We start from the raw sequence: 72089 nt of genomic DNA on the forward strand, positions 1-72089 counted from the left end.
ACATGAGCATGCAAGACATGCAATTGGCTCGGTGGTGGGCAAGAGGGTGATCCGGCTGGGCAGCAGACTGTGCACAGTGGGAGGGAAAGTTGGGAAAACTGTCAGCTCCCTGTCCATCAGCTTCTCAGCTGCTGCCAAGTGAATGGGATAGTGGAAAATGGCGGCTAGAGCAGCCATGGGTTCTCTTGTCACCGAACTCATGCTCAGAAATGGGGAAACCATGCAAAAACACTGTAACTGTATTCACACATCATGACAAGCAATGCTGAAATGTGGAAATCCTAGAGCAGATGGTTGTTTTTCTGTGGGAATTCAGGGTAACTAAACATGCCATGTTTCACCATGCTTCTGGTATTCACACATCACAACAAGCCATTCCTTTCATGGCTCATTGTGATGTGTGAATTCAGACAGTGTAAGTACCGGGTGAACCTGTATGGGGAGGTGCCATAATGTGCGTGCCTTAGTTGAGAAGACCCTCTCATAGCCATGGACGAAGCTTCTTTTGGTAGAGACACCAGTGGAGAGCCCAGTGGAAGGCACCCAGAGTCTGAGAAGGTGCATGACTGGAGTACAGCCTTCTTGCTCTTACCTCAGTTGGCCAAAGGGTGTGTGTGCATGCACCTTCTCATTCTACAATTCTCACTCTGGAGTGTAGCCCATGGCAACATGTCATGAAGCATCTCTTCCCATGGGGCTTGTTGAGCTCAGAAGACATTGGCAACCTGGGACGCTGCAGAATGATGGGGAGATATATAACAGAAACAGGGGAACTTACATTTAAATATATTAATTTTATGTCACATTTTAGAATGTTTTGTTGTTTTAATTGTTGTGAGCCTCACAGAGAGTCCAGATATGGACTATTGTAGAGGCATACAGGTTGAAATAAATAATAAACAAACTTTCTACACAAAACACCCTCAACAATCTTTAATCAAGACATTACTCTCAAAAACATCATCAGTAGAAATCTGAAGGAATTTCTAAGTTGCCTTGAAAATAAGGCAGAAAATAGGAAGATTCTTGAGAAGAAAGAGAAAAGGGTCTTGGAACTAGAGGGCAGGTTTTGCTGCCATAATAGGTTGCTTTGCTGCTGCTGTTGTTTTTAATAGACTCTCTTGCAGGCTTTTAAAAAACTCTTTATCCTATGACATTATTATTGTTTGTTTTTTTAAACATTGGTAATAGCAATCACCTTAACCATTTTAATGGATATTTGGGTATATATCTTTGAAATAAATGAACAAAAGCTTGGATGCAGTGTGTCCATCAGCCGAAATTTGTTTGTGGGATGCTGTGGCAGGTGGAAGGCAATTCTTGCCAGTTTCCCCTCCCCCCTGCAGTCCTCTGTGCCCTGGAAAATCTGTTCCAGAAGATTGATGAAGTCTGTGGGACAGCAGGAGAGGCAATGCAGGGAAAGAAGAAATCGCACCAACAGGAGCCTCCCTGGACTGGAATCCCTCCTGTGATTGGAAGGAGAGTGAATTCGGAGCTGCCCTTCCACAAACAGGCAAACAAAAATTAAATAACCATTTCATTTTGTGTGTGTGCGTTAAAATGTATAACTATGAAGAAACTTTCAAAAACTTTCAGTGAATTGGACTCAGTCATATTTATTATCTGGGGAGGCACTTGTAGTCAGGAATAGGTGCGATGGGGTAGAAATTGGAGATATGCTAGCAAAGCTCTGTGTAGGTTAGCAATATTTTAACAAAGCCATCCCACAAAGGCAAAAATAGGGATATTATAGAAAGATGCAGAAAACAGGAGGAACGGGCAGATCCAGTTTCCACATCCTGCACTGGAATCTCTAGATATAGGTTAACGAGCGCGTGTGCACGCACACACACGCGCGCGGTTGGGCAGGGTGGAGAGAGAATGAGGGAGAGAGACAGAGAGAGAGGCCATCACATTAGGACACTTAAGCACTGCGGAGCCATTAATTTTCCACTATCAATCAGGAGCAGAGGGTTCCATAGGACACAGCATAGACAGTTATATTACCCAATGGCTCAGAGCTGCCTCCTCTTTGCTCAGAAATAAGAACCGTTCTCCCTGTAGTGTTCATTAGTTGCTTGTACCTGGCAGGTTCTGCTCTTCTGATGTTTGTTTTCCAGAGTAACAACAATATTACTGCTGAATAGCTGCACAAGCTGTCTTCAGAATTTCCCTCCACATGTTCAGGAGCTCACCCAGCAGTGAGGAGCAATGCTGTGCATGCTGACCTCACCTCCAATATCATCTAAGATCTCACTGGTGCTGCCTTCCCAGCCTCGTTGCATTAAGTGGGAAGTCTGAGACGGAACCTGTGGATGCACTTCTGAAGGCAGCTTTAACTTTTCTGTTCTTTTTAGAGGGATTGTTTCCTTTTACTTTCCCCCTTTTCATTTCTAAGATACTTAAATAGTGCTATTTCTTAATTTAAGAATGAAAAGACAAAACCAGTAATTAAATCACCCCCTCCTCCAGTGGGAATAAGGATTAGGTAATTAAGGTGCAAATAAGAGGCTGTTGCAGAGAAGGGGGAACAATAAAATGTTCGTGAGCTGTGGAGCAGTTACCAGTGAAGGGCATGGGAGCATCACATAGGCTCATTCACACTTTATTATTATTATTATTATTATTATTATTATTATTATTATTATTATTATAACATTTCTATGCCGCCCCTTGCCGAAACCTTGGGGCGGCTTACAACACGATAAAATACATTGAAATACAATGGCACATAATAAATTACCATTAAATACAAAAATACAAAAAATACATTTATCAGTCTTCATTGCTCAACTGTAATTCTATTTCATAGTTTAAGAATTGCAACAAACCAGATCTGAAAAAAAGATGGGAGACAATATAGGAAACTGCAGTGCAACAGGCTGCTAAGACTGTCTGTAAAAAGCAGGTAAACAGGAATGACCAATCTCAGGCTGAACAGGTACTGTGACAGCAACCCTTGGCTTAATTGTTCAGGAATCGTTATGTGGGCCCTGAATGAAAGGAAAGGAGCAGAACCGTGCAGACAACATCCCTCATTGCCTGTGCAGTACTGATGACCTCCTTCATCATATACATTATGATGAAGGGTCTGCATATCTCAGTGTAACGCAAGGGACATGAGCCTCAAGGAGGTTGCTGCAATGGGTTTTAACGAGCAACAGGGTATTATACTGTGAAAAGGCAATGCAGCGGAAGAGGCTTGCTGTCGTTGTTCTGTCCTCCCCAGTCCCTTTTGGAGATGCAAGGGAAGCAGCAAAATAGATGACATAAATCTCCAGTGAGCAGTAGCTTTGCTTAATGGAGTGGACAGTATGATAACAGGATTTGCATACTCGGTTGCCTTTTTCTCTCTACTTTGGGGAACGGCTTTTCTATGGTTACGATATTCCAAGCCAGTGGACCTGAGCAGGCCATGAGAAATAGATTGCAGCAAATGTAAGTAGATCGTCTTTCTAGTGATCAGAAGCCACCAGTTTGTATAAGGATTCCTCTCACGTCTCTGAAAACATATTCTGAAGAAGATGATTGGTCCAGAAGCTTGGGGTCCACCTTGAAAAATGTAGCCTTAACTACCTGAATGATTTCACCATAAGAATAATTCATGCTTGAAAAGTTGTATGGCAATAGAAAGAGGCAGCTCTACTCATTATCAGTAAGAAGAGGTTGAAGAAAGGCAGGATTTTAGACACCATCCACAGTGATATTGCAAATCATATTTCTAAATAATTTATTTATTTCTAGAGCACCATTCTACCTCTTGCAAGTATCCCAGAATGGTTTACATGGTATTCCTTGTCTCCATTTTCTCCTCACAACAACCCTGTGAGGTAGATTAAACTGCACCAGTGAAATTCATGGCTAAGTGGAGCCTAGAACCCGGATCTCCTGAGTTCCACTCCAGCACTTTAACCATTATGCCATAACAGTTCTCCTGTTTATTTTATAGATTTATATACAGCTTACCATATTTTAGCATTATCTATGAGAGGTTCACAAAGAAAGATTAATTATATTACAATGTATTTATTTTTTAAGATAATTAAAGCTATGGTATTCATGACACCATAATGAATAAACTGCTGCACAGTGCAATCTGGGAAGGCACAGGCAAAGAGACAGGGTGACTGGTACTAAATGGATGCCCCAGTTTTAGATCCTGGATCGTCAGGAATAAATGAGTGAGCAAAGGTGAAATAAAGGAAAAGCTACAATCTGATGGTTCAAAAATCTATCAAGACGACACTAAATTCTGGAAAGGAATAGGATTTTTTCCTTTTACGGAGGAAGAAAATAACTGAAATAGGGATTCTGAACAAGAAATCACCCCTTATTTTGTTAGTGTATTTTAGTGTATTTTCACCCCTCTCAGTTTTACTATTTCTTGACATTTGCCTTGATTAAAATAAATAATGGGTGTCCTTGCCTTAATACTAAATAAAGTGAGAATTTTTGATCTATCAGTGCTAAATGATACAACATGCTGCATTAATGCCAGGAAATATTCTGGAGCAAAATACAAAGCCCTAATTAAGCAAGACAGGCTGTCATGTCAGTTATCATGTGGTTCCAGATGTTGCATTAGTGAGGCTGATCTGCATCAAAGCCTTATGGGAAAGTCCAACATGACATGCCCTCTCCTATTGCTGTTGTGACTGGAATACAGCACTAAATCACCTCCATTTCTGCAACTGTGGGATAATCTTAGAAGCAACCCAGCTGTATTTGGCTTGAAATCTTTCCTTGTTCTTATCTTTGGCTTAGTCAGAGAGTTGTGAAATTGTGTATAAACTGATTTTGAACCGCTTCTCTGCCAAGGCATGATGGCTCTTCTGCTTTAGTGACTACAGTGCATTGTTGTGCAGTCGTACATGTGCAGGAAATGTTCCACTAGCAAAATGTACAGCCCAGTGGCATCTGCCTCCTTGGGAACTTATATGCAGGCTGGCAAGGACTCTGGTCCACAGCTTGGAACTGTGCAAGAAATTACTGGGCTGGAAGAGGAGAATGCTGTGTTTGCACCACATACTTCTAGAGAAAATTGAGCAATACAAACACTCCTCCCATGATTAGTCGCAGATCCCAATATACACATAACTCACATGATTCATATCATATCACATTTTCTAGAGCACGTGATATCTCTAAGAATGTAAGAGGAACTTTGCTGGATCAGAAGTCTGACTTTGTCTTAGGAAGCCCAGATGTGGCCCCAGGCCTGACCTTTACCATCTGCTCTGTAAGAAGTACTCTCAGATGCAGGGCTCTTAGTGCTACTAATGAGAAAGAAACACTTCTACAGGCACTCCATCTTTTTACTTACTGGATGTTTTGCAGTGGAAAACCTTGGGAAGTGGAAGTTGTTGTGATCTGTGCACCCGCAGTAAAACTTCGTAAATGGAGCAAGACAAAGGCAGTTTAAAAGCCTCATCTGAAAGCACCCCAGAGATGGATCTAAACAGATGGTCCTGGGGAGTGCACAAGTAGAATGCAAAGACAGGATTCTTCTGGTTCCCTCCAGCAGTTTATATTGGAGCCAAGATTCCTTTAAACAATTTACAATCATAATTCATAGTTAATAGCCATTGATAGACGTGAACTTGATGAATTTGTCTCATCCCCTTTTAAAGCCATCATCCACCCATGGGACTTGAGGCAACAATGCTCTCTTCTTCTCTCTCCCTCAGCATTTTTCTCATGCTAGTTCTTTAAAAATGTTGTCATGTGACTCCTGCAGAATTGAGAAACACCTGTGATGCCTAAATGCCTAGGATCTAAAATGTTACTTCCTGAGTTTCTATTCATTCTTTTCCCTGGAACCTTGTTTTACCTCTTCAGTGCAGTAACTAAGGTTTAGGGACAGCCTTTCCCTTGCATTCTAGGGATGCCTTACTCCTAGAGTACTAGCTTTGCATTGATGTTTATCAGCACCCTTGTTAATAGGGTTGCCCAGAGCAATTGCTGGCATCCCAATCATGTAAACAGAATTGCCTTGGAATGAAGCATGGAAAGTTGCAGAGAGCAGCAGGGAACTCTCTGGCAAGAGTTAAACTCTGATGAAGGCTGACTTCTTTATATGCTAGAGAGCATGAAAAGCAGATTAATGGAATTGCTCAGTCTGGTGTAGCACATGAGCCCCTTCTCTGCTAATGCACAAAGTAAAAATAAAAAGTAGAGCATAGTACATGCTATGCCAGAGGGGATGGGCTGTGCTTTACTGATCTTAAAAGGGCATGCGAGAACTCATGAGCATGAGTCTTTCAGATCAGGAACGTAACAAAACCTTTTAGTGTCTCTGTGTCTTTAGGGATGCTGCTCAAGATAATGGAACAAATGCAGCCCAGAAAAGTAAAAGAAAATCCTCAGAAGCACACACATTTCTATTTTGCAAATCACTGACTTCTTCAAGTGACTGTCATGTTTTGTATGGGACAGGCAAAGCTAGATTTTTACCCAAGGGCAGGAGGGTGGAAGTAGCACAGCTTCAGCATTTCAGGATCCCATTCTGGGCTGTCTGTACACTTCTAGGACACAGGAGATTGGTGTGCAGAATCCACTGTCTGCTATGGCCAACCATGGGATTTCTCCTTTTGTTTTCACCCAAAGAACAATCTGATGGATAATTTTGATGGTAGGATATTCTACAATATTGTAGGGGTAGCCACAACTTTTGGGGCCATGAGCACATTTGGCAATTTGGGAAAATGTCCTGGATACCAGCACAAAATGGTTGTCATGGAAGGCATGGCAAAGCACAAGTCAGCTAACTAAAAGACAGAATGCAAGGCAGAAATGAGTCTGAGCCCGACACAGCAAACAACTTCTTTGAACCCGCAGCTTTCAGCAACATATTTCTCAGCAGGGCCACCTACCAATAAGAAAACACGATGTTCTTGCCGAGTACCAAGAAAGATGCCCAGAGGCATATTGACTTCCCTGGATTAGATAATTCACTGGATGCATTCCAGATATAATAGTATGATGCCCTCAAAGGGGGTTGTGCACGTCTGCTTCCATTTCCGAAGGTTCTGGTTTGAGTCTCTTGTAGTCTCATAAAAGCTGCCTATCCCCACCCAATGTAACCTGAGCAAGTGTTTGGGTGCTGAAAAGCACAGTCTTTCCTCAAAAAGAGCAGATCTCCCCACAAATAATTGTGCCTGTGTGCGTCCAAAACAACCTTTGGCTTATGACAAGAAGCTTTTCTGAATTTAAACCCTGATGATTCACTCATGAAGTTTTTTGTCCTATTCAGTTGTATTTCCACATGCTACAAATATTTACACAACAACTGGGGTGATGTAGAAAGATTAAGGAGTCTGACTTTTCATACAAAAGAAAAAGACTTAACATTTTGTTAATTTCTTCCTCATTTTTCGGGCGTGTACCACTCATAAACGCCAGTCATTTCATTGGGTCCTGGTATTTTATTATTTGTTGCTTTAAGCTGTTTAAAATTGCTTTAAATTAAGATTTTATATTATGTTTTTATCACGTCATAGTTTAGGTTTGGTGAACTACGCAGGCAGAACCCAAGAAGAGCCCTGCTAGATTAGACCAAGAGGCCATCTAGTCCAGCATTCTGTTCACACAGTGGCCAGTCAGGCGCACACAGGAAACCTGCAATCAGGACCTGAGACCAACAGTGCCCCCCTCCCTCCCTCCCACCCAAGTTCCCCAGTACCTGGTGCACGCAGGCAAGCTGCCTCTGATCCTGCATATAGGTAGTATCAAGACCAGTAGCAGGTGACAGTCTTCTTCTCCATGAATTTTCGACGTTGAATATTGCATGCTGCAGAATGAATGAATGCAATTTATTGTCACTGTCTAAAGAAGAGCACAAGCTCTTCAATTTCTTTACAGAAAAGAAATTTGACCATTAAACCCCTAGCTACAGTTTCCAGGTGCATATTGGACTGGGTGCATTCCCTTATTGTTTTGTTGGGCAGCTGATGATCAACGCTGCCATTAAATTGCCCCAGTGCCAGAATATAGTTCCTTCCAGTCAGAAGCATGAGGAAATGCCCCAGGAGTAAATGAGAAGGTGTCAAAGTTAATAAGGAAAAAATGGAAATCAGAACAGATTTTCTAGCCTTTGACTCAAGGGAAAATCCCTCAGAGGGCACCCTTATCTGATAAGATCTCTTAGTTGGCTTAAGTGCATCTGACTACCCATTAAAGCAAATGAAGCATTGCCTCAAAGCAAAGTGCTGGCCTTGGGTGACCTGAGAAAGGCGAGCTGCTGTTATCCTGGAAAGTGGTGCTGGGTCAGTAGCAAGTATGCTTTTTATTGATTTTAATGATAAAAAGGTCTGATGAAATGATGCCTCCTTAGATCCGTGGCATATCTTGTTTTATGTCACCCATGAAAATTGAACACAGAAGGAGAGCAAACATAATTTAACCTTTCCTTCAGCCAAAGGTTGCTTGAGAAATTCTATCACACAGCAAAAGGGAAAAAGAATACCATGCAGATGATACTGATGATGATTAATGTTATAGTGCCAAGTCTTCTGAAGACCATTGGTCTTAACTTAAGGCTGCAATAGCAGTCTCTGAGTACATAGACAAGGCATGGAAAAGAAAGGAAGTTCTTGGCAAAATAGTTAATCCAGTATGCATTATAAGGGGCACATTGTAAGATTTGAGGAGTGGGTGGAAGGCAGCTAAGGTTAGAATACTGGGACTAGGGCACGGGTGCAAGGTGGGGCCCTGTCACAGGTTTAGAGGTCCAGAAGCTGGGTCAGAGCCAGGGAGATGATGGATCTAAGCAAACACAGTCTGAGATATTTTGATCCAAAGGCACAGTCCAAGAACACAGTCCAGAGTTCCAGTTTCAGAAAGACAGTCACATTTGAGAGCAGGTGGGGTCTGGAGGATGGGGGTAGGTCCCTGGGAATCAGAGTCAGTCTAGAAACAAGGATGAAAGCAGCTACAGGCAGGAACAGACCAGGGCAAGGAGAGGCAGAAAGCCAGAGCATGCAGCCGTCACCAGCACAGTTTCCACTGCTGTGGCAGGGAGCACATCATGCGGCTCTCCAGGGCCTCCAGCTACACTGCATTATTGCTCTTCAGCTGTTTCCTGCAAGCTCCTGCCAAGGTGTTCTTGGTTCTGCAGGCCCTGATCCTGACCCACATTGACTGGAAATTACAGGTCAGTTAAATATCTATTCCTGAAAAATTAGGTGAAAACTTTAGTGGTTATATAGAACTAGTATCACCACAGGACAAACCCCACTGAGAAAGTATCGACATGGCTTCTACAAATGTAAGCCCTGCCTTGCTAACCTTTAAAGTTGCTTGATAGTGTGGGTAAACATGAATGATCTGGCAGATATTGTTTACTTGGACTTCAGAAAAGGTTTTGACAGAGTCCTTCAGACAAAGGCACCTGAGCAAATTTGGAAGTCATGGAATAAGAGGAAAGGTTCTCTTATAGATAAATGCCTGGTTAATGAACAGGAAGCACAGGAATATAGATTAAATTCTCCCTATGTAAAGAGCTGAGCAGGAGGGTCCTACAGGGAACTGCATTAGTACTAACGCCTTTCAACTGTGTTAGCACTAATGCCATAAATGCTCTGGAATTATGAATGAGCATGAACTGACCATGTTTGCTGATGACACCTAATTATTTAGTGTAGTTTGGAAAAAGCTTGATAAATGAGCATCAAAATAGCAAATACCCTTCAGTGCAAGCAAGTATAATGTTATCTGCATTGGAGCAAAAATTTTAAAAATCTCAACCTAATATAGAAGCTGATGGGATCTGAGTTAGCAGCAACTGACCAAGAAATTGATCTTGGGATTGTGGTAGATAGCTCAATAAAAATGTCAGCCCTGTGAGCATTGAGGCTGTGAAAAAGACAAATATTACATTAAGCATAATTAGGATAGGAACTGAAAATAAAACTGCCAATATCATACTCCATAAAATATATTAGTGAGTGCCTTACTCCATATGGTCCTGCCCATCATTTAAGGTCCTCAAAGGAGACCCTCCTATAGGTTCCTCCCCCTAAGGAGGTTAAGGGCTAGGGTTGCAAGGAGGAGGGCTTCTCTATTGTGGCACTCCAAGTATGGAAGGCATTACCATTTGAGATACAGCAGGTATCTGCTCTGCTGAGTTTTTGGTGCTTGACAAAAACTTTCCTTTTTTGGTGCACTTATGGCACCACTTACATTATTTTTACATCAATCACACCAGTTTTAATTTACTAACTTAAGTTTTGTTGTTTTTTATTTATACATTGTTTTATCTTTTGTATTTTAATTGTGTTATTTTATTCATGTTACCTATTGGTAATGCTATTGTACTGGTTGCCCAGAGAGCTTGATGCTAATCAGTGGTCTTAATTAATAAATGTTGTTGTTGTTTTTAGTCGCGAAGTCGTGTCCGACCCATCGCGGACTAATTATTAATTAATTAAATAATTCATTGCTGTAACTCTTATATAGACTTGTAGTCTTATACAAATGTATTGTGTAACTGCAGTCAAAATGCCATGCACAAGTATGGTCACTGCACCTAAAAATGATATTGTAGAGCTAGAAGAAGAGGAGAACAGGCCAACTAAAACCATCAGGGTCTGGAGCAATTTCCTATGAGGAGTGGTTACAACATCTGGGAGTGTTAAGCTGAGGGGAAAAAAAGGTGAGTAAGGGAAATAGGATGGGTCAGTCCACTTTCTCCATACCATGCATAGTTGGATACAAAGAGACATTTTTCTCTTCTCCTATAATGCTATTTCTGGGGTTATCCCATGAAGATGATTGCTGGAAGATTCAGGACAGATAGCAGGATGTCCTTCTTCACACAGCACATAGTTAAGCTATGGAACTCATTACCATGGAAAGTAGTGATGGTCACCAATTTGATAACTTTTAAAAGGAAGTTGGACAAGTTCTTGAAGGAAAAGAATATTAATGACACTGTAATGGTTTTATGGGACTGCAGTGGCACAGTGGTTTAAACCACTGTGCTGCTGGGCTGGTTGATCAAAAGGTCGCCAGTTTGAATCTGCACAATGGGGTGAGTTCCCGTTGCTCCATCTCAGCTTCTGCCAACCTTGCAGTTCGAAAGCATGCAAATGCAAGTAGATAAAAAGGTACCACTTCGGTGGGCAGGTAACAGCATTCCATGCACTTTGGTGTTTAGTCATGCCGGCCACATGACCACGGAGACTGTCTGTGGACAAATGCTGGCTCCCTCGGCTAGGAAACGGAGATGAGCACTGCCCCCTAGAGTCAGGCATGACTGGACTTCATGGCAAGGGGAAACCTTTACTTTTTAATGGCTTTATGCTTCCTCTGAGATCAGAAGAAGTACGCCTACATAGACCTGTTGAACTTGGGTGGGAGGGTGTAGTTGTACCTTGTGTCCCACTTGTGAGTTTCCTGTGCACAGCTGTTGGCCACTGTGTGAATTAGATGGACCTAGGTCTGATCCCACATAGCTGTAATGTTCTTGACCCTACCATGAGATGTACATTAAGGAGAAGTGGCTCAGAGAGCATATATTGTCTGCATTAAAGAAAATCTATGAAGCACCATGTTTATTTTTTATTTCAGATAGAATCCGTACTTTCCAGAAGATCTTTATCACTGCTTTAATCAGTTAGAGCATTTTAGCTCTGGGGAAGCTCACAGCTGGAGTTCTGTTTGGCAACTGCAAAGTTTCCATTCTGCTTTCTGAGGCATGGCATTACTGGCAATATCTGAGGCCTCTTCCAGAGGCAAGGCCAGTAGGAGCTGAGCTGCTAGTTACTATATAAAAATGCTTCAAAGCAACTTGAAATACTGATGTTTCTGCATGGGTAGAAAAGGAAAAGCAAATTACTATGGAAGAGCTACACAGGCTATAACTTTGCCAAGATTGCAACTCTCTGTGAGTCAAAGTGTCATTGCTTCTGCCATAAACTTTATCTTATGAAGTGTATCGTGTGAATGTGAAGGCCAAGTTCTAATCCCCACTGTCCCATCATGTGCACTGGGTGAACAGTGATGCAGCTGGGCCAAGGTCCATAGGCCCACAGCCTAGTCCCCCTCCCAAATAACCAACCAGAACATGGCAGGTGAGGATACTTAGGCAGCTAAAGTGATCTCCATTTTGTTCCTGTAGTCATGATGGCTCCATCATACAAATTAGTTTATAAAAGAGAGAAAAAGATTCATAGAATGGTAGTGTTGGAAGGGTCAAGGAAGCCATCAGGTCCAACTGCTGGTGCAGGATGCCAATTCACACCATCCTACCCAGACCAGTTTCACCTTGAATGTCTCTAGTGTAGCCCATGAGTTCTCTTTGCAAGTGGTTCCACTGTCACATCGTTCTGGACAAAAATTCCTCCTGGTGTCTATCCTAAATCTGATCTGCTACAGTTTAAGTTTGTTGATCCATGTCGTACACTTGGGAGGAGTGACAAGAGGTGTTTTCCTTCCTGTTTGTGACAGCCTTTGAGGTACTTGTAGAGTGCTATCATGTCCCCTCATAGTCTTCCCTTCTTGAGGCTGAACATTCCATCTCTCTCAGCCTTTCCAAACTGACTGCTGTTGCATTATCCTTATATGATGCCAATTTGGGAGGGCCATTGTGCTATCTGTCTCTGAAGAAGCCTGATCTCCACAGTTTGGAAGTCTCCCACCAGGTTCTGCCTAATACTACTAATCTAGAAGGCATTCTGCAGCTGGTCAATCCTTTTTCCATAACAACAAGTAAGGAGAGAAGCAATAGGTAAACGTAGGAAGGTTCTGGGTGGAAGGTAGCATCATCTGAATGCCCTGGTAAAAGTCAGTGAATGCAGCAGGGCAGTGGTGCAGTAAAAAGCTTATCTGGAAGCAGCCACAGGGAAGTAGCCCTCCAAAATGGCTTTGCGTATGTCCTTTTGGTCTCACACAATGCCCATGCGATGTACTACTGACAGCAAAATTGTCTGAAATGGTTGCCTCTTCAGCTGTGCCCCTGTCTGTCACACAGACCAGGCTGGCCCTCAATCTGCTTGTGAATATTTCATTCTCTGAATATTAAATACACAAGAGCCAAACTGAAATGTTTAAGGAGTATGAGAAATTGGGTCACCCTTCCATATAAATATAAAGGTAAGTTGATCATCTAGGGATGTTTCCAGATGGAAAGTTCCTAGTTCCACCAGTCTAACCACATTATGCATCTATTCTGTTTCTTCTTCCTTAATAGACATCTGGGACAAGGAAGCCGCAGTGGGAAAACACAGAAGGGTTACAAATAAAACACTATTTGGCCCCTATGTAAAATACCATGAATGACTTGTGGTGAGGGGATGTAAGAGGAATCAAGAGCAATGCTGGTAGGAGGTCGGAGTGTCTCTGTAGGCTGGACCCCTAGCAAGGTCACCCAAGGTGGAATGGTCAAAGCAGAGGCACCAGGCTAAGATGCATCCACCCTCTGCAGGAGTAGCAGTCACATCAGCAGGGATATCTGTATTGGTGATGGGGGTGGAGAAACTTCTGAAGGGAAGCTACTGGGCAGCAGTTGTAGGTGAAGGTGACGCTGGTGGAGGATATTTACAGACAACAGCAGTGATGCTCATGCTAACTCATGCTAATTACTGTACTGAAGAAGGTAATAGGAAACTGCCTCTGAATTTGCTTTCGCTGTAAACCCTATGATGAAGTAATCCAAAATTAAATAAGAAATAGTGCCAGAAGATGAAACTCCCAGGTGGGAAGGCCCTCAACTACTGGGAAGGAATAAAGAAGACGTATGAATACTGTTGTTGCTAATGGCGCAACTAGGGCAAAGCAAAAGGAAGTCTAATGGCTGACATGCACGGAGGTGAAAGCAAGGCTAATGCTGTACAACACATACAAATTTAAGATGGAATGGGAGAAGCATGACTCAAGGACAGCTAGAAATCATAAAGCAAGAAATGGAATAGTTAAGTATCCAAGTACTTGGTGTGGTGAACTAAAGCAGAATGGAAGTAGACATTTTTCATCAGACAAGCATGAAGGGTTTTATTCTGGAAATGACAAACTTAGAAGAAACAAAGTGGCTCTGAGGTAAGATGTAGCACAAGCACTAAGGGGCTATAATGTGAAGTCTAAAAATATCATTCAGGATTCTTGGAAAACCTATCAACATAACCATCATTTAAATTGACTCTCCAACAAAGGATGCTGAAGAAAAAGAAAAGGGAAAATGTTACAGAGGCATTCAAGAGGATATTCGTAACACACCAAAGCAGGCATGGCTGTCATTATGGGTGACTGGAATGCAGAACTAGGAAACAAGCAAAATTGTAGGAGAAATTGGTCTACAGGTGAGAAACAAAGCAGGAAGAAGACCCATTGAATTCCGTGACGCCAACAGTCTGATCATTTTAATATTTCAGGTAATGAATCAGATGATTGTATTGCACATCACCAATAAAGAAATTAGAAGGCCAGTACAGAAATTAAATAGACTATGTAATTGTAAGTACAAGATGGAAAAGTTGTGCTCTTCCTTCCAAAACAAGACCAGGAGCAAATTGTGGGAGTGACCACCGACTCTTACTGTGGCTAAAAAGATGACAAACAGGCATAGTGTCATTATAACTTAAAACATATAAAGGAATATAAAGTCCACATAGAGAACAGTTTTGCATTACTGAAATCTATTGGCTGTAAACCAGAGGAACTGTAGCCTGAAACCAAAGACATAATTATGGAAGAATGCCAAAAGACAACTCCTGTAGCAAACAGAAAGAAAATGCCTAAATGGATGACAGAAGATATGCAATTTCTAAGTACAGACAAGAAGCAAAAGCAAATGGTGACAGAAATATGTTCAGAATCCTGAATGCAACATTTTAGTGACCATCATTGTAGAGATAAAAAGAACTATTACATTGACCAATGCAAAGAAATGAATGCGAACAACAAAAGATGAAAAATAAGAAACCTTTCCCAGAAGATCCAAATAATCAAAAAGAAATGCAAACCTAGATTAGGAATTCTGAAAGACAAATAAAGGGACATACTATCTGATAAGAAGAAAATAAAGAGAAAATAGAGACCATATACAGAAGAGATAAAAAGATGATTGCTTCTAAGAGGAATCCTATGAGGAAGAGCCTGCTATATGAGAAAGCAAGTGAAGTTCAATGTAGGCAAGTGTGGAGTAATGCATGTTGGCACAAAAAATACCAACTTCAAGTATATGCTGATGGGATCTGAGCTGGCAGTGGCAGAGCAAGAAAGGGATCTTGAGCTAGTTGTGGAGAGCTTGGTTAAAATGTCAGCCCAGTGTGCAACTGCTGTGAAATAGACACTCTCTATGCTAGGCATAATTAGGAATGGAATAAAAAGTAGAATTGCCAATATCTTACTCCCCATATATTAATTTTTGGTATGACCACATTTAGAATATTTTGCTCAGTTCTGATCACTTTAATTGGAAAAGAACATTATTGAGTTGCACAAAGTGCAAATAAGGGCAACAAAAATGATCAAGGGGCTGGAGCAGCTCCCCTATGAGACGCCACTGCAACAACTGGGACTGTTTAAGCTTAGAAAAATGCAAGTAAGATAGACAGAGATGCAGGTGATGCCATATCACTGGCTGAAAGCAGTAAGGAACTGAAAAGATGAAAGTAAAGAAGGATGTGCAAAAGCAGGACTGTGAAGAATATTAAGAAAACAAAAATCATGACTGCAGGAGAATTACAGAACTTTACTGTCAACAATGAAGAAATTGAAACTGTGGAAGATTTTGCATAACTTGGTTCAGCCATCAATTCTGCTGGAGACTGCAGCCACGAAATTCGAAGATGACTGAGACTGGGAAGTGTAGCGATGAAGAAACTAGAAAAGTGTAAGGAAGTTTTACTGGAGACCAGGTTCAAGATTATCCACACTATGTATTCCTAATCACTATATATGGGTGTGAAAGCTGGACCAAGAAGAAAGCTGACAGGAAGAAAAATGATGTATTCAAAACATGGTGCTGGAGGAGCTTTGCAAATACCAAAGCAAGACAAACAAGTGGATTCCAGTTCATATCAATCCAGAACTTTTCCTGTAAGCAAAAATGATAACACTAAAGCTGTTGTACTCTGGGCATATCATGGAAATGACACTTGGGAAGACGATCATGGTAGGAAAGGCAGAGGAAGAACAAATATGAGATGGATTGACTCCATAAAGGAGCCACAAACTTGATACAGTAACTGAGCAGAGCTGTCAAGGAAAGGACACTTTGGAGGGCTTTCATTCTTAAGGCTGAAATAAATTGGAGACAACTTGATGGTATCTAACTGTAACAATTGGAAGCATCCTTAGAATCAAAGCCACAGTAGCTGGCTCAACATTTCTGAGGACTGGAATATGATGCCAAGAAATGATAATCGGGAAGGGAAGGAGGGAATCCCTGTGGATATTACTCAGCTGGCCGAAATGGGTATAGGGGTCAGTGCACATCTTCATTCAAAGGCCATGAGCCAGCACCGTCCAAGACATTCCCATGGTCATATGGCCTGCATGACATCACGGGCTGCTGTTTCCTCCCCACCAAATTAGTACGAAATTATCTACTTGCATTACATGCTTTTGAATTGCTAGGTTGGCAGGAGCTGGGGACAAGGCAGCAGTAGCTCACCCAGCTTCAAACTGCTGACCTTTCAGTTGGCAGGCCAGTGGCTCAGTTGCTTCACCTGCTGTGCCACTGTGTCCCCTAAAAGGGAAGGGACAAATTATTGATAAAAAGATGAGAGTTTGTTAGAAGTTTCCTGAGCCACAGTTCAGATCCTATCTAAAAAATCCTAAGGGACACAATCAGCGTATGAACGGCAAAGTTCTGATTGAGTAGTAATGCATTCCTTCTGATTGCACAGCAGAGAGGACAGAAAGTCAGTCGCACATCAGCCACAGAGAAATTCCAGAGGGCATGGATGCATTCCTTATGGCAAACAGAAATGGCTCCAGTATGATAGGAAGGGGAAAGAGGTCTTCAAAAAGATCCCTTCCTAGTTAGCTTTTGATAATGAGCCTATTCATGCAGCCAGACTGGCATATTGGAAATACAGGGGATCTGTTCAGGTTTTCTGTCTGCAGATGACGCAGATGCAATATCAGAGGGTCAGCTCTAGTCCTTCCTCTCATGTTTCATTACCCACTGCTCATGGAGACTGACAGCATCTGTGGAAGTTCCCCACAGGATCCCAGACTCGGATTTGTCAATGTTATTTATTACATTTCTAAACTGCTCAATAGCCCAAAGGCCGAACCTGCTGTCCAGCTGTGGCACCTTGTGGTCTGGATTTTTCTGCTTTTATTCAAAAGGAACTATTGTGTGGAGCATCCCTGTTCAGGCAGGCTCATAATGTTCCTCTGCTCCCCTCTAATTTTGTGACTCTAGAATTTTACCCAAACAAACAGCACCAGTAACAAAGTGATGCTCATGCTCTTTTGATCGTTGGCTCTTGGATAGGGATGTGTGAAGCTACAAAACTCTAGCTCACCCAAGTTCTCTGAATTCCATTTCAAATTTATTCAAACTAGAGTCTGTATCAGTTTATGAGATATGATTCCTTCTTCCCATGACAATCTGTATGTACACAGAAGTAATTGATTGAAGTCCATCTGGGCACATTATAAATAAAATACGTATTTTTTCATGCATATTTTTCAAATGCATGCATGTAGTTGAATGCATGACCCCCACTCCCTACTTTTGGTCTGCAAAGCATACTGAATGCTTGGAAATGTATGAACCTGGACTGAAGATTGTGTACTAGTCCGTGTTTGGTCTAGAAGATGCAAATAATGTGGTCAAGACTGATAAAAAACAAAATTAAACAAATTTCTTATACACACCTATGCCTGTGACAGAAAAAAATGGAAATTTCTAATGCATCTAGAGGCCTGCACTCCATTTATTATTCCTCACATAAGCTCTGTGAAATGAGCTGCTGGGCTGGGGGAGATTGTACTGTAATTAATAGGGTGGGGTGAGAGGTAATGGCACTATTGTGCAATGTGCTTTGCATTTACAAATCCTTTTCAAGATGCAAGAATCTGATGGTGCCTCATTAAATACCTCTGTCAGGCTAATTAGGCCCATCCAATCCCTAACAATGGCGAATCATTTTATGGAAATACCACCAGGAAAGGGAAAAGCCCTTTATTATTATTTCCAGGAAAAGTCACTAGAACAGTGGGACAGCAAATAATGATTGCTTCCAAGTAATGAATGGGGCCCCACCAGCCCAAATTGATGGGAAAGTCCGGTGAGCTGAGATTAGATGGAGCTGGTGCAAGGCTGCAGCTTGCTTTGTGCGCCTCCGGTCTGCCTCACAGTCTGCACAGCGTTGATGCTGACTCTTCTCTTTGGGAATGCTGCCAGCCATCTCTCGGTGACTCTGCCAGAACTAGAGCTCTGACTCACTAATCATCCCTTCCATACAAATTACATTTGTTCCAGCAGTCCTTTGGCCTCCCATCTAGATGCCGTCTAAGGTTCGGGTTCCTGACAGTTTCAGCGCCAATTTGCGTGATCCCAAAACTGGCTTCAAGCATGGGGTGAATTTGTTACAACAACCCGTCTGTGAACTGTCACTGATTCCAGCCAGGTCAGCTTTCCGTGCAGGATGAGGTTGGGATTTGGGGGAAGAACAAGCCTTATAACATACTTCTCTTGGTCATGTGATGGAGCAAACAGATGGCTGTAGTTCATGGACTTTCTAGCATGCTGTGAAGGCAGACCTTTGGTTCGTATGGATTAGCTTCACACAGGCCCATTAAGAGGAACACTGTGCTCAGCTAGACTGATATCTGGAATCTACTACCTACAACTGTTTTAAGTGCAAGATGACAGTAGCCTTCAAGCTTCCAGATCTATTTTAAGCTCAGTTTTTAATATGGGATCTACTGTTTTGATATTCTTGCTTTTAAAAAAATCTCTTATTTCCAATTAGTGATAGGAAATAGCAGCAAAAGAAGCTTCCACACTAGAGGTTCTCTTGAGGTGTTTTCAGGTCATCATCCCTCGTTTTCTAGGGAAACCACCCCTTGCAAATGAAGACAAAAGGGAGTTCTGTAGCCTTAACAGTTGCACAGAAGAGGGGAAGTTGAATGGTGCAGCTTGCCTGTCTATCCTTCCTTCCTTCTATCTGACCTACCTCCTTCCCTCTCTCCCCGCTCTTTTTTAACTAATTAAAGATAAGAGGAAGCAATAGCACTGTCAAATTTTCTACACAGAGATCCAGCAAAGTCTACAAAATTAAGAATGACAGGACAGAGCTATGCCAGACTATTCAATACTCCAAAATTGCTCCCTTTGGAAGAGGCCCACCAATGAAGATCAATGCAATATGGTATCTGGTGGGGTTGTGATCTTACCTAAATTTACTCAGGCTGACCCTGAAGATTGAGAGCTATCTTATTTTCAGTGCTGGCTTTCCCCAAAGTGGATTGTCTGGTTCAGTATACTCTGTGGGATCTGCCCTCTGTTGCCAGACCGCATGCGGCTGCTGCTCTCCCTGGGATTGGCGCATGAACACTCCACTTCTTTGCATTGCCAGATGTCCCCTGGGAACCATTCGGCAGCAAGTGCCAATCCAAATCAAGTGCTGGGTGCTTACTGTGTTAGTGGTGCGAGACCTTTGTAGTAGGTTCAGATAGATATAGGTGCGCAAGTGGGCTTACCTCCAAAACTGACTCTGGGCCATAACCAAAGCATTGTGGGGGAAGCTGAGGTACCCTTGAAATGTTCCCAGATTCACACAGATTGCCACCTTGCTTCACAAGCTCTTTAGCAGGATATATCTTGTCAGTGCATGCAGGAGTGACTTCCATTATACAGCACCCAAAGATTAGACATTCTGTGCAGTATACAGGAAGACATGCAGGAGACTTTTGAACTTCTCTTTCCTCTTCAAACTTGTAAGATTTTCTCAGAGCCAAGGGAAACATCTTTTATTTCACTGTCTTGAGGGTCCCTCAGCTGCAACGTGATGCAGGGGTACAATTTCCATTTGCAATCCTTTCTCTCTCTAATATCTCCTCCCCCTCCCCATATCATATAAAAGGGACAGTGTTCTGATGCCTTCAGTGCAGCTGTCAGGGAAAGACAGGAGGGGCAAAAGGTCTCTTTCTCAAGAGAAGTTCCAGTTGGCTTCCTTGTCAGACAGCAGGAAAACAGCACCACTGACAGCTGTTGTTGTGGGGGCTTAAACCATTTGTGAGCAACCATGTGCCATGGCAAGATCGGTTCATGTTACCTTATTTATAAATCCTGGAGCTGCAGGGCAGGAGTGGCTTTCTTCTGGTCTTCTAGAAGCAGGCAGTCTGAGCAGTGTTTACAACAAAGAGGCAAAAATGTCAGGAATCCATTGAAATGTGGCATGGGGATGATCCCCAAATGTATTCTTCATGCTTCCTGAAAAGCCCAGGAGGTGTCATTTGTACCTACACTCAATCCATAAATGTTGGCTGTAATCTCACTAGTTATCTGCCTTAAAGCCATGTGGCAATGAGTTCCCTCCAGTTGTACATGCATCTCCTGCATGCCATGTTGCTCCTTCATCAACCCACTGCCGTCCAGATGTTTTGGATTGCAACTCCCAGCATTCTTGACCATTGGAAAGAACTGAAACATCTGGAGGGGCCTAGGTTTGGGAAGGCAGTCTATACACTGCTTTCTGGAACATACCTTTGGGCCTTGGCTATCCTTGCATCTCCTGGAATCTCGTGTTAGTTGCTATTTGTACTAAGGCACAACCTAATCTTTTGATACATCATCATTCCTTTACTTTCACAGGCTCTTTAATGGCAATTTGCACCATCCACCTGACCATTTATTTATTTAATTTATATACCATCCAAGAGCCAAAACTCATCCTTCTGCACCTTTAAAAGGTGGCTGAGGATGTTTTTATGCTCCATATGCTTTTAACAGATGGAATAAAGAGAATTCTTAGAATGTTGAACAATATGTGTGATTTGATTCTAGGAAATAGCCAAGATTCTGAAACTATCTTACTCAGGTATCCCAGCATTTCTGTATTAAAACTGACCTTTGAAGAAGGCCCATCCGTATAAAACTGCACCTATTTTTTTTTAATATCTCTTTATTCCATTGGATCACTCTGGATGTTCTTCACTTCGGATGGCCAGCTGTTGGATCATTGTATGGTATCTTTTCCGGCTTCTCTTGTAGGGGTTCTTTAAAAGGGACAGAAAGCTATGAAGGAACTATTGGTAGAACTATCCTTTGTATAGTCTGCTGAAAGTTGCATATCAAACCCAAAGTGCTTTTTTTGTGGGGAGGGAGGAATCTAAACCTGGGCAGTAAGAGAGATGCTGCTTAACCTTTCCCCTTCTGCACTTTGAGTTCAAAACCACGCACCCCTACTCACATGTTTTCCTTCCTCGGGCCAATGGTATGGGGCATGGGGCACAGCAGAATATGGGCTTCCTGTATATTTGCCCCAGTGGATGAGAAAGCAGATTGGTGAAAGCTGATTCTGAGATAGAAAATGAGCAGTGGGGAGTGGCTGGAGCAAACTCTTTGCTCTCTCCCCTCCTATTCAGCATGCTCAGGCTGCTTTAGGTTAAAGAAACAAAGCAGAGGAAATCATCGCAGAACTTCTGTGAGACCTGTCAGCTGAGCCTGACCTTATTAGTGGCCATAATGAAATCCTGACCTGAACCCAACTCTGCACATTCTTTATAGGAAGTACTTGTACCCGACTTGCCGGGCTATTATCAGCATTAAAGTATAGCTAACCACCATTTGGGGGATATAGTGGTATCTTAAAAGATGCCAGTTCATTAGGTGGGAAATGAGAGAAAACTAGAAAGTGCTTCCAGTTCTGGAAACGAGAGCAAGTACATGCATATTTCTATGCCCACAGTTGATCCTTCACAAGCTTTTGATTCCTTGTAAGGTCAAAAAACAGTGCTAGTCTTGTGCCTATGTTTAATTCCATTACAGGAGGAGAAAAACTCAGATTTAGTCTTATGATGGCACTTCTAACTTGTCTGTTTGTCTTAGAGAGCTGAAATAGCAACATGACTTTATTAGACAGCACTGACATTATTTATTTTTCAATTCCTCCCATGGCTTAGCATCACTGAAAAGTAATGAAAAAATAGCACAGTTCTGCTGTTAGTGAAAAACAACTTTTAAAGGACCGTACTGAAGATGTTACAAGTTTTGGTACAAAATCTCAGGGTATGTGAATCAAAGTATCCCAGTTGCAATCTTAAATAAACAGCTTTAAGATTTAGCAAAACCAAGTGAGCATCCCATTGCCAGGACAGAATTGCTCCATCCATTGAAAGGAAGAGGAGGCTCCATGTACACAAGAGAGTAATGGGCCAAAGTTAGCAAACAGCTCTGGATCATGGCATGGAATAAAAGCTAGTTAACAGATCTGAAACATGGATATTACTGAGTCTGAATGCCACTTCAGGGATTATTTCTACATTGATTCTTCATGTGGCAACACTTCCATCAGTTGCTTTTCCTAACATGATAACTCATTTTGCAAGGACTTGTCTTTAGGATGAGGTGTTGAAATTCAAGTCTATCGTCTAAAGCTGTACATCTGGTGGTCCAAATCTGGCTCTCCAGATGTCTCTGTGTGGCCATGCCCATTTCAGCCATGTTGTTAAGTGGCTTCCGCCTTTTTCACACAGCTTTAGTGTATCTTCCCCATTCTAAAAGGGCAAACTGTGTCTCCTAAGGCCTAGTGGGTGACTTAATGTTAAAATAGTCTGGCATTTGGGGTATTCTGAACCTGCCTGCTAACTGGAATAGAGGCTCCAAGAGCTCCTCCAAAATTGAATGCAGCCCTTGGGCTGAAGGAAGTTCTTAACTGTTGCTCTAGCCTTTGACAAGACTGCAATTGTCAAGCCTCCTAGAAAACTTTTGAAACATGGATCGAGCTTGAAACATATTACAGTATTTGGTCACCATGCTAACAAAACTCGCTCCAAAAAGGCTCAAACACCTCAGTACAGTATTTGTACAGAGGTTAGGTTAACTGTCCTTGTGCGGGGAATACTTTAGCGTTGCACAGAAATATGTTATGTTACATTTTCCAAACCCTGCCCTGTAGTTGGGGGCAACACTTCTTTCATAGGCCAGAATTCAAAGCATCACACGGTGAGCCCTGGATGCAGAGCATGGCTTCTCCTTTGAAAGCCACTCCCCTAACCGCTGCAGTATGAGAAAGCGTTCCTGAAAACTGAGGAAGCACGAGGACCTGTAGTAACAAAGAACAATCCCAAGATGCTCTAACTGCACATGGAGGAACTTGCATGCCCACAGGGACTGCTCTGGCTTACAGGTTTAGTTCACAAATACTCAACAGATACACAACAGTGATGTCCTGTTCTTTCATGCATTTATTTGCAAGGATGTATATGTGGTGGTGATGATACTGCATTTTGGGAAATTCCTTGAATTTATCACCATGTCCAAATAGTTGGCATAGTTTGCATCACAGTGCAGAATGTCCAAACATCCCACCAAAGCACATGTGGAGAGAAGAACATTGCTTTATTTAATAAATTCTTGGAGAGCTGGACCATTGGAGAACTCACAAGACAAAATTTATACATGGTTAAGAAAAGCAAACTGGACTAAACCAGGGAAAGGTCTATTTCAACTTGGGACCTCAGTGTGGCATCCAGAGTTTAAGGCTCTGAGGGCAAGATGAAGAGGTGAAGGACTTTTGCTAATCCTAAAGTTGCAGTGATAGGTTGGCTACTACTTACTATATAACACTTCTTAGATGCATTCCAGTACTGTACAGATCATGATGGGTGAACCTGAAAAAATGCTTTGGAGGTAAAAAAAAAAAGTTTAAAATGCCATGGGATTGGCTGAACCAGCTTCACTCAACCATTGTTCAATTTCCACATTCTTTCTATTCTCATGAATTCATGTTTCACTTTTAATTTAGCTATCAAGTGCTTATTCATTTGCCCGGTGCATAATCCAGGATTTAGTGCACACAAGAGTTAAAAAATAATACACACACACACAAACAGATCTAACATTCTGTCACTACCTGAATTAGAGAGGAACTGAATGGGTTTGGCAAACATGAAGCCAATATAAATGGAAGGACAGAGGACCAGGCCTGATTAAGACTGTCCTCTGGCCCCCAAACTGTGAAGGGCTTCTTGAGCACTGGCTTTGAAGAGCTTCCGCATCTCCAAATCCGACACTCTTTAGGTGTACAAGCTGTAGTTGTGCAAGTGATTTGTGTCAATGCATATTTTATGGAGAGGACCTCCTATTCTCTTTCCTCACAGGTCTGCTAGATCTCTCTTTTCCCTTTCTCACACTGATTTATCTCCGATTTGGGATGGAACCATTTTGATTGAGGAGGTAACAAGGTGTGACGTTCAGACCCATACAGCTGTGTTAAAATCAAATCCTGACTGAGTGTGTTCAATTGTGTTGTGCATCTTCTTGGAACAATGTTTGGCCTTGACCTTGCTTGTTTCCTTCTTTTGGCACCTGTCTGCTTTGTCATGAGAGTTTGGTATGTTCCCATGGACTGGGAAGTAAAAGGTCCCCTTCTGTTTATTTACTTTTTTGGGCCTCTTTAAGATTTCTGCTTCTTTGTCTTCTGTTGGCAGCCAACATGGCTTCTCCTTGAGCAACCTGTCTCGGTCTGGCCGAACACTCCTTAAGAACTTCTTGAAGATATTGGCCGTGAGGGAGAACTTTCTGTAGAACTCCTGGGACTTGCTGCTTGACAAGGATGTCTCATTCCTCTCTGCTTTTTTGTCTATTTCAGGCAAATCCAACCAGTTTCCAACCAAATCTGCAAAGATGTTGTCACCCAGGATCAGAGGCTGTCGATTCCTGCTTTGAGACATTAGTGAAGAAGTCCAGTCATTAGACTCATTGGAGAACTGACATTCTCTGCATCCCGATTTACTCTCAAAAAAACTGCTTGTGTCTTGGGAAATCCAACTTCTAGACATGTGCTTGCTGGATGACTCGTATGTCCTCGGTGAATGGTACTCTGCAGTGCTCACAGTTGATGGCGGTCCACTGGCATGATAGTAGTCCTCGCTGCTTATGCTATTAAGGGATGAAGTGATATGCCCATGGCTGATGTCTGGCAATGTGGCATGGTAATGCGGGCTGGTGGGTTGCGAGACTGGAGTTGAGCACAAAAATGCTGAAGAACTGCAACTGCCAGAATAAGTGTCACCTGGAAGCTTCCCACTCTGCTTGCTGGCTTCACACCTAGCCCTTGGCACCTGTTGGTTGTTCAGATGATACTGATGCTGGCCAACTCCTGAAACCTGACTGGGGTGGCTTGAAATCTCTAGCTGCTCCAAAGCTGTCTGGACTTGAAGGAGTTTCAGCTCTTGCAGAGCACCCATCATGCAGTTCATCTGTTCATGCAGCCCGTCCCCAACCTCCTTCATGGATAACTGTTGGGAGAGGAAAAGAAGATATGAGATTAGTTTTGAAGAAGCCAATATATAAAGGCAGGTCCCCCTGACATAACCAAAAGAGAAGTAAAATGTGTTCTCTTCCACTTTTGTGAATTATATAAACCTAAATATCATACATACATTAGACTGTATTAGATATACAGAGCTATAAAAGTCTTGCATTATATGCCTCTGATTAAAATCATTTTCATTTGCTTGTGAAAGTCATTAAGTGTCAAAAATTTATCTCAAAGGAAGTATTTGCTGTATTTCTTCCTCAGGATTTGATTGCATTTTGTCAATTGACTTCATCTGCTCTTCCTCTGAGTACCGGGTGAATCATATTTTAATGCAAAAATCACCCATGAGAATTATTTCAGATAAGGAGATGGTAGTGTCCATAGTTTTGTTTCTTCTGCTGCTTTCTCAGATCATGTACACATTCTACCCAAGCTGAGAATCCAATTACCTAGTGAAATTGGCTTAGATCTTACAAACAGCAGATGAAGTGGTAAATCTGTCTGCGGACTGTACCACTTCAGCTTGCAGGTAGAAGGATGCCAGGGAGAATCTACATTAGAAGTGTTCTTTCTGACATGCTAGTGTCTTACCTGCAAGGAATGTTTTCATGAAAAAGAGCAATTAATGAGGTGATCCCTCATCTTGTCTGAAACGATACAGTCCAGATACAGGATTACTACTCTATCTGAACTTGCACCCAAAATCTGACTTCCATGACTAAAAGGGACCTTCTGCAAGCCCTCTTTTCATAGAAGGGTCTAATTTTTGGAAATTTTCCCAGCTCAACCCATTCAGCAGATCTCCTGATTCTACACATAGTGTTTTCAGGGGACTTGAGGGGTTGCCATGGAAAGAAATTGGCAGCGAAGTCCAGAAAGTTCTGTTTATGAAAACTGGGCCACAGCTTCAGATTTTAATGCTATATTGCAGGCAATGAAAAGCCAGAACTATATAAGCAAAATGAAAATTAAAACAGCAACTGCTTTAAAAGTACATGGAGCCTCTGCAACTTAAACAACTACAAAAGATTATTATTTGAGCTGCCAGGCTGCACTCATCAATAGCACAGCTTTTTTGTTACCTTGTAAAATACGCTAGCAATTTCCTCCAGTCCCTAACTTCTCCACTCTGCATTTTCACTATATATTTTCTCTTCTAGGGGAAGCAGATCTTATTCCCAAAGCGGCATCATAAAACAAAAGGGCCATACTTCCTAACAGCTGCTACTACTCACTCAGCTCTCTTCTTTCTCTGTTGCAGAGCTGCAGAAGAAAAGATGGAACTCTTTGATGTACTGAGGTTTTCAGACAAGCGCACAAGGAGTCATGAAAAAACAGCATATCTACATATCTGTTATCGTAGATGGTTCAAAAGCTCATTGCAATCTCTTTTTGGAGTGCTCTTATTCTGCAGCTGCCCCTTTAACACCTGTGTGCATGGCTGGCAACTACATCCATGCGCATTATCTGCCATCATTTCGCTATATTAGCTCGGCTGCTTGCTGCTCAGTTTCCCTGGGAGCTTGCATAATCTCGGGGACTTGGAAAAAAGGACTCCTGTTCTGCAGAAAACGTGGTGCCATCACCCACCCCAGCACAAATCTGCAAGCACACAAAGCACCTCCCCAAAAACTAAGGTTCAAAACTAGAATATAGAGAAACGCCTGAAGAGGAAGCCCTGACCCCGTTGCTTGCCAGAAGGTGACTAAACATGCCTGCCAAGTTAAAACACCTCTAACTTCTGACTATTTTGCAAAGTCTCTCTTCTTGGCTAGTTTGTAGTCAAATCCACAGAATGCTATATTGACCTCCTCTGCACATGCATCAGCCATATTCCTATAATAGAACAGCTCTTATGTTACTCTCCTGGGGGCCCATCTGTTCTCTAAGCCTCAGAGAAAACTATCACCTTACCTCTTTCCAGATTTGCTGTAATGCCTCTTGTCCTAACCTTTCTTGCCTCATTAATGGAATCCCCCTTTTATCTGGAGCTTTGTAAAGCGGGCTTTGGAAACAGCTTGAACCCTCATTGGACACTTCCCATCAAATCCCCTTGCAGGCCAAGTGGTGTAATCAAGCAGTGATGAGTGACAAAGGGTCCTGCAGTAATGACTGGGGCTGATAGGAAAGTCAACATATGCTAGATGGCTGTGATGTTCACTTCATTGATTCAATTAACTCTCCATTTGTGGGAGGGAGGGAGGGGGAGAGGGAGGGAGAAAGGAGGGAGGGGTCTCATCACAAAGCATGCCTCTTGTGACAAGGGCCTATTAGGAATTATTAATATTTCAGTGGCACTCATCCCCAGCTTCTGGCTCCAGAAATGAGATAATAACAATGAAGCACACATCTCTAGCCTAGTGGTCCAGATTTGACATTCTCACCAGTATGGCCTGCGCTTAATTCCCAGCCAGAAAAAAGGACTGACCCATCATTTTTCTGATGGGATGCAACCTCAGCAGCAAAATGCATGCTTTATGGATCCAGAAAAATACTTGCAAAGTTAAGCTGAATTATCTTATGTAGCAAAGTCTGGCCATTGCCTCTCAGGGCAGGCAGTCCTGAAGTTGACAAAACCATTGCTTGGGCTTAGCATAAGGGACTCCTTACAAGACATATTTGGGTTTGCCAAACAAAATAACATGGCGGTTTCTAAAGGGGCTGGATATGAAATGAATCCAAAAGAGCACTGAGTTTTGCAAACTTTTTGTGTCTGCATTTTTGGCAATTGAGTGAAAGGGTGTGAAAATGCTTGGGAAGGAAACACATCCCAGTGTTAAGGAAGTTGGGGTGATATGCAGTGTGGTTTCCCCAGTAACAGGGATATCCCATCAGAAATGAGGACAAAGCATTAGTTTCATTTATTCAGTGAATTCATTGAATAGTCAGATCTGATCGATTACCCAGTATTACCACATCAAAACATGCCCTAAATGATCCCGACTGCAAAGGCACTCAGGCAAAAAGGGGCAAGAGTACCCAGCGAGAGAGAGTGTGTGTGGGTGTGACAGAGAATAATGGTGAAAAAGGTACCATTGCAGGTCCAAAATTTTCTCTGACCTACCCCCAATATGTCCCTTTTCAGCTGTAGGAACAACACAGACAAATGCCCTGCAAGGATATTGCTTCTTCGGCAGAAGGAACAGATGTGTTTGAGAACCTGCTACTGAACTCTCTCATACTCAAGTTGCTCCTATGTGCATTTACTTAAAAGTAAAACCCATTGAAGTGTATAGTGCTTATTCCCATGTGCACTGAACTGTAGCTACACAGCACAATTTTGAGTACATTTACTCAGAAGTCCACCAAAACTTACTCTTCAGAAGATGTGTGTTTAGAATTGTAGCCTGACGCAAGCTTTCCGCTTAAATCCCCATAATTCATAGTTGGTCTATTATATAATTTCAATTTTAGAGTGCATGTCAGCATAAAAAACCTGAGAGAATCAGCATAAAGCTGCTAGAGATGCTCTTAGCAAAAGTTACACAAGGGATGTTACATAATTCTCCCTTCAGTGGGATGTCTAAAGGCACTCTTTATGTGTTCAATTTACAGAGAGAGCATGCTGTGAAATCAGCTAAAACATCACTGTACATTGCAAGGGAGATCACAATAATAGCTAATTAAAAAGATGTCTTATTTCTTGTTAACAAGCTGATGGTAGGACTAATTGCTCCCAGTTGATAAAATAATACTTCTCTGGGATTATCTGTCCCAAATATGCAGTGCTATTTGATATTTTTGGAGGCTCATGGGCAAGTTAATCTCAGTGGGCCACTGGGCGGCCATAAATTACACTTTGCAGAGAATGGCCCCTATTAGACAACATTTTCTATTCCAAGGGCTTCCCCGCACAAGTCCAGGTTAAAGATAAAGGGCCACAAGAAGGGAAAACAAGGCACTTGAATTTGTCCATCAGTAATTAGCACCTGCACAACACAATGAGCAGACAAACAGATCAAGCGTCTGCAGCCTTCCATACTATGGTATGCATTTCTATTTAATTGAGAGCAATTATTTCTAAATTTGCATCTGTATTAGCATCTGAAACTGCTGTCCTCCTTTGGAGGGTTCTATTTCCTTTTTATGAAGAAGCTGATTCTAAGTGGGGGTGAGCTCATCTCCTTCTCATTATCACAGATTCTTTCAACACGGACCCCATCCATGGGTACCACTGTACAGAGGAGAGGACAAGCGACGCTGAGGCTCTTTCTCCTCCTCCTTCCTCATTTGGAGATGGCAAGTGATCTGGTAATGACAGCGAGGCGAGGAGGAGCAGCAGAGTCAAGAAGAATCAATAATGCCCCCTTCTCTATAGGCTTGGAGAACTGCCCCAGAGTGCCAGTCCTTGATGCCCCGTTACATGTTCAATTCACTCCAACCTTACTGATCTATAATTAATAAGACCCTTTTTTCATTTGATTGTTTATTATTTGCCATTGGGGAAGCTTTATGTTCCCAAATTTGCCCTCCGATGAGAAAATAGACTTTGGGGCATCCAAAGAGAGCTATGTTAGGCCTTAGACTAAACTTGGGGGGGGGGGTATGGGGCAATGTTGACATTATTTTGTAATGGATATTTCATCTAGCCCAGTACTTAGGACAGGGAATAGCAGCAGCTTTCCAGGGTTACTGAATTATAGCCCTTTCCAAGAGTTTTGGTAACTTTCATTACATCAGGCTTCCTTTTACTCTGAAATTTTATTATTGTTGTTTGTTCTGAAATTGCCCCTATGCTCAATTCAAATGCTAGTTCCGGCCTTGAAAACCCTAACCAGCAGAACTGGTATATCTTAAGAATCATCTCTTCTCATAAGAACCTACCTAATTGTGCAGCTTTTCACTGGTGGTCCTGCTTAACTCCTTCCACAGTAAACATTTCAGGTGACCCACAGGACAGTTCTGCTCTCTCCCTGCCATTGCTTGGCATTAGTTGCACATTAAAGAAATTGTTTTTCCAAAGGGTTGTTGATATTGAATTATGTTTACATCTAAATTGCTTTAAATACTTGGTTATAGTGTTTGCTTTTAAGACAGTGATCCCATGGTGCCTACACAGTATTTGAGGGGCTATAATTTGTGTGGATTTCCTCTTCCAAGGTCACAGACAGAGTTATAATCTTAGAAGGAGAAATGCAAGTGGGAATCTACAAATAAGAACAAGCAGAACACCGTATTTCATGTAGTTTCTAAAGATTTCCCCTAGGAAGAAAACAAGGTTATAAAAAGGAAGACACTAAATACATAGTTCTGAAGGTCAGCCTTTAGTTGGACCACAGTTTGTACCATTCTCATCCAGCATCTGAACTGCCCCAGACTGAGGAAGGCTGCTCTAGCTCTTTGCTACTGTATATGAACCCCTGGCCTGATCTTTTGTGTTTTGTACATTGCTAAAGAACGGATAAGGGCTTTGTATAAAGACAAGTGGATCTATACATTTTTCCACTGGGAAATGTATGCACACAAATCCGTAATACTCTTATTTCCTACTTCCCATGCAACTCTTGGGCGGTGTGGTTTAGCAGCCATGATGTCTTGGATGACTACTTCTTCATTCTTTTGTTCCCACCTTAATTAAACATTCCAAAGATTTGGAAACTACCTAAATAAACCCATTTGATGTATCTTAGCTCTCCATCTAGTAAGAGACTGAATTTGCAGTGCTTCCTTGGAATTCAGTGTCATCAAATCCCCTGGAGTGAAACTTGCGATGACAAGCTAGAAACAAAAACATCTGTGCTGCCTGGGAGTGAGGTAATATTTTGGTACAGATTGGAAGAAAATAGTGACAACAAGCCCAGATGAATAAGAGGTCAGAAGACGCTTCTCATAATTGGAAGGAAGACAGATGTCCTGCCCTTGGGTGAAAGAAATGTCGCTAGAGGAAGTTACTGTTCAGTGAAACCCTGGGAACAGGAAAGGCTGGATTGCCACAGCGGCCCTTAATAATGAAGAAGAGGAAACAGAACCCCCTATGAACAATATCTGGATTATTGGAAGAGGATGCTCTAATGAACACAAAAGGAATTACATCAATACTATTGGGTCCATTTTTTATTTTATTTTATTTAGAAGAAGGGAGAAGTGCATGGAAAAGGTAATAAATCCAGGTGTTTGTATTCAAGTAGATTTTCTAGTAAAGAAGAATGCATAGTGCCATTTTCTAGGAGAATTCACACATACACCATGAACAATCCACTGGAAATGAAGGCATTTTTTCAAAAGGCAGAGAGGGAAGTATGATCCTCTGAGGATAAGCACCCTATCAGTCCATTAGTGCTTAACAGTCATATGTACTGCTACCACAACAAATTATAATGTTGTCTAATGCATTGGTGAGGAGGGAGAATGCACCAGTTTGTGGTATAGTCCTAATGGTCAAGTCATGGCCTGCCTGTGATATCTGAACTAGGCTTTCAAGACGTTATGAGACTAAAACAGGAAAATTGACATACAGTGTATGTCGCAGGGGTCCTTAAAAAGCTATAGATGTGACAGATATACAATAAAATAGAATTTAGCATAAGGCAGCTCCACTATTTATCCCTGAAGTGGTGTGAATATTGATATACTAAAATTCCAGGCTGTTTTTCCTCTTCCACCTAACACAGACAATGAAAAGTAGGCATAAGCATGCTTCTGATACCATAAGCAGAGAGGGTTCTCCCAATCTCACAACAAGCAAGTAAACAAAATACTCTGATATTGGGGGGGGGGGACAGGCTTTATGGTGGTGCATAAGAAGAGTCTCTGAATTGGACTGTGTGGGGAATGTGGACCTTGCATCCACAATGGGTCAATTCCATAGAAGGAGCAAGCTAAGACTCAAAATTTCAATCTTAAATCTTAGTGTAGACAGACAATTTTTAATTAAAAGGCCACTTCTTCTCCAGGTAAAGAGAGATGGCTTGTCATAAGCTCCAGCATTCTGCAAAGGAACAAAATGAATATCAAGCTTTTTAATTCTATTTGTATTTGGACTAGCTAGAAAATGGGATTCCCTCCCTCCTAAATGTATCGAAGCAAAAATACACATGTGCACATTTTCAAAATCTTTTCAGAAGAAGTCTTTTAATGTTATGTATTTGTGGTTGTTTTCATATGTAGTTTAGCTGGTGTATCATGTGATGGGGAAAATCCTAAACTCCCGGTGAGGTCATCTGAGCAGCCGCTGAATACTGTGGACCTCCTTCTCCACAGGTGAAGAAGAACAGAGAGTTTCACACCTGGAAACATTCCTGGCATTGCAGTATAAAGTTCACCACCACTGCTGTACTCCCTTCTGCAAGAAATTTTATTACAGGTCACTATAATATATTTTAAAATCTGCTGTATGAATATTGGGGCAACTTCTTGTCCATCAGAAGATCTGTAGCTGATAAAGTAATCGAATTCAGCAACAAAACACTGCAACTACTTATTTAATTTTTACAGTAAAAAAAGATATGGGTTTCCCACTCAGCACTGCTGAAATATACATGTCCCGAGATGTCTTTTTTTTTTTTTTAATTATTAAAAGTCACTGATGCTGTTGCCCTGCAGCAAAAGTACCGTCTCATCCTTAGGCATGATCAAGTGGGCAAGTTGCTGAACAGGACTAAAAAGACCCAGATTTTTAAAGCCTCGTCTGAATGAATATCCTAAAGCTAAGATAAGAAGGGCCTGATGCTGCTAGGTGCACTCACAGTTCTAAATCCTAACCTGGATTTGTTGAGGAATTCTGTTGAGTGATTTGTGGGGTGTCCAAAAAGAAAAGAAAGTCAGAAAAGAGAAAAAGAAAAGAAAAAAGGCAGAAGGACAGCTATTTCTCTCCTGCATTAGTATTGAATTTTTCAAAGCTAACAACTAGTTTTGACTAAGTGTGCCTTGGGTAATAATTTTCTGTAGCTCTGTAACAGACCAAAGGGAATTTAGCCAATGGGTACTAATCCAATTTCCCTGCAGGGTAATCCACAAAAGCTTTTACCTTTTAGTCTATGAGTCAAAGGTATTCTAAGGTTGGCGCCACATGGATAAGCTACAAACCGCATTTCCATGACCCAAGTAGGAAGAGCAATGACAGAGTAGCTGACTCAGCTTTCCTCCTGGCCGGGCCACATGCACAATGCTGAGTCACAGAACCTGAAGAGCAGACCAGAACCAGAATCTACAACTAACGTTGACAGAGAAACAAAGGTCTATAGATGAAATATCCACACCCACTGAACCTCCTTGAGAACAGAACTCAAGGATCTTGATCCTGTCAGATTATCTGTTGCATCTTGTTTTATCATCCCTGTAGCTATCCTCAAAATATTGAAGTCCTTTCTTTACTGTAGCATCTTCCCTTAACATTAAATTAACTGCCTTTTCAAACTTTCAAGTTCAAACTGCCTATTAAAACTATATATCACACCTTGTAATATATAAGAGAAAGTTGCCCCCCCCCCCTTTTCCAAAGTAGTGGAACTGCAGCAGCAGGGCTGGCAGTGCAAACTTGTTCTCTCTGTGGGTGCAGAATGAAAGTTAGTGTGGCCACTTACACATCTCCAAAAAGTGCATCCACAAAAATGAGGAAAAAGAGAGACATCTGCATATGCTAATTGATAGGTATAGTCACAAATTTAGCAATAATGATTATGACTTAAATAGACATGCAATATGTCTCATCAATTATGCTTGGTTATTTGCAAATGCCTCTCTCATATAATAGCACCTTTTCTTAAACTGTAATATATTTTATTTATAAATGGGTTGTCCATGTGTCTGCCTGCTTGGTTTGATGTTCAGATGCTACTGACAGCTCGTTTTGAGGCCCCTGTTCTCCTAGTTTTTTATCTTCATAGTGGGACAGGCCTTCCAGTTACGCTGCTTTCAGAGGACAGTCCCCTGGCAGCCCTTCAGATAAAGAACCATCCTGTAGCAGGTAGATTACGAAGCCACACTGAGTGAAAGTGCAGAGAACAAGGTACGAAAGTGGTTGGAATGGCTGCTTAAAATAATTACTCTAAATAACACTTGATCTCTCACTGTAATATTCTCATATCCTCAACCCCGCTCTATCAGACTCTTGTATTTTAAACGAGGTGCTGCGGCATCATAAACAGTGAGATCAAAGGGAAATGGGATGCAGGGAATAAAGACAGTGAGAATTAACTTATTAACAGTGGCCGTTCACACAGTGGTAGCTGGATGATGACACAGACATCCTGGCCCTTGGTGAGCTGCTTAACACATGCAGTGTAATATTTAAAAAAAAAAACACCACCAAACACACCAACTTGCAACTTCTGGTTATTCTGCAAAAAGCTTTCTGATACAGAGATTTTGTTTAAACATTTACACACTTATAAACCACTTAGAAATATTTTTAAAATACAGTAAGTGCTATATGGCCTGTCCTGATCTCCTCCAAGTATATATTTCCTTTGGTGATTACCTGAAACATCATAGATACGGACAATACATATTTATGCAATTTTGCCTGGGGCGGGGGGGGGAATTCTGCTGTCAAGCTAATGGAAGAGGCTGGAGAGAGTATCTGTAGACCTGCCAGTTCATGTGTTGATTTGGTCATGTGCACAAGAAAGATACTGGACAAGCTGACATTCATGCAGGGAAGGGCCATCATCCTGTGGCTGAACACAAACGTCCATGCAGGGAGTTAAAGGTCCAACCTCTGCCATCTACAGTTAAAAGTATCGGAGGGCAGGAGCTGAGTACCTGGTGAGCCAACCGCTCATTACAGGAGGTCGTACTGGGCTAGCCGGCCAAATTGTCTAACTCTGTATCAGAAATCTTCTTAATTTCCTGAAGGCACAATCCTGCACATGTTTCCACAGAAAAAAGTCCTAGAATTCCCAGTATTCCATAGCAAGCACGCAGGACATTTTCTGTTGCACCATGCATATAATTATACCGTTAGGTGGACACGGGTGTCACTTGAGGCTTCACAATCAAAGCTGGATGAAAAGTGTAAGCCAAACGTGTTCCTTCCTGTTCCAAACCTATTCCTGTTTCTGAATTCCTGCATAGGGTGAATATCTCCTCCCTAGTCTCATGCTCTTCACAGCAAGAACTCTGCCCTTTCTGAATTTGGTCTAATTTGCCCTCCCGCCCCTTGAGATCAGCAACGGATGCCTTTCTCCGGGAACCCTCTGTGAATGATATAAGGAGGTTGAGTATCTGGAAGAGGGCTTTTTCTGCGGTGGCGCCCCATTTATGGAATGCGCTCCCCAGAGAGGTCCGCCTGGTGCCGTCGTTATTTGTTTTTCGGTGCCAGGCTGAGACTTTTTATTTAAAACTTATTTTAATTGCTAAATTATTGTATTAATTAGGATTTTAAAATTTTTAGCCGAGAATGCACTGGGGGTTTTTAAATGTTGTTTTTTTGGTTTTTTCCTTCTTTTAATTGCTATATTATTATTATTTATGAATGTTTTATGTATTCTTTGTGAGCCGCCCCGAGGCTTTGTTGCGATGGGGGCGGCATAGAAATATTTTAAATAAATAAATAAATTTAGTCATTGCAGTCCAAGCTCATGACCACCTCCACTTACAGTACAGCTTGTGTTTCTCAGGTCAATAATATTCTTCCATGATTGCCATCCATAGCACTTTTGTACAGCCCAAGACTCCCGGCTTTTGTGGGTAAATGGGTGGGGAATCTGGGTGGGCTGGGCACAGGGGCCACATCATGTGCAGTTCTTGGGTATTCTAAATGAGCCCCTCACCCCAGTCTCTAGATTGAAATAAACTGCTGCATCGGGGCGGGGGGCACTTGTAGATCAACACATCTGGAGGACACAGCAAGTGTGATCCCACACCAGTGGCTATGCTGGCTTGGCCTGATGGGAGTGTAGGCCAAAATATCTGGAGGGCCACATGTCCCTCACCTCTGCACTACACTGAACAATTTCTAAAATCCTGTTCAACAAACTTTTCAACTGTGCCCCCTGACCTGTTTCATTCGACAGCTTCTAAGCGAGGGTAGGGAGAAGCAACAGTACAAGCAGTGTAGAAGCTGCTGCTCCTCAGGAGTGATGCCTTGTCAGTCTTTGAAACTGATTGCTCTTCTGCTGCAAATCCTGCCAGCAGAGAAAGAAATGGTAAGCAGAGGACACTAGGATACTGCACACCATTATAGGAGCATTACACACAGTTGTCCGACTGGCCGACTGGGTTAACTTCTAGAGTTTAATGGAACACTGCCCAGACAACATCTCCTCCAGCAGAGAATGCGCGTGGGGCATTGTCCGTGTGTGATTACGACCAGGGGCTTATACAGACAGCAGGCTGAAGCAGCATGTTCAAGTAAAGGAGAAATGCTTTGCGCATCCCAATGGTTATTTCATTCCCATGAGACAGAAGCATGGTTGAGTACAGGGGAGAGGGCAAAGTACTACTCTGGGTAATATCATTCATGACCTAGGGAGAGAAGACTATCTGTACATTTTTGTTTTTAACTGAGAGATTAAAAATAGCATTTTGAAAGAAATTCAGAGCTTTTTTAAAAAAAGCAGAAGCACCAAAAACATTTTGTTTATTCCAGAAATAACTAAGAACAAGCTAAATTAAGTGCCAAATGAGTGAGAAGCACAGTGGGAAGCATCTTTCCCAGGCACATGTGCAATAGGGCCCCCTTCCCATGGCATGCACATGATGGTAGTTTCAAGTGTAAAAGGGGCAGTGCAGACAAAATCCTGCATGGCACTGACAGCATTGTGTAGCTCCCTGATTCCCACATAGCCATTCCGAGCAAGGAAGCCTGCCTATGTCTACAGATTAAACAACACAGGCACAACCCTTGATCAGTAAATAGCCCATGGTGAGCTAGCAAAGGTGTGTGAACAGGACCTAAGTACAAAATGATCCACCACAGAAACAAGAGTTTCATTTGCCCTGCTTAGTTGTTGGATGCCTTGTCTTTCTTACTCTCTGAAATTTCTATGATTTGTTCCTCCTCTTCCACTTGCTCCTGTCTGATTTGCAATATGTTTCTAACCTGCTGATCACCCAGGGTTGCTGTCAGGGGCACCTGCTGAAGCCCCACAATGCTGCAGGGTCCCAAGAAGAGCAGTCCTCTGAGGTTGTGCCTCCTTTTTAATACTGCAGCCTGCTTTGTTCACTGCTTCTTGCTCCAGACCAAAGAATGGTATTAGTGAGAAGGAACTGTACTAGATCCCACTGTGTACTTGTCCACTGGCTTGCTGCTCGTCAAGCAAGCAATGATGAGAAAGAGGACAAGGAGCAGTAACTGCTGCTGATGGTGGTGGTGAAAGGGTAGAGACGCTGACAGAGGGGCCCCATGGATGAGGTCTCGCTCAAGGGACCCAACGCCTGGACCCAGCACTAGCACCCCTTCCCTTTCATACCACTAATCTAGAGACAACAGTACAATTTTGGTTATGCTTTATCTTGGCACATTTCTGACCTTGTCTTCAGAGGCAGTGTTCAGAATTGACCCCTAAGCTGCAGGTGTACAGACTGCACCCAGTTCTTCCTCTTTTATTCCAGTCTGGATGCTGCAACGAGGAATATGAATAGTACTAAACAGAGTCTAGCATCCTGGAGTTCCCTGAAAGAGCAGCTGTTGAAGGAGCAACACCCTCTTTCAGCTGCATGTGGGGTGTTTTTGTGTTTATCTGGACGTGTAAGAGTGATGGGTGTATATACGTAGAGGTATGGATGTGTGTGAAAGTGGGGTGGCCATGCCCATTTTGGGCTCTGGCTACAAGCACTGCTGGCACATGGTTCCTGGAAGGCTTCCCAGAGGATAATCCTGCCCTTCAGCTGAAAAATATTTCTCACCCAGAACAGATGCTGCTTATGACAAGGCACGTGACACAATTCCAGGTGGTTCAGAACAGTACCCAATGGACCTGACTCCGTTTCCATCACCCCAAAGACCCAGCCCTTAAAACGCCGTGCATATAATGTGTGTGGCATATTTTCTTGCACGAGTGACCTTTGTCCCTGAAAGATAAATCTTTTGGCAGACTCTCTGCAACTAAATGATACCATCTCCTCTGGAGCCTTTTGGCTGATAACAACATTCAAATGTGTCTGTGGATGTTGACAGTCTAATAACACTCATGCCTTATCAAAATTATGAAAAATTACTGTTTGCAAAAGCTGTTCTTGGCTCGGCATGTGCGGGCACCTGTGTCCCTGTGTCTCCCCAGGTCCCTCCTGATGTAGCTCCTTGGAAGTACAGCAAAATGTATGGACAGGAAATTGGAAAGATACTGCCTTTGGCTTGCTAATAATCATTTGCTTTCTTTATGTGAAAAGGTGAATTGCAATTTATTTCTCTAAATGGTATTAATTTCAGAGCAAAATTTATGAGCTGCCATTGCACAAGCTGGGTTTTATGTTTGATGATATAATTTGTCTCTGGTGTCTGTCTAAGGGCCACATGTCTACAAGGGTGCATCCCATATTCCGTATCAGTGATTATAGTGCAAAGCTGGAATATAATTTTTATCCTGCATTTCTTCCATCATGAAACTCAAGATGGGATGCCCAAGGTTTCTAGGAAGTCTCCCATAAGGAACTCTCCAAGTCCAGACTTACTAGCTTTTGCACAAATGTTATATGCCCCTATGTTATATGTTTACATACAAGGACCAGTAGCTGAGAAAATATTATTTCAACAACACAAGGTTTGTGAGTAATCAGTCTTGCGTTCACTGTGTATTAATGCACATTTTAGCATTTAAAGTTGTTAAACAGGTTTTAAACCACTAGTGAATTTGGGGAGGGGGGTTTCTATTATTCTGATTACATTCTATATTGAATTTTATTGTGTTTAATCCATTGTACACTGTTGTACACTGTCCAGAGAGCTTTGGCTATTGGGTTGTATGGAAATACAATTATTAATGATAATAGTAATTGTCAAGGTCTCACTGTAATTTAATATGCATATGTAATTTTAGAGTTATGATTTTAAAGGGGTCTCAAGTATGGCATTGTTTTTAGATGGGGTGTTAACTGGCTTGGGCTCATTGTGAGAATGAGTGGATGCAAGGAACAGAGAAAATCAGATAATTCAAATATGGGGAATGAAACTAAGTATTCTATACATGAAAATCCATGTATCATGCAATTACGCAGGGACTACATGGATGAATACTATGTATGTAAATAACTTCTGTTGTTTTGTAATGATCAAATATTTTGTGTGACCCCTATGAAGCTTTAATACATTTGTAAAGGGCCTGTTTCAGTAGTTGGGACAAGTTCTGAAGGAGGAGAGAGAGATTATTGCTTTTAAGACTTACAGATGGGGTTTGAATAAGGTAAATTTAGTTTGAGTGGCCAGGGAAACATCAGATGGATTGGCCAGGGCTTCCAGCAAAGTGGAAAAGAGCAGTTGAGAAATGGAAGTTAATGGTTAGATTGAATCAGCCAGAGCGTTGGTTGCCAGTGAGAGATGTGTGGTGCATTCAGAAGGGCAGACAAAAGCTGAAGAGAAGAATATTAAGTTGAAACTTGAATGTTAAGCTGTTTTTTTCTCTGTGTGATAACTATACGTGGCTGGTGAAAATCAGGTGCAGGAAGCAGTGGGCTGTGATGCCAGGTTGCTGCTGGCAGGTAGTTACACAAGAAGGTTACACAAGCAGGCGTCACAACCCTGATAAACTGTCCATGCAGTCAGCAGAACAATAAGAGGCACTTTGATGAGAAGCATGTTGTATCTGATCTGGACCTGGTTGTGAGTGAAACTTGCTGCAGGGGACGATTAGGGGATTTGGTTTGATGCTACAAAATCATTAAGAGGTTGGTATCACCAAAGTCTCTCTTGAGTCCTTAAGAATTGTCAGTAAGTAGTCTTTAGGAGACTTCAAAGTAAACATTTTCTTATGTACCAAATATGGCTTTAGTAAACCAGTTTGTTCAGTCGTTCAGCATAGTGCTGCCTTCTACTAGAAGATTTTCTAGAGAAGTGGGGTAGTAGAAAAGGGCAAGCTTGTGGAACTTTGGCTTATATTAGAAGGGAATTCCTTAGGCTTGGAAATAGAGGGAATTCAAGGATTGCAATAGAAGGAGTGCTAGAAAAATAGGAAATCTTATAGCTGGAACTGTCCTGTGAAACTACACAGACTGGCTTTGTCTTAACAAGAACACAAGACTCTATTTTATCAAAAAAGATTACTCACCACAAGTACTGCAGATACTTCCTTTCTTGTAATATGACACAAGTAATATGTCAAAGATTGCCCTCTTTGGGTACAGAATTGAATAGGGAAGTTCATAATGCTGAATTCTGGTCTAGGCTGGCAATGGGGTGGACTAGAAAAGGGATGGCCAGGCTTCAGACTTGTCTGATCCACTTCATTTTATTCAGTCAGTCAGTCATTCACTAAAACCCCAAGATGCACCAAGAAAAGCCAGGAGGAAAGGACATTTTGAGCACATGTTGAGCATCTGAGCACATTCTGAGTCCATGGATTTCTAACTGAGTATCAGAAATGAACTGAGCTCATGGTCTTTTGACACAAAAGTTCTCTTCTGGTTACTCCAAGATTTCTTCATTTCAGCAGCTTCATTGAGATGGGGTGGGGGAAACATGTTGGTGTTATTTTTAAACAAGTGGGAGACAGAAACCCTTGCTTGGGTGGTACTGCAAAATAATCACTGAGAGATATAGCTGTACATCTGAGCCTATAATCTGCCCACCCCAGACGTGAACAGACAGAAACAGTTTCTAATCTATCCAGTTTCATGGAAATGTATTTAGTTGTTTATTTTGAGAGAGATATACAAATTGATATCCTGATAGCCAATGTGGTCCTCCTTATTTTTGGGGGGATTTTTTAGTTTTTGCTTTTTTCATTATCAATACTATCTAGAACAAAAACAGCCGTACGGAAACATGAACACATATATTGCAGTAGTGCTGGTCATGCTTTTGAATGCTTATTTTTGCTTTTGGAGAGTACAGTTTGCAGTGTTACAACAAAACTGATTAGCGACTATGATGGCACACAAGAGGACACACATGTGTTCCATGGACAATGAAAGTGTAACATTACTGTTGCCAAGTCTGACCAAGTTATCGCCTGTACAAACTGAGCAGCTTCAGATGCTATGGCCCCATACTGCATAAATCAAATTCCTTCACCCTCACTATTTCCTGTTCTTAACACATGCACAGAAGTGCCATCTTGGATAGCTGGACCTGTTTCAGGAAGACTGAGGACTGAATTTGATTGCTAGAGGTGCTAGTGGGCTGCATTCCAGTGGTGGATGAAAGCAAAGCAAAGCAAAGCAAAGCAAAGCAAAGCAAAGCAAAGCAAAAATAAGGTAGGACCCAAAGGAAATGGGAGAGTATCCAAACACCAATAATACCAACATATTCCATCTTTAAACTATTACTGCTGCCAACTGAGCTTTAAGAGACATTTCCACACTCAAAATAGGGGGGGAAACCATGGAAAATCCAGACAACTAGCAAAAGATCAGAAGTTGGAGGAAAGGGGATGGGGGGATGGGGTGAGACCTTTTGGGGAACCCCACAGGCCTGCATTGGGACCACAAGCACCAGATTTGGCTTACTGATCTTGACAGATTGGAAGACTGATAAAGCGCAGCACTGTAGCAGTGAGCTTGCCATTTTCTGAAATGTTAACATTTGTTTGGGTTTATTTTGTATTATTTGGTAAATATGCACTCCTGCACCATTTTAATGCCAAGCACATGCTGCACTAACTCATTCAAGAACTGGCAAGAAGAAGCACAGCTGCTTATTATCACCAATTCCATCTTGGGCCCCACTTCCACTTGGCTCACATTTATTACTCCCGGTTGGGCTATTACAACACTGTCAATGAAAAGTGACTTGTAGGGATATGATGCAATAGTGAAAATTTACTGGCTTTCCATGCACAGGTCTTTGCTGCCTTTCTAGCTGTGCTTCTTTCTAATGAATGAAAGTACCAGCTGGGAAGATCACAACTTTCCTGGGCTTCTATTTGGGCAATTCAAATTATCTGGATGAAAGCCATCTGGACAGAAATCTGAGTGCAGCAACTTCCATGGGAAAGTACACTACCAGAATATGAAAAGGTATTCTACTCATTCTGATCACACTTATTTTGGGTAGGTGTGATCATGCCGGATTTTGGTCAGGCTTTGGCTGAGAGTTCACATGAAGCCCACTTTTGGCATCTTTCTCTTTTTTTGGGTGGGGATATTTATATATGCCATGTTTAACATACACAGTGAAGCACATGGTGGGGAAACTGCATACTAACAGATGCTCCCTCTGAGCTACTCCTCTGCGTGGACAAAGAATGCTTTTGGGACACTCCAAGATACTGAATGCATTGCCAGCCAGTCAGATTTAACAGCCCCAGTTGCTGTTTAGATAGTTACAGTGATCAGTAACAGCAACTGCCAATGCAGAATAAGCTCATGGCCATTCGCACACACTCCAGTTGGCTAGCCACTTGGCTGTACATAATAGCTTCGATTTGCAACTATGTGATCATAAGGAGAAACATAACACACCTTTCAAGAATATGCAGATTTATCCAGCAGCTATTTCTGATGATGACAGCCCTTTTGGAGCAATCACATCCATGTACATTGCTTCCTGGATGTCTTGCTGCATCCCCGGTTCATGTGCTATGTTTCCACATGCAAACACACACGAGAATATGCTTGGGAGGAGCATATTCTCCATTGTTGTGGTGGGAAGCAGCTAGTGCAGCTTTCCCTAACCTAGTGCCCTCCAGATGATTGGGGCATTTGCCTCTATCAGACAAAGCCAGCATGGATGATGGTGAGGAATTCTGGAAACTGTTATCCAAAATTTCTGGAGGACACCTGGTTTGGGGAGGCTGAACTACTGAACAGATGTATGAACTTAGGGTGTGGTTTGCTTGAAAAACCATACTTTGAAAATAGAAACCATTTGGCAACCCAAGAAAGTATCTGGCATCCAAAATTCTAATCCTTTAACTTGAGAGGAAAAAAAACAAAGGAAAAAAGAATTACCTTATGCAAAGTGCTATCTAAGTTGGCATTGGGATGGGATTTTATTTGGAATTCAGCCCTCTCACATGAAGCCCCAATAATTAATGTTGTCATTCAAATTTATCATCATCAAGCCAAAGATGGAAATATCCAATCATAGTGTTCTGGCTCCAGGTAACTTTGGCCTCTCTAATATTACCAACCATTAACAAGATTTGCCTCCTTAAATGGATCAGCCTTACAGGACCTCACTGCAATGTGATATTTATTCTGCTGCTGTTGATACAGAAAAGAACTACTTTGTGTGTGTGTATTGCAAATAATTTTATTCAGTGCAAACTGGGAGCAATAGAATGAACTCCCAATTAAGCTGTGCATTAGGTGCTTATTGCCATTATATCTGGAGATACAAAGAGGCAGCTTTTGGCTCTTGTGCAGTAATAGCTCATGTCATGACCTGGCTGGTAATAAAGAAAGTGGTGAAAAAGGGTCAACAGATTCAATTCTCACTCCCATTATGTCCAGACAGTTCCAGCTGTCAGTTAAATGGCTTGGCTTAAAAAAAATGAAACTTCATCTATTTTAATTCCAGGCTATATGGAAAGAATATTGATTTGACATATTTCACATCAGTGGGACAATGTATGATGGCTGAAGTTAACTCATTTCTCTTGTCTACAGATTTACTTCACCATTCATTTTGACTGTGTATGAAATTACAAGGAAAAAGAGTCTAACTCAATGCTACACCTAAAACAAAGGCCAAATCTTGAAAGCTGCTGATTACTATACATTCAGTCCTCTCTAAAGCCAAAGAAGATTTTCTAAACCTAGAGATGTGCATCCTTAAGTGCCTAGCTGGATTGAAAGTCCAGAGTTTGGCTTCATCAGAGCAGCACACTTTTTCGACCTAATGGCCTAAGTCTACCCAAATGTTTTTAAAAGAAAAGAAAGTTATAAGGCTAGATCCTGCAGAATAATACTCTAATGAATGGTCTCCTCCCGTATGTACATGCCAGGACGTAAGGTCTTCAGAGGCCCTCCTCTGGGTGCACCTATGAAATTATGAATGTGGCTACAAAAGCAGCCGCCACCGCCTTTTCACTAGCGGAGCCCTGATTACAGAAGCGGAGAAATCTTTGTCTGAGAAATTTTAGCTCACCTGCACCTTACTCAGTTATCCTTTTGGTGCTAAGCAATGACTTTTCTTCCAGGTGTTCAGATTTTACAGTTTAGATTCATCCACAGAGTGCCAGAATGGTTGCATTCATATATATATTATATTTTACTGTCCCCAATTTGGAGGACTTCCTCTTCTCCATACTTTCTTCTAAAACTTTGCAGATTTCTGACATAGGATCAGCTCTGTGTTACATGATTTTAAGCAGAATGTCCTAAAAGTCACACAGAAATATAAGTGTGCTGTTTACTGGAAATCCTCAAAATGTAGAGCATATTCTTGCACACCTTGTACTGCCTATTCTCCCTGCACCTATTAACCTGAAACCAGGTAGGTGAAGTCACCATATGTGTAGAAGGAGCATCTATCCCTCAAGTTTTATTCAATTCTGTAAGAAATAAAAAAGCTATCAACAGTTCCCCTTTAAATAAATCAAAATATAAAGACTTGTAGCACTTTTTTTGAAGGTGTGAGCCCATCCTAAGGAGCTACTATGCTGGCAAATTTCATCTACTTCTGATGAATAGGAAAAACAACTGTAACTTCATAAAATTTACTTTGATAGTCAGTGTAAGTGGCGACATCTTGGATTTCTAAATCTCAGCTCTGGTTCGGTACCAGAGTTGAAGACAATGGCCTTGGAATCAGTCCAGGCAGAATGAGGCTGTTTTCCAAAGCAATAAATTGGGGTTGGAGACTAATCTTGTGGTTAGTTCATACCTCTAATTAAAGCAATAGTAAAACTCCCTCTGATTATAATGATTCCGAATTCCATACTCATGTAAACTTGCTAATTTTTTCCTGGCACCTCTTAGCATTTGTGTAACTGACAAAAATTCAGGTAGTGGAGCTTTTCTTATCATTACATCTCTGTGCTGCTTGTCTAGCCCTGCCGGCCTAGCCCTGTCTAGTCCTCTAAGGAGAGTTGGCGATCCTGCTCAAAAGTAGTAGTCTGGGAAGTCTGGTGAAATTTTACTGTGGGGTACCTGTCATCGGTCCCCAAGTTATGCTAGACTGAGCTGCTATTATATCTTGGCAGAATCCTTTTTCAATGCATGAAGTGCCTTGAGGAAATCTTGTGAACTCTTCATACAGCAACCAAAAGACAAATGTTACATATGTGCTAGAACATTATGTGAGTAGGTCACTGGGGTTTGCTTCAGAGCATATACTCAACACTTGCCAATTATGGCTTTTTGACACATATGACTGTATAATTCTGTTCCAAGCTGATGTTTGTCTTGTCCTCAGGTCCATTTTCTAGGTGTCTGCTTGAAAATAACAAGCACAACAATAAAATCTCTTATGTGTATGCCTAAACATGTGACATGAGTAGTATCCCCAAATCACTTAATTTTGAAAATATGATTGCGGTGTCTTTGGGAATGACATATATACATTATAATGGGAAACCTTCTCCATTCACCAGTTTTCCTCAGTAAATGACAATCTTCCATGACATTTTTAATCATTTGCCCTGAAAAGCAGAGGTAAGCCTGGTGACCAGCATTACCTTGAGAAAGAATGAGGAGTCGTGGGGGAGAATTGACAGCCGTGGGATGGGAATTTAACTTTTTCCACCAAGTCTTTTCTGTAAGTGCTTCACCCAATTTAACATTTATGGTAAACAAAGGTATGGAAACATGTTTTTGCAAGAAAATATGTAGTTTCACCCTCTGTTAAACCTACCAAAATTCTAAAATTGCTAAGAAATTTCCTCTCTCTTTGACCTCTATCCTCTTTACTAGCACTAAGCACTGCTGGAAAGCCAGGGCACTTTTATTAGAAACGGATCTCTGGAACTAGCATTAGTCATTTATATTTAACAACATTGGTCAGAAAAATGTTTTTCCCCCTTTTCTCAGTCAATTTGTAGTTCACTGAACAGATCATTGACAGCTGGAAGCACCAAGACTTTAGAGAAGATGAACTTGTTCATTTTTTCAAGATATCACTTATTAGGCACAATGTAAATATACCATTGAACATCAGTTCCTCTGGCTGCAATCCTTGCACACTTATATGGGTATAAGTTTCAATGATTTAAGTTTCATTGATTTCTGTGAAACTTTTGTCTTCTGTGGAACTCATGCTGTGCACTGGATGGTAAGGACCATGGTGCTCATAGTGCAAACACTAAGGAGGAGGAATCTTAACATTAGTAGCACTGCACAATTTCTTTACCACATCTTGCTGCATACTTCTGGGACGCAATTCTTGAAAGACTTGCCGATCATGAATAAAACTGTGAGAATGTCAGCTTTCTATTTGGAAGAGAAAATTTCTACCCATCAGCATAACTGCAGAAGACATTCTGAAAGTGTGTTGACAATGTGATACATCTAACAAATCAGAAAACACATTAAAGAAAAAAAGTGCATTTGTTCAATATGAATTTAATCTTGTGCTGGCAGAGTTCCTCTCCCCCTTCCATCATTAGTGGGATTCAGTCTTGTCCTGTATATATTATGTGGGGTACAGAACCTTTGCCCCTCCTTTTGGTATTGAAGACTATGGCAACAATTCACAATCTATTTACTCTAAGGCAGTTTTACAAAAAAAATCAATGGAACTGCACTGGAGTAAGTCAGCTGCAGCCTAAAACTCATCAATAATTCCAGTAACAATTTATTCTCATGCTATTAGGTCTTTAAATCGTCAGCATTTAGCTACTTGAAAGAGTACTGTTGGAATAAGGGACAAGTGTCTGGACGCTGTTTTGGGCTGGATAAGAGCAAAGAAGTGGAAAGTGAATCCAGACAAGCCCAAGTTAGTATAGGCTGGGAAACCAGCTATTCTGAATTGTGGTTTACAACTGGTTTTATACAGGTTGCACTCTCCCTCAAAGAACAAATGCATAGCTGGGAGTCATCTTGCACCCTGTACTAACTGGAGAAACCTAAGACTGCCCTGTCCCTGGTTGGTATGCCAGCTGTGGATATGGAGAGGATGGAGTTAGCCTCAGTTATCTATGCACTAGTGATGTCTGGCCTGGACGCCTGCAGTGTGCTCAACATAGGACTGCCTTTGATGATGGTCCAGCAACTTTGGTGGTCCAGAATGTAGCTGCAATGGGTTCATGTACCACCCATATTGCACCAGTTACACTTATCACCAGATTATTTCTGAGCCCAATTTAAAATGCTGGTTTTGTCCTTTAAAATCTTCAGTGGTTTGGGACCATATTACACTTCACTTATAAGCTTGCCCACACTTTAAGATCAGCAAGGAAGCTCTTCTAATTTGCTTATCCATGAAGTAGGCAACTAGAAAAGGATAAGCCTTTTTTGCTATGCTCCACACCTCTGAATAAGGTGCAATCAAGGTCTGTCATGGCCCATCATTGCAGGATTTTAAGAAGGCCCTGAAAACACGCTACTTACTCTGACCTTCCCCGATTATGTTTTAGTGAATTGTGCTGTGGCTGCAGCTGCCTATTGTAAGTTTCATTTTATTCTAGTGCTTGCTTATTTGTTTTTAGAATGTTTTCTCTTGCTGCTTTTACTGTTTTTATTGTGTTTGCACTGTTTTAACAGCTCACCCATTGTTATTATGTGCTATATGGTTGTATGCTGCCTTGGGAAGGTCCCTAGCCGAAAGGCAGCCAAGTATTTTAAGTAAACCAAACCAAACCAAACAATCAGTCATTTTATTGGCTTACATGACTGGATTAGTCTCAGTCCTAGCTTTAGGTCCAGAAAGAGTTGCATTCATTCTTGAAAGTTGAAATTTGCAACTTCGCTGCAAGACTTTTAAAAATATGGTAAGCTTTGTTTCACTGAAACAGGTGTATTTTATTTATAAATAAGTATGCAATTATCATATGGTCTGAAAGTCTTTGGCTGTTTGTTTTAGGATTGTGTGTGATTTGTATTATTTATGCTTTGGGATGCTTGTTATCTTCCATGAGCTAAATAGAAAGACAAGTCTGAAAATCTAAATAAATAAAATATAAAATACAAAAAATACACTTTATCCAAGTTCATATACTTCCAAAAATCCTTACCTCATTGTCTGCTTAAGGCTACAATCCTATAATGAAGATACACTGGCTGAGGGACCGTGGGACCTCCCAGAAGCCCTGCTATGTTGGAGAGACACTCCATTATCTCTCTCTTTCAAATACACATGGAAGGAAGGGAGGAAGGAAGGAAGGAAACCAAAACACCCCAGATACAAAAGTATTCCAACAAAATAGCTAAAATGAGAGCCCAGCTGAGCAGCTAGTTTAGGCGGGGGCCAGATGCACCCCCCCCCCCCCCCCCAAGCCTGCCATAAGCTTAATGGCATCAGTGGGCCTGGCCAGCTCCCCTGATGTCGTTCAGTTCCTGCTGGAAGCCCTGGCTGGAGCTGCTTTACCCAGCATGTTGCTCGGGTCCTGGTTTTGCTGTGTAGAGGCTTTCCCAGTGTGCAGTGAAGACAGACTTGAACTGAGGCATTGGCTGAGTGAACAGCCCTTCGGCCACATCACAGTTGGGCAACTTCACCAGCCCTGCACTTTTCTCTACTGGGAAGTCACAGCACAGATTCAGCTCACAGGGAAGGGAAGCCACTCTTATCTCAGAGGGGTGAGGCTTCAGAGAGTGGGAAGGCCAGCAATCACCCATCCCTGTTGTATCTGGTGGGCACATTGATGTGTTCTATAAAAGAAGCACACTTGCACCCCTTCAATCCACAGCCATGTACCAGAATTTCTGGCTTCAAATGTTTGATTGGGCCAAGGACTAGCAGCTTAGCATCCCTTCCCTCCAGCATCACGTGACCTGGCTGAAGCTAGCATCATGATGAGATTCTGAGTGGGACAGTTATGGACACGAAGAGGCTCAGAAGACCTGCTGCCTCCACTCTTGTCTCGTTCTGGCACCCCCTGAGTGGTGGTGGGGGGAGGGGGCTGCTGTCAGGCTGTATGGAGCAGTCAAGTTGGGTTGGAGAGAGAGGGATTGTGAAGGGGAAGGTGAGGTTGAGGAAGCAGGGAAGAAGAATGGGAGGGCCAATCGATTTTGCCTGGATACTACCCTGCCGGGCCAGCCTGTCAGGCAACACAGCAGAATGCGCTGCACAGTCAGATGGGCAATTAGCCCAGGCAGCGTTCAAGCTCTTGGCCAATACAGCAGCCTTCCTGACTGGCTCCTCCTGATGGGGAGCCCCTCTACCCACTGCTACACATGCTTCCTTACTATGTAGTGGGGGGCTTTCCACTGGCATTGCTTATTCTTTTTCCTCTAGCAGGCTTGCAAAAGATGAAGGATCTGTCCCTCTACCTGGTGAGGTTCAAACTTCGCTGTCCTGGTACTCAGGGACATCCCTATGGACTGAGCCACGGGAGGTTGCTATCAACAACCTCCTGCCTACTCCCCTGGGTTGCTCCCTGGCCTGGATTCCTGGTCCAAGAGATGGCTGTGCATAGTATTGCGTCTAAACTGCAAGTGCTGTGTCCAGTGCACTCTTTGGGTGTTGTGCGCCTTCTCCTTCTTCCCTTTTATGTGTGTTGCCTTCATAAAACAGTGATTGTGAAGAGCTTCAGAGAATCCAAACTCTTAGGGTGTGAGTATGCTGAAGAACTTCCAGCGTCACTGATAAGATGAGGTCACAGCACAATCATTTTTATGCTTTATGTGTGGTGAAGCAAAATCGTGTGTGTTGGGGAAATTTCTCTTCTCTTAGTTCCTTTGAATGCCTTTGCATGTCCAGGACATGCAAGAACTGCCTCTTGGGCAGACCCTGGGGTTCCAGGGATAGCTTGAAAGGATGCCTCTGGTGTTCATAACCATGCTTGTGTTTTGTGGAGACATGTTATTCCTTCCTGGACTATGTGCCCATTGGCTCTAGCAGGCCTTCTGCAGGCAGTGTATCTCCAGTCTTAGATTAATGTGATTATATCAAGCTTCCCTAACCTGGTACCCTGCAGCTCCTAGGATTTGTACTAGGAGATTATGGGATTTGTAGTTCAACACATCAGGGGGAGCACCAGTATAGGGATGCTCCATAAAGTACTACAATCTGTATATTGAGCTGAGTATCACATGGCCCATAGCTTACATGCGCTGCTCCACAGGGCCATGGAATTCCATGAGGCACCAGTGGGAGGAGTGGGCAGAAACTGGTTCTTGGTCTTCCTGAAGGTTCATACTCCTGCAATACATACTTGGCAGCAAGGCCAATTCAATTCAGTGAACGTTACATCTGGGCAGATGGGATCAGATTGAGATGTTAATGCAAACCAGCAGACAGCATCCGTGCAGTGTGTGTGTGTGTAAATGCAACTAAAGTGACTGCTTTCAAGAAGGACGGTTTTAAAGGTCAACAGCATCACTCTAACTCTACCCTGGGAAATGACCCGAACCCTAATAAGGGATTCAAATACACATGCGTAAGGATAGATTTCCAAACTGTTCCCTTTCTGGATGATTTTCTCACAATTGAACTTATCCGCACAGCCCAAACATGGTCCAAATCTTGAAAGCTTGGTTTTTCTATACCTATCCCTACCCTGGGCTTACACCTATAACCCTAATGCAAGGCTTAAATACATATGCCTCAGGAAAGATTTCAAAAATGTCCCATTACTAGATGCTTTTCTGCACAGCTCATTTTTTCCTGCCCATCTTGCATATATTCCAAGCCTCAACAGCATCACAGGGTCATGAGTTTTTCTATATCTAATGCTAATATGTGGCTTTACTCTAATAAGAGCATGGAATACACATGCTTCAGGACGGATTTCCAAAATGGCCCTTTAGTGGATGTTTTTCTGCACAGCTTGTTCTGTCTGCCCGTGCAGTACACATTCGAAGCCCCAACAGGATCACAGGTCCTTGGTTTGTCCATACCCACCCTAATCATGGGCCTTATCCCTAACCATAAAAGGGGGGTGAAATACAAATGCCTTTATAGGGGATTCCGAAATGCCCCCCTAGTGGATGTTTTTCTGCACATCACTTTCAAATTCTGAATGGAGGCATGCCTATTTCAGCCCCTTATTCTGGTTAGGATTAAGGGTCAGACTAGGGTTAGGATTAGAAAAACGAAGGTTCCCAAATATATCTTGAGGCTTATGATGAGTTCAGGATGGGCAAAAAGAATGAGCTCTGCAGAAAAACCAGCTCTGGCACTGGTTTTTCAGTCCCTTTTTTAGGGTTAGCGTTAAGGGCCAAGGTAGGGTTAGGGTTACATAAACAAGGGTTCCCATGCTGGTTTTGGAGCTCCGCATAGGTCATTTTTTTCTTCCCCATCCTGATCATGTCTGAAGCCTGAACAGACTCAGCGGTTTTTCTACCCCATCCATGATTGCACTTGAGGGAGCCTTTGGGGTTCAGTGAAGCCTACTTACATTGCTGGCTTGTGACTGGCACTTCCATTGTGTCAGTGTCCTGAATTTAATGGGTTAAGAACAAGGGTGTTGTTTCAACAGTTCCCAATAGTTCCTAGGAGCTATCTATCCAGTGAGGTATGCCAGGCATGCACATGTGTTTTCTCCGATACTTTCCTCATGGTCAGCCTCTGCTCCTCAGCAACATGTTGTTTTTGCTGCTCCAAAAACTACCTCCCATTGCTGCTGCATTCATCCCACACAGTTATAACATTTAAGTCCAGTTATGCCTGACTCTAGGGGGTGGTGCTCATCTCCATTTCCTAGCTGAGGGAGCCAGCGTTTGTCCGCAGACAGTCTCCGTGGTCATGCGGCTGGCATGACTAAACACCAAAGTGCACGGAACACCGAAGTGGTACCTTTTTATCTACTTGCATTTGCATGCTTTCGAACTGCAAGGTTGGCAGGAGCTGGGACAGAGCAACGGGAACTCACCCCATTGTGTAGATTCGAACCGGTGACCTTTTGATCTACCAGCCCAGCAGCACAGCGGTTTAAACCACTGCGCCACCTGCAGTCCTGAGTGTCATTAGTGGACAGCTATCCCTAAGTTTCCAGAGTTCTTGGGGAAGACAGATTGATGGAGAAACCATTCTGGGAACTGCAGATTTGTGAAGCAAATAGGTGTTTTCTAGCAAATCTTAGCCCCAGAACTATTTTGGAGAACAAATGGCTAAAGTGGAATAAACTGGAGTATACTCACTGGAATCAATGGGAAAATTATACCACCATACCACTGATACTAATCATAGCCTAGGCCTTCACCCAAACTCTAATATGGAAATAAAATAACCATGCCTCAGGATGGAGATCCAAAATGTCCACTTTCGCCATGCCTTTCTGCATAGTTCATTCTATCTGCCCATCCTGAACATGTTCGAATCATCAATAGAATTACAGTGTCCTTGGTTTTTCTAACCCTAACCCTAACCTGGGTCTTAACCCTAACCTGGCTATATTTGCATTTCGTTCTATGCTGATAGTCATCTTCTAGATGTAAAGGAGACTTTTGTATTCCAAAGTTCTTCCTATCATTTTGACTCTTGCATGACCTTTCTTTTCATTTTTCTTTAAACCAGCAATTGCTATTATTTATTCACATGTGACACATGCATCTCTTCCTTGCCTTCCTCTTTTCTTAGCCTTTTGAGTTCTTCACTGAATGATTCAAATGTTTTATTTAAAGGCATCCCAGTTCTTCATTACTAATCCATTAGAACAAAAACGAGGGCATCAGAAAGACACATCTGCTGGTGGGCAAGTCCAAGCGTGTCACAGCTACGAACACTTTTGTCTGAACAATGGTGTGTAGAGACATGAAAGAACGTTAACATTCAGATCTAGTATCACATTCATCTGTCTGTGCCCAAAAGGACATTGGCTTCCAGTTAAGTTTTGAAGTAATAACTGGGATCCTTTTATTTCTTTTTTTTAAAAGCAGTGCAGTCTAGTCATTTAGGGATTATCCTTAGATCTGAGAGGTAGGAACTTAACCTCCAACTCACCCTACTATCTCACTGGGTGGGTTTTGGTTATCAGTCTCTAGATTAGTTTTCCTCAGTCTGGCTGGGAATTATGGAATTTGCAGTTCCAAACACCTGGGGTGTGTGAGATTGGAGGAACACTGCTGAAGACAGTAATTAGTTAATGGGTGATCCACCTCATAGGGCTGTTGTAAAAGCACCCCAGAAAAGGGTATTGTAAACCAACAGGGCATCAGAAGGTTTAAAGAAATAACACAATGATAGCACTTCAAAATAAAACATGTAGGATTTTGCAAAGTAGTGCTACTAAGCCCTTAAGGGGATAGTCTGGGTGGAGAAAATTCTTGCTAACTGGCCTCCCTCCAGCTGCATAAATCAGTCTGAATTTGTATCAGTGATCAGGCAGTGACAAGACACAGGTAGGGAACTGCAAGTGACTGGGAAGATGTCAGCTGTCACTGCAAGAAATAAGGGTGGGTCTCCACTAGCAAGGTAGAAGGCAGCATAAATGGGAAACTGTAGTACAAGCTACGTCATTGCTCACACATCACTCTTTTATGGAATTTTACCAGGATTCCTGTGTGCATTACTCTAGAAGTGCATTAGAATAAAATGTAATCTAAATATTATAGAGTAAGCAGTGGAGAAATTTGCCAGCAAAGAGCGTAGCTTGAAAGAACTAGATCCAAATCACGTGGCTTGTGAAGCCCGATGATTTTCATTTGTAAAATGGGAATAGTAATAAAGGTAATCTCCAGTGGCAGATGTGAAGGTTAATAACTTTTAGCATTTCAAGGTTTGTAGATGCAAATACCAGGTAAGCTTTGACATTTCTTCACAGGATTCTTTTTCCATAACTGGGCCATAAGCAGCTATTTTGCATGAGAATGGAAATACTTGAACTGTACTATTAGGAAAATTGTAGAATAGGAAACCAAAAATAAAAAAAAAAGGGGGGGGGGACGATTATGAGAAAGAGCTAATGGGAAATCATCCATCTCAAAAGTGCCAACAGAAGATTTGTAAGCACCCCTGTAATTAAATGAAGTGGCTGGCAAACAAAGTGCCTGGAGAGATTATGCAGCCCACATCTGTGTTCTGAAAAAGAAAAAACAAAACAAGGAAGGAAGGATGGATGGATTCAGATCAGGGCTACTGAAAGAGAAAATGACTGGTTTACGGAAAGGGGAGCTTTGGAAATCTTCCTGACAAGTCCATACCAGCAAGGAGAAAAAAATGAATGGAAAAGACATAAGGTAAAGTTATGAAAGAATGGAGGTTGTTGCTATTTGTTTGTTACACCCGATTATTTAACTGTGCAAGAATGTGTAGAAGGAAGGCCTGAACAGGTTGTGATGTGGTGCCAGTTTAGACAGACACTTTCAAAGCTCCTGACCCACTCTGTCTGAGCTGATTTCAAAGTTCACCACTTGCCTGTCACACTCAGACAAAAGAAGGCAGATCCTTTTAAAGGATAGCAAAAAGGTGAGGGATGTGCCAGTTTCAGGGATCCTAGCAATGAAGACTCACTCTTGGGTGAACCAGGGTGAAAAGACACACGGTACCAAAGGGGTTAAATAAATACCGATCAGTGTCAACCGGATTTAAGCGTTCATGTCACAGGGAGAGCTGAGATGCGCAAATAGATTTTGAAAGAACCCATTTCCAGTGATGGATTTTGAAGGGGGAGGGGGAGGGAAATTCATCTTCCTTCCGATCTCCATCTCATTTCAGGCGGGGCTTATCAAATTCCCCAGCGGGAAAAACTGGAGGCCACCCCGCTGCAAAGGGAAGGGGCGCTGCAAGATTTCTAACAAAGCCCAGGAAAGCAGGCGCACGGGGGAGGGACTGACCCCCGCCAGCTAGAAAGTTGCAGACCGAGGCGACGGAAAGTGAAGGGTGCACGCGTGGGGACGTGCAACATTTGCTCGCGGTTCCTCTTACTATAACCCCTTTCCCCAGGCAGTTCTTACCAACTCCTGCTTGAGACGGCGTAGGTAGTGATCCATGTTTTTCTTTTCCATCCTCACATCCAAGTCCACCCGGCGGCAGCGGCAGGTCCTAAGTAATGCAGCCGCAACGGTCCTTCCTCTTCCACCATACAGGTCAAGAGAGGCGGCCTCTTTTCCTTCCCTGAGGTCTGGTTTGCTCTGTCTCTCAGCTAATCCAACTGGCCCCTTTAAAAGCCCATTTGTCACTCAGCTCCGGGAGAGCGCCTTGTCCAACACAAGAGCTTTAAAAGTTTTCTCTCGCCCGTTCTAGAGCAAACAGCAACGGCAGCACCAACAAAAGCAAGGAACCTAAGTGTTTGTTCTTCCTTTTTCCCAAAGCGGGGGGAAACTGTGCGGAGCGGTTCAGCCTACGCGCGCGCGAGCGCACAAATCTCAGGGCTTGTGAGGCAACGGGCGCGGGACTCGCTGCAAACAACTCCGTAAGACACCGCGAGCTGCAGCAAGCAAGCGTGTTTACCGGTGGAGTCGCACGCCGTCCTCCCCGCGTGCGGCTCGTTTTTGCAAGGCAAGCGCGGCAGAGACGAGCCGGTCCGCTTTGCAAGAAGCAGCGAACTGGAGGGATCCTGGCACGCTGGGAAAGACGGTGGGTCCAGATCGGCGTGGGCGATGATTGGCAAGTCGGAGGCGCACTGGCATGTGGCTGCGGAGGGGAGGCCTAGGGAGGAGAGACTGGGGCACCCAGTCAACAGAAATTTCTTGACACCGGTGGGGGATGATCCCGCCCCAGGGGGTGGGGTCTAGTAGTTTTCCTATTCAGTAGATCCCCTTGCCTGGCTGGCCTGGGCGCAGCTGATGCGCGCTCAGCGGCGTAGTGCTGCAGTTGGAAGTGTACGGATTTGTGACATTCCGCGCGCCCACGGCCTCGTGGAGAGCCCAGAGTTATAGGCAGCTATGTTGATCTTACAAGATTTACGTTTCGGGACTAGAGATCTTTTATGATAAAATATACGGATACCTTACGGTATGCTGGCCCTTTGAAATCAACCCCACCCCTTTTGTTTGGCCCCGCCCACCATGAAATACTTTCTCTCCTCGAGCGCATCTTTGAAATGAATGAAAGAGGTTCAACACCCGATAGAAGAACGTTTACTTTCGCCTTTTTTCCTTCTTCCAACCATTTTGTGTGTGTGTGTGTGTGTGTGTGTGTGTGTGTGTGTGTTGCATCCTTTAAGACTGTACCATTAAAAACTGAACATCTTATGCAGGGAGGGTCAATTTTTCTAAACTTTTCTGGGAGCCTTTTTAATTCAACAGTGGGGTAAAAATGTTTGAAATAGAGTGAGTAACTGCTAAAGTTTTGTCTTCCAGGGCACTGGAAGTGAGGCGTATACAGTGCTGAACTTGGTGAAACTTAACATCCTTGCACTTGCTCCTGTGAAATCATAAATCAACGGACAACTGTGTCTTGAGTTAATTCATGGCTACCTTCCATTAATTACCCTTTCTCCAAAGAAACCCTGATTCCAGGAAGTCCGCAAATTAATCAGTTAATCCAAGGGACATGAATTTGCTTGTTCTGCTTTGGATGACTATTTCCCTGTCTGCTTCTAAGTGGCTTATTCAATACCTGCCTGTGGAAGATTGAAGAATGAAGAAGGACTATAGGAACAGTAACTGTGAGAGAGAGGCAATGGCAAACTTGACCACAGGAGCGCTATGTAGCTTTCCTATACACCTGAGATTTCACAACAAACTCCCCTCATGTTCTCAAGCTTTATTGTTATTGTGAAATACAAAACTGAATGTTTGAATCCTGAATTGGATTCACACATGCATGTCTGTCACTTGTCTCCTCTTCAGTCTCCATGCATCTGATCAGTTGGACTTTAGTCTACAAGACCTTATGACACAAAATGCATTTTATTTTATTTAAAATTAATTAAAGCTACTTGTGTCATACAAGATGCAAACATACAGTGGAGATAAAATGAAGATCGATGCATATATATTCAATACAAATCTATAGAAACAAAGATTAATAATACACTTTAAAAACTTAGAAATTACTAGTAAAACTGAAGCCAAGTCATTACAGGAAGACCAGCAAGAATGAGTTGTCCCTTCAGAACTGTTCTGGAGATGCGAAAAGAAGGGAATTGGTGACCCTCCGTTGAGCAGTTAGCATTTATGGCTGCAATACAACGCATGTTTGCACAGAAAATATCCTGTAGGCCCCAGCATGATGGCTGGAGAATGCTGAGAGTTGTAGGCCTTTTGTGTAAGACGGTGCACCAAAGCCTTCCTAGTTTGTACTGCACCAGGCTAACACTGCCACTCCTCTGAAAATTACTGGACCACTTTTGTTAACATGCAGCTATGTATGAAATGAACCCTGTTTGAAGTGTTGCTAGGTGCTTATTTGAAACTCCCTCTTGCGCAATACTAGAATCTGGGGTAATCCCATGAAGCTGATTGATGGGAAGTTTAGGACAGCTCAAAGGACATACTTCTTCAACAAAACGTATAGTTAAGCTATGGAATTCATTGCCATGGGAAGTGATGGCCACCAATCTGGATGGCTTTAAAAAGGGATTGGACAGATTCATGAGGGAAGAGGCTTTCAATGGCTACTAGCCTTGCAGGCAATGTGCAGCCTCAGTTACCACAGGCAGCATGCCTATTTGCATCAGGTGCTGAAGAGCTTGTACAGGCAGAGGTCTTGCTTACATCCTGCCTGTGCAATCCTGTGTACAGCTGGTGTGCAAATGGAATGTGAATGGAGTGCCAAACTGGATGGACCGTTGGTCTGATCCAGCATGATTTTTCTTATAGAAATGTAGAAACATAGTGAGTCAAAAGGGACCTCTTGGACCATCTAGTCTGACCCTTGGCTCCAGCTGGCTTCACTCATATTATATCCAGTATGTACTTGTTCAATCTGTCCTTGAGCACGCTCACTGATGGGTCCCCACCCATCTCCTGTGGAAGCCCATTCCATATCCTAGCCTGTTCTAACCATCAGGAAGTACTTCCTAACATCCAACCTGAAATCGAGTTCCTTGAACTTCTCCCCATTGGACCCTGTCCTTTTTCCATTGCAGGGGAAAACAGTTCCTGACCCTCTACTGTGTGACACCCCTTCACATATCTGTATGTTGCTGTAAGATCCCCTCTGAGTCTTCTCTGGGCTTAAAAGACCCAGCTCCCTCAAACTCATCTCATATGGCATCCTTCAATCTGGCTACCATCCTTGTGACCTTGTGCTGAACTGATTCTAACCTTACTATGTCCCTCTTGTAAGGAGGAGCCCAGAACTAGACTCAGTACTCCAGTTGTGGGTGCACCAGAGTCTTATAGATCTGTACCAGCACCTCTCTTGATCTGGAAGCCATGCTTCTGGTTATACATCCAAGGGTGGTGTTTGCCTTCTTAACCACAGCATCATACTTCTGGCTCATGTTTAGCCTGCTATCAACAAGTACCCCAAGATCTCTTTTCATGAGTGCTGCTCTCCAGCCACTTGTCTCCCATTCTGTACCTATGGCACCTGTTCCTAAGTCCCAAGTGCAAGACCCTGCACTTATCTGCATTGAATGCCATCCTGTTGTTCCTTGCTCACTTCTACAGTCTGTCCAGATCCATCTGCTCCCCAATTGTGGCCACTGCCCCCACTTTGGTATTGTCTGCAAATCTGGTCAGCAGACTGGTTACCCCATCCTCCAGGTCATTGATAAAGAGATTGGAAAAAGTCTGTCCCAGAACTCAGCCCTGAGGAATTCAGCTCATCACTGGCTGCCATCCTGAGATTCTCACTGGTAGTCACCATCTGCTTGTGGTCTGTCAACCATGCCCTGATCCATCGGACAATGCATCATCTCGTGATCATATGTTCTATTATCTATGATGGCCAATCACACAATAATCCACACTATTATTTTAACAAGGTTTTTTCACTAGCTATGTTGGTAGCTGCTGTTGGAATTGCCTTTTTCACTCTATAGCTCTTTTCCTCTTTTATCCAAGTCTACTCTTTTTCTGCTCAGGGCTGCAACCCTGTTTCAAGAGATCTGCATTTTTAATAACTAGCTAAGGGGAGGGAGAGAGATCTTCCAACACACCCAGCAGGCATTTTCTTTACCAGCAGCTTTCAAACAGGAGCATGCTGAGTGAAAGCCTTCTCTCCCAGGATAATAGAAAATATGTTTTGATATCCAAGCTGTCTCTTTGACTGGCCTTTTCTCTTAAATCTTAATAATAATACAACCCATAGATTTACAGATAAATATAGTCTGCAGAGATGGTTGTCAGAGTTGAGCGTGAAAGGTAATATTTGTTTTTGTGTACTCTGTAAATCTTTACTGATATAAGAAGTACATAAGAAAATACACTGTGCAGAACACTAGTTCAATTGCAATTCTATAAATCACAAAGTAGCAAGAAAAACAGATCTGTTTAAAAACATATTCTAAGTCTTTTAAACTTCAGGAGCCATATCAAAATAAACCCTAATGAAACATTATAGCTGTAAACTAATGTCTAATTTTGACTGTTTGTTTACCATATGGTATAACATTTAGTGGAAAGAAATTAACTGGTGACTAACATCTCTTAAAGTTCAGTTAAAGCTCAGTTCTAAGAGGCAATTTATGTACACAACTGCCATGTTTGTGGCAGCAGATTATTTTCTTTGCTAGAGGCAGTTTCTCTAAAATAGGTTGCCTGGCTTACCCACTGCCAGTTTGCACAATGCCCCTCAACCCTTATCGAGGCAGTTTGCAGTTGTGCAAAACCGAAAATCCTGCTTGCTTGTAGATGAGGCAGACTATAATTTGATATGAGCAGGCTGTTGCAGCCGTGAGTGAAGCCATGAGGTGTACAGCATGCCTTTTTAATACCATATCTTAGAAACAGCGAGTCAGAAGGGGCCTCCCAGGCCATCTAGTGTGACCCCCTAATCTTAATCATGAACAGGATCCACTCATACAGGCCTGGTGTTCTAAGATGTGGCAGAAGGAGGGTATACCTCCTGTGCAAACTTGAAAGTCCTACACTCTGCCAAATGTGACATTGTGAAAGATTTGTGGGACGCAAAGATCAGGCAGAGGCAGGTTATAAACCTGGAATGGCACATTGCTTCTGGTTCAGTTGACTCTTCTTTCATCATGCTATTCCAGACAAACAGCCTATGTTTTTGGATCAGCTGTGGTGGGAAGGGTGTGCGTGCAACTGAGACCTGTGGATTTTCATACATGATTACATTTCACAAGAACATGAGTTTCCTTTCATTGCTCTTAGCTGGACCAAAATATAGATTGCTGTGTTTCAAAGAAACAGCTGCTCTTTGAAATGCTCTGTAGCTTAAATGGGGATCTAAGTGAATGCTAACGCAGAAACCACAGAGAGAGGGTATAAAAGGGTGACTTTTCCACCTTTCAGTGAGGTGAGCTTTTTATGACTGCAAGTTCTGTAACAGTATGTTGTCACAAGGGACCAACATGCGCTGAAAGATTCTACACATATTTTAGCTAATAACATTTTCAAGTCTCTGTATAAGGTAAGCTTAAATGTGTGTTGGGTGAAATCATAGCTCATATAAAGACAGGCAACACAAAAGTGTGTTAACCTTTGTGCATGTGATTTTTTAATTTTTAATGTGGATGCTTTTCAGAAGTAGGGCAGAATCTTTTAAACTTAACTTGAAGTTTGTGAATATGATTATTGTTTAAGCTTGCCAGCTCTGCAAACTAGAAATCCTGCACTGATATAAATATTAAAAGGATTGACTCGGTATAGAATCCTTCTAGTGAGCCCGCAATTGGTGAGCTTTGACTGCTGAGCTACCCATGGAATGGCAAAAAGCCAAGGAACATTGAAACTGAGAAGAGGCATAGCTCTGTAGAAAGGCATATGCTTTGCATGCAAAAGGTCCCAGGTTTAATTGCTGGCATCTCCAGAAGAGCAGAGGAAAAGTCCTGGCTGAAACCCTGTGGCCAGTCAGTGAAGACAATAAATTGCATCCATGTCTGACTTGCTATATGGGAGCTTCCTTGTTCCTATGTAGAGCAAGCCACAGTATGTATATCAGAAACACTGTTAATTCTTCAGCTACCTGTTACAACACACTGCCACCTCAAGCAAAGAGACCTTGTTATACGGGCAATTCTTGTAGGTTGTTTGTGGCAACACTTGTTGTTTGTTTGTTGCTTACCTTCTGAGGGGCCTTCTCATACCCCCTGTCCTGCTACTGTCTAGGAGTCCCATTCATAGAATCATAGAATCATGCATAGAATAGCAGAGTTGCAAGGACCAGGGGCCCATCGGTTCAGCTCCCTGCTCAGTGCAGAACTGTGGTTAAACCATCCCTCTCAGAGGGCTGTGCAGCTGCATCTTGAATGCATCTAGTGTGGGAGAGCCCACAACCTCCCTAGCCAATTGTTCCATTATAGTATTGCTCTAACAGTCTGGAAGTACTTCCTGATGTTCAACTGGCTTCTTGTAACTTGAGGCTGTTATTCCATGTCCTGCACGGAGTGCTATTATATCTCCCTCGGTCTTCTCAAAGTTAAACACATCCAATTCTTTCTATCTCATTCCAGTCCCCAGATTATCCTAGTTACCCTTTGAACCTGTGTTGCCCAGAATGGGATGCAGTACTCCAGAGGAAGCCTAACCAGTGCAGAGTAGAGGGGAAGTAATACTACACATGAGTTGGAGCTGATCCTTCTCTTAATGTAGCCCAAGGCAGCATTTGCCTTTTTGCAGCCACATCATATAGTTGACTCGTGCTCAGCTTGTGATCTACAGCAATTCCAAGATCTTTCTCGCTTGTAGTATTGCTGAGCTGGGTGTCTCCCATCTTGTAACTATGAAATTGGGGCTTTTTCCTTAGACCCAGAACTTGGCATTTGTCTATATTTGTCCGTATTCAAGAGGTAAGAGGATCTTGTCACAATCTTCTCAAATTTTAAAACAAAAGTATGTTTCCATATGCACAGAAACACAATAATCCTGGACAGAGTTCAGATTTTTTTTAAAAAATAATGCCTTTCATGAACTATTTAAGTCCAGCTCTGTTAAATTTACCAAAATCATATTAACATAACTTTTTTAAATGAAATGGAAGGAAATTATAGTCTCTAGAAATGTGCCTTATTTGATAAAACTGATGCGATAGACCACTTTTTTTTTCATTTCCTGTGAACAGAAGCAGCCCTAAACATACAGATTGTTGAGACTAACTGTCTTGCTTGACGTGGCAAAGATGGCCGTGAGGAGTGGCCTCTTTTGCAGCGAAATACAGTGGGGAGGGGGGTGAGGTAGTTGAAGCAGCTGAACAGGAATGGCTGGAATACCTAAGGGCCTACTCCCATGTGGGCAGAACCAGAATGTATTTAATCATTGCCCTGATATTTCTATGAATGTGATAATGGGAATGTGAAAGGTGCCAGTGACCTAGCCAACCATTTACATATATCTGCCAGTTTGCTGTAGCTCTCAGGAAAGGGAAGGCAGGGAACCAGCAAGGACAACAGGAAGCCTCCGGAGAAGACTTTCCCGTTCTCGATATTTTTGACTACAACCCCCAGCATTCCTGTCCATGAAAAATCTGAAGAGCCTGTTGGGAACTGAAGTCTGAAACATCTGGAGGGGACCAGATTGTTGAAAGCTGCACTAAAGCTTATCTTTGGTGTGTGTCTAGGGTTAGTGGAAAGAAGGCACTTTTATAAAACATTGCTTTGATTGCTCTGTTCCCAGACCGGGAAAACAACTTTCATTGCCGCTCTTGCATTTCCTCACCCAAACCCTGCATGTTTGGAATAAATTTCACATGTAGCACTTAAAGTGCTTTTGATCTTCTTTCCCACCGATATGGAAGCACGGTGGAAAGACCATGTCAGATTTCCTTGCCTGTCAGCATTTTCTTATTCTCTGGTGAAAGGGGTGGTGCTCTTCCCTGATATTTTCAATTTCATTAGAAAACTGAGCAAGGAACCCTGACAATCTAGACTGGACAAACTAGAAAGACACATACAGAGATTGAATTGGTTCTGTTGCAAGGTAATATGGGCCATCATCTGAGGTGGACATGTGGGCAAAGATGTCTTCTCTGACACTAGAGGAAGGAGCTGTGTGAACATTTAATGTAGGAAAATTCTAACAAGTGAGCAGCGATAATGCACATTCACTGAAGCAGGGAAAGTTTCTGAATGATTGCACATTTCCTGCAAACCATGACACATATTTTACCAGTATTGCCTGGAATTTTGAAGGATGTATGCACGGAAATGCATTCCTTCAAAACCCATGGCATTTATTTGCAAGTAGGTGTACTCAGCCTGATATTTTATTGCAATTCTGCATTAAAAGGAGTTCATTTAGGGAAGCGACCTTCCCTAACTTGGTGTCACCAGATGTGTTGGACTACAGTGCCTATCATTTCCAACAAACATGGGCATTGAAGTTTTAGAAGCCTAACACATAGGGAAGATACTACCTAAAAGATTTAAAGCAATGCTTCCCTGGTCCCCTGTATAATTTGTCACTAACCCTCATTTAAACATCCTTTTTATTTTGTTGTTTAACACGATGCTCCAAAGCCAATCTTGGTATTTTTGTGGTACTTGTTTTAGAATTCCCCATTATCTAATCCATTACAAAGAAAGCAAGAAATTGAACCTCTTGAATACACCACAGGGTGTATGACTTTGAGTTTCATATATGACTGAAAGGTCACTATTAAAAATGAATAATTTTCCATTGGGAGTTCTTTCAGCCTTCCACGTGGGAGATTTGCCAGCCTCAACTGTTGTCTGAAAATCAAAGCCAAGAAGCCATAGCTTCACTGCACATTTTATCATGAAATCTGTCTGCTTTTTGTGGCCAGCTGGACTCTCCCTATAGACTGCTCAGATTAGGGTATGTATTTTCCTGGCTTTGCAAGGATATCAAATGTCATGTAGCACTTTGAACAGCTACTCTTTATCTCTCTTTCTCTCACACACACGCATTATATTAAGTGGACAAGTTAAAAAGTCTATTTTCTGGCAATTATTAATGGTCCACAAGATGACCTTATTTCTCATGTACTTTCTCTGTGACTGAAACAGAGTGTTAAAAACAGAGCCTGTAATTCTAGCACTCTTGCTCAGAGTACATCCCACTGAACACAGTTAAGCTTGCTTCTGCATAAACATGAACAGGATTTTGCTGTGACTCCCCCCCTCACCATTCCCACCTGCTTTCTGCTAATATGTATTGGAAGGTTGGTGTGTATGCCTATTTTCTCTCTCCCTCCCTCCCTCCCTCCCTCCCTCCCTCTCTCTCTCCCTCCCTCACGCACGCATCTCTGTCTTCCCTTTGTCTCAGAACCTAGTTGCTTAGTGTTGGGCATATTTATAAATACGGAGATACTATTCTGAATGTTGGTGTATCGAACAATATCTTGGACAGTAGTATCTTGTTTTTGTTCGGTTACTTAAAGAAAGTACTTGCTTTAGTTTAAAAAGCAAAATATCTCCCATGCTTAAAGGTCACATGCTCTAGTTATAGGCCTTGAGCCAAAGCAGACATTTATTTTTGATACCTTGGAGTCAGAGATGAAAATATTCACTTGTATTTTGAAGAAAAATATAGAAAATTGGATTTTTTTTAAAGCACCAAACCTGTTTCGAAGTAGAGCTTTATCAGAGTCTTTGATTGTCATGAATCTTGATGGCTAGGTTGAAGAGGGATGAGAAAATCTATTATTTAGGTAGGACATTATGTAAGCCAAAGATTATGTAAACAAGATGTAAATTATGTAAACCAAAGGTGGTTTACATAATCCTCCTCCTCCTCCTCCCCATTTTATCGTCACAACAACCCTGTGAGGTAAATGAGTGACTGGCCCAAAGCCACCTAGTAAGCTTCACGGCCATGGGGGACTAGAACCTGGATTTCCTGAGTCCCAGTGTACCACTTTAATCATTATACCACATTGGCTCTAATGGTTGGCGGAAATGGGATATACCATCATAAAACAAAGCAGCAGAGAGTTTTCACCTGTTTCTCTCATCCTTTTAAGCTTTGTTGCCATCTCGAGTAGTATTAGAGCTATAATAAGCAGTTGGTGAACACTGTTTCATCCTATCCAAAGTCCATATGGAAATGCCAGTCTCTGTCAATAGAGCGCTTAAGCAGTCAATAGAGGCTTAATGTGAATGGTGCAATGTCATGACATAATAACCATGCAATGTCATGACATAATGTGATCATGGGTCACATGATCAGAACAGACCAAAGTGGCTTGTTTAAAGTGGTTGATTGTGCAAGCATATGCAGGGCATCTTTAGCTTAGTTACAACTTCTTGCGTCATTCAAATGGACTGGCATGGCTTGTCTCAGGGAAAACAGCAAGCAAATGACCCATGGCTGGATCCTGACTTAGTGGCACCCAGCATGCCCAGAGCCACAGTGGCTCAGTTCACACAATCATTAGAGAAAAGAAGCCACATTGGCTTCTTTTCTATGCTCTGTGCATGGTGATCACATTCTGCAAGATTTACCTACCTGTAGTCAGCATCTGGTCTGGCAAGGTCCACAGCAGGGCTTGTTGTAAGGTTCTGGGGTGGTTGGAAGGCCCCCATCCTCTGCCAAAAACTTCACCATGTCCAGACGACACAATCACCCACATATGGTGAGGGTAATTAGGCAAATTGCACATTGTGTAACTTGCCAGCATGGAAGAGGGAAAATAAGGCATTTTGCTCCCCTACCTGCAAGGTAACTGTACAAATCTGGCCAGTGCTTTGTTGGATCATGTGAACAGGCCTGTTGCACCACTGAATGGGGCAAAGGAAAGTTTTTGGGATGCTGGGAAGTGGCTCTGCAAACATGGTAAGGAGAGATACTTGGCTTCAGACTATTATAAACCTGATGCCCCAATATAATCATATAGAGGCAAAATGAAATTTCTCAAGATGCAAATCAGAAAGTATTATATTTAATTATATGTTTTCTGATCTCTCATCTAAAAAAGTTACAGACAACTTTCTGATTTCTTATGCCTTTCCCATTGGCCCCTTACATGACCACCCAAGTCCCAGGATCCCTGCCCTCAGCAGCAGCCCGCGGGGGCTGACACTGAGAAGAAGAAGCCAGCTGGATAATCTGAATGGGAAAGGCCAGTGGTGCAAGCCGTGTAGGTCTTGAACCAGATCCAAGCCTTAACAAATGGCCTGAGACTATTAGCTAGCCAGCAGCCTCTTGGACAGAACTGCCTGGGCCAGGTCCCTCCTTGCTTTACCCAAATACTTTATGCTCTTCCACACCTGCTTCCTAGTGCAAGCAATGTGGAAGGTGGGAGTTGACTGAGAAGGAGCTAGGCATTAGGGTGCAGTTTAGGAGATTCTTCCTTTAAGACCCTTGAGGAAAGGAGCAGAGAAAAATTTCAACCTAGTACAGAGGGGGGAAAATGAAAACAATTACATTTCTGTTCCTGTCCTTGCCAGAGCAGGTTATCTGTGAGGAGCTATCCGAGGTCCTGCAACTCTAGCCTGACACTACCTGTCACCTGCCTCCCAGGGCCACTCCCAGGTGTTTATCCCTGCTGAACAACTAGTCAGAATACTGAGTGAGACTTTTGCCCATCCTGCATCTCCTTCAGTCATGCCCGGAAGTATTGCATGGGAGGATATGTTGTCAAAAATGGCTGACGGCTCTGAAAATGTGTCCTATTGAGTAATAGCTTTGTTTGTTTGTTTGTTTGTTTGTTTGTTTATGCGACTTCTATGCCGCCCCATTCGCCAAAGCCTCGGGGCGGCTCACAAACCATAAATAAATAAAACTCAATAAAACAATATAAATTAACAATATAAATTAACAATATAAATTAAGTCGCCCTGGCCAAAGAATAAAATGAATAAATAATATTAACAATTAAAATAACATTTGAATAAAAAGCAAATAACAAATAATGACAGTGCCAGGCGGACCTCTCTGGGGAGTGCATTCCATAGATTGGGCGCCACCGCAGAGAAAGCCCTCCTCCGAGTACCTACCCTCATAATTTCCTTCATGGAGGGTTCCTGGAGAAGGGCCTCTCCCGCTGATCTCAAGGGGCGGGCGGGCATATATGGACGTAAGCGCTCCTTCAGGTAACCAGGACCCAAGCCGTTTAGGGCTTTATAGGTCATCACCAACACCTTGAATTGGGCCTGGACTTCAATGGGAAGCCAGTGAAGCTGACGGAGAACCGGAGTCATGTGAACATAACGCCCAGTCCCCGTCAGCAGCCTGGCAGCTCTATTTTGAACCAATTGAAGTATCCGGACCGTCTTCAAGGGCAGCCCCACATAGAGCGCATTACAGAAGTCAAGTTGGGAAGTCACCAACTCATGTGTCACTGTTGCCAGGCAGTCGTACTCCAGGTAGGGGCGCAGCTGATGGATCAGCCGAAGCTGAAAGAAAGCACTCCTCACCACCACTGTCACCTGAGCTTCCAGTGAAAGCTCTGGGTCGAGGAGCACTCCCAAGCTGTGGACCTTGTCCCTAAGAGGGAGTGCAACTCCACTCAGGACTAGGTTCAATTCACCATCACCGAAGCCTGATCTGCCAACCAACAGGACCTCCATTTTGTCTGGATTGAGCTTCAGCTTATTGGCCCTAATCCAGCCCATTACCTCGGCCAGCACCAGTTCAGTACAGCCACTGCCTCCCCTGGATTGGTGGAAAACAAGAGGTAGAGCTGGGTATCATCAGCGTACTGATGATTCCGCAGCCCACACCTCCTGATGAACTCTCCCAGCGGTTTCATGTAGATGTTAAACAGCAAAGGGGGCAAAATGGATCCCTGCAGTACTCCATGGCAGAGCTGCCATGGTGCAGAGCCATAGTCCCCCAGCACCACCTTCTGTAATTGGCCATTGAGATAGGAGTGGAACCACTGCAAAGCAGTGCCTCTGACCCCCAATCCTGCTAGCCGATCCAGAAGGATACCATGGTCGATGACATCGAAAGCCACTGAGAGGTCCAGAAGAACCAACAGGGACGCACTCCCCCTGTCCTTCTCCCTGCACAGTTCATCGTACAGGGCGACCAAGGCAGATTCAGTACCATACCCAGGTCTGAAGCCGGACTGAAATGGGTCCAGATAACCAGTTTCATCCAAGAGTGCTTGGAGTTGTCCCACCACCACCAGCTTTACTTTTATATTGTCCCAAGCAATGTGTTTTTAAATAACACCAGCTGTTTAAAAAGCACTAATAACTGGATAAATGTCCAACATGTAAAAATACTCAGGCTCTGTCCAATATGCCTCTCCGAGCCCCAGCTTTCATGAGACCATTTCTTCCCTACAAAAGTACTGCTGGTTGTGCTGGGGGAATTGATGACAGCTGGCCAGTGGGGGGAGCCAGATTGTTTCTCCAAGAATGACCCGGGCAATAATACATGACATAATATGGTTCTAATATGGTACTTTTCTCCAAATTGGAAAGGAACACCATTGGTTGCTAAGCAGTAGCAAAGTGAAGGCAGGCTGGCTGGCAGGCAGGAGAGATCTTCCACCTTATCTTTAATGGTAATGCTCCTCTCCTGAAATTCTTCCGGTCCTCCAACCAAGATTAATGCAATGGCAAAATTCCAAACAAGCTGTGGACTTAATGCTTTCACCCAGTAGTCACAAATATCCCCACTACTTCACCAGCTTTATAGAGAGGCCAACTCCATCTGGCTCCTCCAACTGTTTCCATTCCAGCTGTGAATTAGCTCTGCCACTGGCATTGCATGTGATTTGTTGTAGCCCCCTCCCTAAGTGTCTGCACAAACATTCCAAGGGAAGGTTTTTCCACATACTACCATATGCACAGGAAACTCCTCATAAGCTAGAATCCTATGTTCTCAGGGTGTAAGCTTTTGCGGAGACTCCTCTATGTAGAGTTATGCACCCAAAGTTCCCCATCCTCCCCCCCCCCCCCACCTGCAGACTTCAGTGCTCCATGCATGAACGCCCAAGGAAGGGGTTCTGTCACATGCATGACTTGAAGAAGTCCCACTCATGTTGAACTCAACCTTAGTAACACCTGAATAGGGCTTTTGAGACTGAGAGAACTGGTGCCTGAGTTAGCTTTCCCCAACACTTTTTTCTTTGTTCCTTTGTCCAATGCCACATTTCCTGTTCATCCTTTGGTGTTATTCTGGGAGACTTTGCAGCTAAAGAGTAGGATAAACTAAATTATAATAAATTCATACATGTATAAATGTATTGTCTCAGTAAAATGTTTCAAATAAGGGGCATTTTACACTTTCTACAGCAAAGCACTTTTGCAGCAAAAACATCAAGGTTGAGTTCTACAGAAACTGCTTTAAAAATCAGTGTATATTAATCTGGATATACTGGTTCATGGATCCCTGAAGATGGAGGAGATGGGAGTATGTTTAGAAACTCAGCTGGTTCACATGATCACCACAGTCCATGATGGTGGATTGTGGAACATGCTGGCAGCCATTTTGTATTTCCAGCCTCTGGCAGCGGGGTTGCTATTGCTTCCATGTTATCTGAAACTTGGCATCAGTAGTCATTAGAATGAAACAATCCTCAAAGAACTCATGGCCTGTTGAAGGGGTATGCAAAGTTTAAGCCAAAATGGAATGAGACTGCTTGATCCTAAACATTAAAAAGGTGGCAGAGCAGTTGCTAAACTGAACTCTGGACAAAAGCCAACAGGAGCCAGGAAACATCTGGTTTGGGCTAAATCATCCGTGTGTGTGTGTGTGTGTGAGAGAGAGAGAGAGAGAGAGAATATTTCTGATTGCCTAAATGTACAAGGGAGCATATGTTGAACATGAGGACCCGAGTACAATAGCAGAAGATGCACATGCCAGTGATATTTGGGGACAGACATTGTGTGATGATTCCAGGCCAACACAGAAGAGTTGGTGGGTTAGGTTTTAAAGGAGAACCTAGATATAGTTTACAGAAACCTGCTTGAATGCAGAGACCATTGGGGTGCAGTCATCTCTTGGTTGCTCTGAATATCGAACAGGATATTGCACTGAGCCAAATAAAAAAACCTAAAAGGGGGAGATTTTTTCACAGAATCCCTGTGGAAGTAAATACTGGGCTTCATACTAATTTGCCACAGGCATTGGAGCAGAAAAGAGGAATTCTGTTTCCTCCTAATCTCATAAAAGTGGGGCCCTTGAAGAAGGGCAACTCAGGATGATCTTACAGTTTCAAGCTGGAACAGATCTCTTAAATATCTGCATCCCATGCTCTTAAATCAGTGCAATTGAGAAAAGCCAGAAGGAAGTAACAAACACTAAATGATGTCGATAATGCAATGTTCAGCCTTACAGCCTGATTTAGCAGTCACAGTCTGCCTAGTGATTTAATTAACTGTGTAATTATTAATCAATTTTATGGTTATATGGAATAATAAACTAAAATGCAAATTGTAATCACTATGTTATTAACACTTCTGGAAATGTGGCTGGGGAGAAACTCTATGTATTAATCCTGGTGATTGGCCATTTTGCATTTTAGAATATTGTTATTCCATTCTCCAACTCCTATTTTTTTTTGGCAGTGTAATTAAAATCAGTGTTTGGTTTCTGTATTCAAGGCTACTGTTTTTAATTAGTTTGAGAATGTAATGTGTTTATTTTTATAGGCATTTCTGCTTTGTGCATTTTTAAAATTTTATGAAGCATATCTGAGTGTTTTATGCATAGAAGATCAAAGTACCAATAAACTGACTTTACATTGATGGACGGATGAGTGTGATCCTGAAACAGAGTTTATATAATGATGTTTGGTACTGTTCAAAGGTACATTATTCTATTTTGGATACTAATGAGTACAAATAATGAAATAAATATTAAATGTTGAAGTGTTTAAACTTACTATTAAGTAAATTTACAGCCATGTCACAAGTAGATGGACACAAGAATTTTAGCATTCTCTAGTATTTTGAAACACTTTTTCAGAAAAAAAAATCAGATTGTCTACACAATTTAGAAAAGGTGGTGGTTGGTAGATATTTACCTTAGAAAGAAAAAAGACTGTCATACATTCTACTCGTGAATTTGTACATTAAACATATGAGGATTGTTCATGATATAGATCAGTAGGAATGCCATCTCTCAATCCACTTATGCATCCATTACTCTGCATACACATAGTCACATGAAGCGTATTGCAAACTGTGGACAGGGTTGGGATGGCATGCAGACAGTTCAAAAGCACTAAAGGAACATAAGAAGGCCAATGCTGGAAGGATCCCCTCAACAAGCTGTCTAGTTCAGTATGAATGAACAATGAATGAAGAACATTCCCAGCAACACACACAACCAAAGAGCAGGTACTCACTTTCCTTTGAAGCATTTTATAGAATACAGTGACACCATTCAAGATCTCTTATTTGGAGTCACAGAAAAGATAAAAATTGACTGTTGGGTTTGACTGTTGGATTATTATTATTATGGATACTTAATTTATACAATTTTAATGTCATTTTGTTGAGTTTTTATTTGTACCAAGTAGCTTTTAGTATCCATATGTGTAACAAAAGTTCTGTAAGATATCCTTTGCTCTTGCCCTTTAACTAACCATTTCATTCATTCATTCATTTTATCCACATATTTATATACTGCCTATAATGGCCAAAATGGCCTCCCCTAGAAGGCTCATATAATAAAAATATTTTAATGATAATA

General features: G+C 42.4%; 1 protein-coding gene across 1 annotated transcript; it reads right to left on the bottom strand.

Annotated features, from left to right (window-relative positions):
* Positions 1 to 21936: 21936 nt before the first annotated feature.
* On the bottom strand, positions 21937 to 56119 carry INKA2 (inka box actin regulator 2). The gene is made up of 2 exons (XM_044447175.1): positions 55416 to 56119; positions 21937 to 25422 (listed from the first exon to the last, which is right to left on the bottom strand). The coding sequence occupies exons 1-2, from the start codon at positions 55464 to 55466 to the stop codon at positions 24376 to 24378; spliced, it is 1098 nt and encodes a 365-aa protein (XP_044303110.1). The 5' UTR covers positions 55467 to 56119; the 3' UTR covers positions 21937 to 24375.
* Positions 56120 to 72089: the final 15970 nt, after the last annotated feature.

The sequence above is a fragment of the Varanus komodoensis genome, unplaced genomic scaffold (assembly GCF_004798865.1).
Source record: "Varanus komodoensis strain SLA01 unplaced genomic scaffold, ASM479886v1 scaffold1, whole genome shotgun sequence".
NCBI lineage: Eukaryota > Metazoa > Chordata > Lepidosauria > Squamata > Varanidae > Varanus > Varanus komodoensis.

Coding starts and splice junctions, on each gene's coding strand:
- INKA2 (XM_044447175.1), bottom strand. CDS start 55,466: ATGGAAAAGAAAAACATGGATCACTACCTACGCCGTCTCAAGCAGGAG. Junction 25,423..55,415: donor GCCGTCTCAAGCAGGAGTTG/GTAAGAACTGCC, acceptor CTCTCCCAACAG/TTATCCATGAAGGAGGTTGG.